Source organism: Notothenia rossii, assembly GCF_949606895.1.
Source record: "Notothenia rossii genome assembly, chromosome: 1".
NCBI classification, from domain to species: Eukaryota; Metazoa; Chordata; class Actinopteri; order Perciformes; family Nototheniidae; genus Notothenia; species Notothenia rossii.
In genome coordinates, this window is record NC_136912.1 from 96,680,562 (window position 1) to 96,741,984 (window position 61,423).

Below are 61,423 nucleotides of genomic sequence, written 5' to 3' on the forward strand. Positions count from 1 at the left end.
GAGTAGCTTAGTTAGAGTGTAGAGTAACTTAGTTAGAGTAGCTTAGTTAGAGTGTAGAGTAGCTTAGTTAGTGTTTAGAGTAGCTTAGTTAGAGTGTAGAGTAGCTTAGTTAGAGTGTAGAGTAGCTTAGTTAGAGTGTAGAGTAGCTTAGTTAGAGTGTAGAGTAGCTTAGTTAGTGTTTAGAGTAGCTTAGTTAGAGTGTAGAGTAGCTTAGTTAGAGTGTAGAGTAGCTTAGTTAGAGTTTAGAGTAGCTTAGTTAGTGTTTAGAGTAGCTTAGTTAGTGTGTAGAGTAGCTTAGTTAGAGTGTAGAGTAGCTTAGTTAGAGTGTAGAGTAGCTTAGTTAGAGTGTAGAGTAGCTTAGTTAGTGTTTAGAGTAGCTTAGTTAGAGTGTAGAGTAGCTTAGTTAGAGTGTAGAGTAGCTTAGTTAGTGTTTAGAGTAGCTTAGTTAGAGTGTAGAGTAGCTTAGTTAGAGTGTAGAGTAGCTTAGTTAGTGTTTAGAGTAGCTTAGTTAGAGTGTAGAGTAGCTTAGTTAGTGTGTAGAGTAGCTTAGTTAGAGTGTAGAGTAGCTTAGTTAGAGTGTAGAGTAGCTTAGTTAGTGTTTAGAGTAGCTTAGTTAGAGTGTAGAGTAGCTTAGTTAGAGTGTAGAGTAGCTTAGTTAGAGTGTAGAGTAGCTTAGTTAGTGTGTAGAGTAGCTTAGTTAGAGTGTAGAGTAGCTTAGTTAGAGTGTAGAGTAGCTTAGTTAGTGTTTAGAGTAGCTTAGTTAGAGTGTAGAGTAGCTTAGTTAGAGTGCAGAGTAGCTTAGTTAGAGTCTCGAGCAGCTTAGTTAGTGTGTAGAGTAGCTTAGTTAGAGTGCAGAGTAGCTTAGTTAGAGTCTCGAGCAGCTTAGTTAGTGTGTAGAGTAGCTTAGTTAGAGTGTAGAGTAACTTAGTTAGAGTAGCTTAGTTAGAGTGTAGAGTAGCTTAGTTAGAGTGTAGAGTAGCTTAGAGTGTATAGTAACTTAGTTAGAGTGTAGAGTAACTTAGTTAGAGTGTAGAGTAGCTTAGTTAGTGTTTAAAGTAGCTTAGTTAGAGTGTAGAGTAGCTTAGTTAGTGCAGAGTAGCTTAGTTAGAGTGTAGAGTAGCTTAGTTAGTGTTTAGAGTAGCTTAGTTAGAGTGTAGAGTAACTTAGTTAGAGTGTAGAGTAACTTAGTTAGAGTGTAGAGTAGCTTAGTTAGTGCAGAGTAGCTTAGTTAGTGTGTAGAGTAGCTTAGTTAGTGTAGAGTAGCTTAGTTAGAGTGCAGAGCAGCTTAGTTAGAGTGTAGAGTAGCTTAGTTAGTGTTTAGAGTAGCTTAGTTAGAGAGTAGAGTAGCTTAGTTAGTGTTTAGAGTAGCTTAGTTAGAGTGCAGAGTAGCTTAGTTAGAGTGTAGAGTAACTTAGTTAGAGTGTAGAGTAGCTTAGTTAGAGTGTAGAGTAGCTTAGTTAGTGTTTAGAGTAGCTTAGTTAGAGTGTAGAGTAGCTTAGTTAGTGCAGAGTAGCTTAGTTAGAGTGTAGAGTAGCTTAGTTAGAGTGTAGAGTAGCTTAGTTAGAGTGTAGAGTAGCTTAGTTAGAGTGTAGAGTAGTTTAGTTAGAGTGTAGAGTAGCTTAGTTAGTGTGTAGAGTAGCTTAGTTAGAGTGTAGAGTAGCTTAGTTAGAGTCTCGAGCAGCTTAGTTAGAGTCTCGAGCAGCTTAGTTAGAGTGTAGAGTAGCTTAGTTAGAGTGCAGAGTAGCTTAGTTAGAGTGTAGAGTAGCTTAGTTAGAGTGTAGAGTAGCTTAGTTAGAGTGCAGAGTAGCTTAGTTAGAGTGTAGAGTAACTTAGTTAGAGTGTAGAGTAGCTTAGTTAGAGTGCAGAGTAGCTTAGTTAGAGTGTAGAGGAACTTAGTTAGAGTGTAGAGTAACTTAGTTAGAGAGTAGAGTAGCTTAGTTAGAGTCTAGAGTAGCTTAGTTAGAGTGTAGAGTAGCTTAGTTAGAGTGTAGAGTAGCTTAGTTAGAGAGTAGAGTAGCTTAGTTAGAGTGTAGAGTAACTTAGTTAGAGAGTAGAGTAGCTTAGTTAGAGTCTAGAGTAGCTTAGTTAGAGTCTAGAGTAGCTTAGTTAGAGTGTAGAGTAGCTTAGTTAGAGTGTAGAGTAGCTTAGTTAGAGTGTAGAGTAGCTTAGTTAGAGTGTAGAGTAGCTTAGTTAGAGTAGAGTAGCTTAGAGTGTAGAGTAGCTTAGTTAGAGTGTAGAGTAGCTTAGTTAGAGTGTAGAGTAGCTTAGTTAGAGTGTAGAGTAGCTTAGTTAGTGTCTAGAGCTTAGTTAGAGTGTAGAGTAGCTTAGAGTGTAGAGTAGCTTAGTTAGAGTCTAGAGTAGCTTAGTTAGAGTGTAGAGTAGCTTAGTTAGAGTGTAGAGTAGCTTAGTTAGTGTCTAGAGTAGCTTAGTTAGAGTGTAGAGTAGCTTAGTTAGTCTAGAGTAGCTTAGTTAGAGTGTAGAGTAGCTTAGTTAGAGTGTAGAGTAGCTTAGTTAGAGTGTAGAGTAGCTTAGTTAGAGTGTAGAGTAGCTTAGTTAGAGTGTAGAGTAGCTTAGTTAGTGTCTAGAGCTTAGTTAGAGTGTAGAGTAGCTTAGTTAGTGTTTAGAGTAGCTTAGTTAGAGTGTAGAGTAGCTTAGTTAGTGTCTAGAGCTTAGTTAGAGTGTAGAGTAGCTTAGTTAGTCTAGAGTAGCTTAGTTAGAGTGTAGAGTAGCTTAGTTAGAGTGTAGAGTAGCTTAGTTAGAGTGTAGAGTAGCTTAGTTAGAGTGTAGAGTAGCTTAGTTAGAGTGTAGAGTAGCTTAGTTAGTGTCTAGAGCTTAGTTAGAGTGTAGAGTAGCTTAGTTAGAGTGTAGAGTAGCTTAGTTAGAGTGTAGAGTAGCTTAGTTAGAGTGTAGAGTAGCTTAGTTAGTGTTTAGAGTAGCTTAGTTAGAGTGTAGAGTAGCTTAGTTAGTGTAGAGTAGCTTAGTTAGAGTGTAGAGTAGCTTAGTTAGAGTGTAGAGTAGCTTAGTTAGAGTGTAGAGTAGCTTAGTTAGTGTCTAGAGCTTAGTTAGAGTGTAGAGTAGCTTAGTTAGAGTGTAGAGTAGCTTAGTTAGTGTGTAGAGTAGCTTAGTTAGAGTGTAGAGTAGCTTAGTTAGAGTGTAGAGTAGCTTAGTTAGTGTGTAGAGTAGCTTAGTTAGAGTGTAGAGTAGCTTAGTTAGTGTCTAGAGCTTAGTTAGAGTGTAGAGTAGCTTAGTTAGAGTGTAGAGTAGCTTAGTTAGAGTGTAGAGTAGCTTAGTTAGAGTCTCGAGCAGCTTAGTTAGTGTGTAGAGTAGCTTAGTTAGAGTGTAGAGTAGCTTAGTTAGAGTGTAGAGTAACTTAGTTAGAGTAGCTTAGTTAGAGTGTAGAGTAGCTTAGTTAGAGTGTAGAGTAGCTTAGTTAGAGTGTAGAGTAGCTTAGTTAGAGTGTAGAGTAGCTTAGTTAGTGTTTAGAGTAGCTTAGTTAGAGTGTAGAGTAGCTTAGTTAGAGTGTAGAGTAGCTTAGTTAGAGTTTAGAGTAGCTTAGTTAGTGTGTAGAGTAGCTTAGTTAGAGTTTAGAGTAGCTTAGTTAGTGTTTAGAGTAGCTTAGTTAGAGTGTAGAGTAGCTTAGTTAGAGTGTAGAGTAGCTTAGTTAGAGTGTAGAGTAGCTTAGTTAGTGTTTAGAGTAGCTTAGTTAGAGTGTAGAGTAGCTTAGTTAGAGTGTAGAGTAGCTTAGTTAGTGTTTAGAGTAGCTTAGTTAGAGTGTAGAGTAGCTTAGTTAGTGTGTAGAGTAGCTTAGTTAGAGTGTAGAGTAGCTTAGTTAGAGTGTAGAGTAGCTTAGTTAGTGTTTAGAGTAGCTTAGTTAGAGTGTAGAGTAGCTTAGTTAGAGTGTAGAGTAGCTTAGTTAGAGTGTAGAGTAGCTTAGTTAGTGTGTAGAGTAGCTTAGTTAGAGTGTAGAGTAGCTTAGTTAGAGTGTAGAGTAGCTTAGTTAGTGTTTAGAGTAGCTTAGTTAGAGTGTAGAGTAGCTTAGTTAGTGTGTAGAGTAGCTTAGTTAGAGTGTAGAGTAGCTTAGTTAGTGTTTAGAGTAGCTTAGTTAGAGTGTAGAGTAGCTTAGTTAGAGTGTAGAGTAGCTTAGTTAGTGTGTAGAGCAGCTTAGTTAGAGTGTAGAGCAGCTTAGTTAGTGTTTAGAGTAGCTTAGTTAGAGTGTAGAGTAGCTTAGTTAGAGTGTAGAGTAGCTTAGTTAGTGTTTAGAGTAGCTTAGTTAGAGTGTAGAGTAGCTTAGTTAGAGTCTAGAGTAGCTTAGTTAGAGTGTAGAGCAGCTTAGTTAGAGTGTAGAGCAGCTTAGTTAGAGTGTAGAGTAGCTTAGTTAGTGTTTAGAGTAGCTTAGTTAGAGTGTAGAGTAGCTTAGTTAGAGTGTAGAGTAACTTAGTTAGAGTGTAGAGTAACTTAGTTAGTGTGTAGAGTAGCTTAGTTAGTGTAGAGTAGCTTAGTTAGAGTGTAGAGTAGCTTAGTTAGAGTGTAGAGTAGCTTAGTTAGTGTTTAGAGTAGCTTAGTTAGAGTGTAGAGTAACTTAGTTAGAGTTTAGAGTAACTTAGTTAGAGTGTAGAGTAGCTTAGTTAGTGTAGAGTAGCTTAGTTAGAGTGTAGAGTAGCTTAGTTAGTGTTTAGAGTAGCTTAGTTAGAGTGTAGAGTAACTTAGTTAGAGTTTAGAGTAACTTAGTTAGAGTGTAGAGTAGCTTAGTTAGAGTGTAGAGTAGCTTAGTTAGTGTTTAGAGTAGCTTAGTTAGAGTGTAGCTTAGTTAGTGCAGAGTAGCTTAGTTAGTGTGTAGAGTAGCTTAGTTAGTGTCTAGAGTAGCTTAGTTAGAGTGTAGAGTAGCTTAGTTAGTGTCTAGAGTAGCTTAGTTAGAGTGCAGAGTAGCTTAGTTAGTGCAGAGTAGCTTAGTTAGAGTGTAGAGTAGCTTAGTTAGAGTGTAGAGTAGCTTAGTTAGTGTGTAGAGTAGCTTAGTTAGAGTGTAGAGTAGCTTAGTTAGAGTGTAGAGTAGCTTAGTTAGTGTTTAGAGTAGCTTAGTTAGAGTGTAGAGTAGCTTAGTTAGAGTGTAGAGTAGCTTAGTTAAGAGTGCAGAGTAGCTTAGTTAGTGTGTAGAGTAGCTTAGTTAGTGTCTAGAGTAGCTTAGTTAGAGTGTAGAGTAGCTTAGTTAGTGTCTAGAGTAGCTTAGTTAGAGTGCAGAGTAGCTTAGTTAGTGCAGAGTAGCTTAGTTAGTGCAGAGTAGCTTAGTTAGAGTGTAGAGTAGCTTAGTTAGAGTGTAGAGTAGCTTAGTTAGAGTGTAGAGTAGCTTAGTTAGTGCAGAGTAGCTTAGTTAGAGTGCAGAGTAGCTTAGTTAGTGTGTAGAGTAGCTTAGTTAGTGTGTAGAGTAGCTTAGTTAGTGTTTAGAGTAGCTTAGTTAGTGTGTAGAGTAGCTTAGTTAGTGCAGAGTAGCTTAGTTAGAGTGCAGAGTAGCTTAGTTAGTGTTTAGAGTAGCTTAGTTAGAGTGTAGAGTAGCTTAGTTAGTGTTTAGAGTAGCTTAGTTAGAGTGTAGAGTAGCTTAGTTAGTGTTTAGAGTAGCTTAGTTAGAGAGTAGAGTAGCTTAGTTAGTGTTTAGAGTAGCTTAGTTAGAGTGTAGAGTAACTTAGTTAGAGTGTAGAGTAACTTAGTTAGAGTGTAGAGTAACTTAGTTAGAGTGTAGAGTAGCTTAGTTAGTGCAGAGTAGCTTAGTTAGTGTAGAGTAGCTTAGTTAGAGTGCAGAGTAGCTTAGTTAGTGTTTAGAGTAGCTTAGTTAGAGAGTAGAGTAACTTAGTTAGAGTGTAGAGTAACTTAGTTAGAGTGTAGAGTAACTTAGTTAGAGTGTAGAGTAGCTTAGTTAGTGCAGAGTAGCTTAGTTAGTGTAGAGTAGCTTAGTTAGAGTGTAGAGTAGCTTAGTTAGTGTTTAGAGTAGCTTAGTTAGAGAGTAGAGTAGCTTAGTTAGAGTGTAGAGTAACTTAGTTAGAGTGTAGAGTAACTTAGTTAGAGTGTAGAGTAACTTAGTTAGAGTGTAGAGTAACTTAGTTAGAGTGTAGAGTAGCTTAGTTAGTGCAGAGTAGCTTAGTTAGTGTAGAGTAGCTTAGTTAGAGTGTAGAGTAGCTTAGTTAGTGTTTAGAGTAGCTTAGTTAGAGAGTAGAGTAGCTTAGTTAGAGTGTAGAGTAACTTAGTTAGAGTGTAGAGTAACTTAGTTAGAGTGTAGAGTAACTTAGTTAGAGTGTAGAGTAACTTAGTTAGTGTAGAGTAGCTTAGTTAGAGTGCAGAGCAGCTTAGTTAGAGTGTAGAGTAGCTTAGTTAGTGTTTAGAGTAGCTTAGTTAGAGTGTAGAGTAGCTTAGTTAGTGTGTAGAGTAGCTTAGTTAGAGTGTAGAGTAGCTTAGTTAGTGTCTAGAGCTTAGTTAGAGTGTAGAGTAGCTTAGTTAGAGTGTAGAGTAGCTTAGTTAGAGTGTAGAGTAGCTTAGTTAGAGTCTCGAGCAGCTTAGTTAGTGTGTAGAGTAGCTTAGTTAGAGTGTAGAGTAGCTTAGTTAGAGTGTAGAGTAACTTAGTTAGAGTAGCTTAGTTAGAGTGTAGAGTAGCTTAGTTAGAGTGTAGAGTAGCTTAGTTAGAGTGTAGAGTAGCTTAGTTAGAGTGTAGAGTAGCTTAGTTAGTGTTTAGAGTAGCTTAGTTAGAGTGTAGAGTAGCTTAGTTAGAGTGTAGAGTAGCTTAGTTAGAGTTTAGAGTAGCTTAGTTAGTGTGTAGAGTAGCTTAGTTAGAGTTTAGAGTAGCTTAGTTAGTGTTTAGAGTAGCTTAGTTAGAGTGTAGAGTAGCTTAGTTAGAGTGTAGAGTAGCTTAGTTAGAGTGTAGAGTAGCTTAGTTAGTGTTTAGAGTAGCTTAGTTAGAGTGTAGAGTAGCTTAGTTAGAGTGTAGAGTAGCTTAGTTAGTGTTTAGAGTAGCTTAGTTAGAGTGTAGAGTAGCTTAGTTAGTGTGTAGAGTAGCTTAGTTAGAGTGTAGAGTAGCTTAGTTAGAGTGTAGAGTAGCTTAGTTAGTGTTTAGAGTAGCTTAGTTAGAGTGTAGAGTAGCTTAGTTAGAGTGTAGAGTAGCTTAGTTAGAGTGTAGAGTAGCTTAGTTAGTGTGTAGAGTAGCTTAGTTAGAGTGTAGAGTAGCTTAGTTAGAGTGTAGAGTAGCTTAGTTAGTGTTTAGAGTAGCTTAGTTAGAGTGTAGAGTAGCTTAGTTAGTGTGTAGAGTAGCTTAGTTAGAGTGTAGAGTAGCTTAGTTAGTGTTTAGAGTAGCTTAGTTAGAGTGTAGAGTAGCTTAGTTAGAGTGTAGAGTAGCTTAGTTAGTGTGTAGAGCAGCTTAGTTAGAGTGTAGAGCAGCTTAGTTAGTGTTTAGAGTAGCTTAGTTAGAGTGTAGAGTAGCTTAGTTAGAGTGTAGAGTAGCTTAGTTAGTGTTTAGAGTAGCTTAGTTAGAGTGTAGAGTAGCTTAGTTAGAGTCTAGAGTAGCTTAGTTAGAGTGTAGAGCAGCTTAGTTAGAGTGTAGAGCAGCTTAGTTAGAGTGTAGAGTAGCTTAGTTAGTGTTTAGAGTAGCTTAGTTAGAGTGTAGAGTAACTTAGTTAGAGTGTAGAGTAACTTAGTTAGTGTGTAGAGTAGCTTAGTTAGTGTAGAGTAGCTTAGTTAGAGTGTAGAGTAGCTTAGTTAGAGTGTAGAGTAGCTTAGTTAGTGTTTAGAGTAGCTTAGTTAGAGTGTAGAGTAACTTAGTTAGAGTTTAGAGTAACTTAGTTAGAGTGTAGAGTAGCTTAGTTAGTGTAGAGTAGCTTAGTTAGAGTGTAGAGTAGCTTAGTTAGTGTTTAGAGTAGCTTAGTTAGAGTGTAGAGTAACTTAGTTAGAGTTTAGAGTAACTTAGTTAGAGTGTAGAGTAGCTTAGTTAGAGTGTAGAGTAGCTTAGTTAGTGTTTAGAGTAGCTTAGTTAGAGTGTAGCTTAGTTAGTGCAGAGTAGCTTAGTTAGTGTGTAGAGTAGCTTAGTTAGTGTCTAGAGTAGCTTAGTTAGAGTGTAGAGTAGCTTAGTTAGTGTCTAGAGTAGCTTAGTTAGAGTGCAGAGTAGCTTAGTTAGTGCAGAGTAGCTTAGTTAGAGTGTAGAGTAGCTTAGTTAGAGTGTAGAGTAGCTTAGTTAGTGTGTAGAGTAGCTTAGTTAGAGTGTAGAGTAGCTTAGTTAGAGTGTAGAGTAGCTTAGTTAGTGTTTAGAGTAGCTTAGTTAGAGTGTAGAGTAGCTTAGTTAGAGTGTAGAGTAGCTTAGTTAAGAGTGCAGAGTAGCTTAGTTAGTGTGTAGAGTAGCTTAGTTAGTGTCTAGAGTAGCTTAGTTAGAGTGTAGAGTAGCTTAGTTAGTGTCTAGAGTAGCTTAGTTAGAGTGCAGAGTAGCTTAGTTAGTGCAGAGTAGCTTAGTTAGTGCAGAGTAGCTTAGTTAGAGTGTAGAGTAGCTTAGTTAGAGTGTAGAGTAGCTTAGTTAGAGTGTAGAGTAGCTTAGTTAGTGCAGAGTAGCTTAGTTAGAGTGCAGAGTAGCTTAGTTAGTGTGTAGAGTAGCTTAGTTAGTGTGTAGAGTAGCTTAGTTAGTGTTTAGAGTAGCTTAGTTAGTGTGTAGAGTAGCTTAGTTAGTGCAGAGTAGCTTAGTTAGAGTGCAGAGTAGCTTAGTTAGTGTTTAGAGTAGCTTAGTTAGAGTGTAGAGTAGCTTAGTTAGTGTTTAGAGTAGCTTAGTTAGAGTGTAGAGTAGCTTAGTTAGTGTTTAGAGTAGCTTAGTTAGAGAGTAGAGTAGCTTAGTTAGTGTTTAGAGTAGCTTAGTTAGAGTGTAGAGTAACTTAGTTAGAGTGTAGAGTAACTTAGTTAGAGTGTAGAGTAACTTAGTTAGAGTGTAGAGTAGCTTAGTTAGTGCAGAGTAGCTTAGTTAGTGTAGAGTAGCTTAGTTAGAGTGCAGAGCAGCTTAGTTAGAGTGTAGAGTAGCTTAGTTAGTGTTTAGAGTAGCTTAGTTAGAGAGTAGAGTAGCTTAGTTAGAGTGTAGAGTAACTTAGTTAGAGTGTAGAGTAACTTAGTTAGAGTGTAGAGTAACTTAGTTAGAGTGTAGAGTAACTTAGTTAGTGTAGAGTAGCTTAGTTAGAGTGCAGAGCAGCTTAGTTAGAGTGTAGAGTAGCTTAGTTAGTGTTTAGAGTAGCTTAGTTAGAGAGTAGAGTAGCTTAGTTAGAGTGTAGAGTAACTTAGTTAGTGTAGAGTAGCTTAGTTAGAGTGTAGAGTCGCTTAGTTAGTGTAGAGTCGCTTAGTTAGTGTAGAGTAGCTTAGTTAGTGTTTAGAGTAGCTTAGTTAGAGTGTAGAGTAGCTTAGTTAGTGCAGAGTAGCTTAGTTAGAGTGTAGAGTAGCTTAGTTAGAGTGTAGAGTAACTTAGTTAGAGTGTAGAGTAGCTTAGTTAGAGTGTAGAGTAGCTTAGTTAGAGTCTCGAGCAGCTTAGTTAGAGTGTAGAGTAGCTTAGTTAGAGTGCAGAGTAGCTTAGTTAGAGTGTAGAGTAGCTTAGTTAGAGTGTAGAGTAGCTTAGTTAGTGTGCAGAGTAGCTTAGTTAGAGTGTAGAGTAACTTAGTTAGAGTGTAGAGTAGCTTAGTTAGAGTGCAGAGTAGCTTAGTTAGAGTGTAGAGTAACTTAGTTAGAGAGTAGAGTAGCTTAGTTAGAGTCTAGAGTAGCTTAGTTAGAGTGTAGAGTAGCTTAGTTAGAGTGTAGAGTAGCTTAGTTAGAGTGTAGAGTAGCTTAGTTAGAGTAGAGTAGCTTAGAGTGTAGAGTAGCTTAGTTAGAGTGTAGAGTAGCTTAGTTAGAGTGTAGAGTAGCTTAGAGTGTAGAGTAGCTTAGAGTGTAGAGTAGCTTAGTTAGAGTGTAGAGTAGCTTAGTTAGTGTGTAGAGTAGCTTAGTTAGAGTGTAGAGTAGCTTAGTTAGAGTGTAGAGTAGCTTAGTTAGAGTGTAGAGTAGCTTAGAGTGTAGAGTAGCTTAGTTAGAGTGTAGAGTAGCTTAGTTAGTGTCTAGAGCTTAGTTAGAGTGTAGAGTAGCTTAGTTAGTCTAGAGTAGCTTAGTTAGAGTGTAGAGTATCTTAGTTAGAGTGTAGAGTAGCTTAGTTAGAGTGTAGAGTAGCTTAGTTAGAGTGTAGAGTAGCTTAGTTAGAGTGTAGAGTAGCTTAGTTAGTGTTTAGAGTAGCTTAGTTAGAGTGTAGAGTAGCTTAGTTAGTGTCTAGAGCTTAGTTAGAGTGTAGAGTAGCTTAGTTAGTGTGTAGAGTAGCTTAGAGTGTAGAGTAGCTTAGTTAGAGTGTAGAGTAGCTTAGTTAGAGTGTAGAGTAGCTTAGTTAGAGTGTAGAGTAGCTTAGTTAGTGTGTAGAGTAGCTTAGAGTGTAGAGTAGCTTAGTTAGAGTGTAGAGTAGCTTAGTTAGAGTGTAGAGTAGCTTAGTTAGTGTCTAGAGCTTAGTTAGAGTGTAGAGTAGCTTAGTTAGTGTTTAGAGTAGCTTAGTTAGAGTGTAGAGCAGCTTAGTTAGTGTTTAGAGTAGCTTAGTTAGAGTGTAGAGTAGCTTAGTTAGAGTAGAGTAGCTTAGAGTGTAGAGTAGCTTAGTTAGTGTGTAGAGTAGCTTAGTTAGAGTGTAGAGTAGCTTAGTTAGTGTTTAGAGTAGCTTAGTTAGAGTGTAGAGTAGCTTAGTTAGAGTAGAGTAGCTTAGAGTGTAGAGTAGCTTAGTTAGTGTGTAGAGTAGCTTAGTTAGAGTGTAGAGTAGCTTAGTTAGTGTGTAGAGTAACTTAGTTAGAGTAGCTTAGTTAGAGTGTAGAGTAGCTTAGTTAGAGTGTAGAGTAGCTTAGTTAGAGTGTAGAGTAGCTTAGTTAGAGTCTAGAGTAGCTTAGTTAGAGTGTAGAGTAGCTTAGTTAGAGTGTAGAGTAGCTTAGTTAGAGTGTAGAGTAGCTTAGTTAGTGTTTAGAGTAGCTTAGTTAGAGTGTAGAGTAACTTAGTTAGAGTGCAGAGTAGCTTAGTTAGAGTGTAGAGTAGCTTAGTTAGTGCAGAGTAGCTTAGTTAGAGTGCAGAGCAGCTTAGTTAGAGTGTAGAGTAGCTTAGTTAGTGTTTAGAGTAGCTTAGTTAGAGTGTAGAGTAACTTAGTTAGAGTGTAGAGTAACTTAGTTAGTGTGTAGAGTAGCTTAGTTAGTGTAGAGTAGCTTAGTTAGAGTGTAGAGTAGCTTAGTTAGAGTGTAGAGTAGCTTAGTTAGTGTTTAGAGTAGCTTAGTTAGAGTGTAGAGTAGCTTAGTTAGTGCAGAGTAGCTTAGTTAGAGTGTAGAGTAGCTTAGTTAGTGTTTAGAGTAGCTTAGTTAGAGTGTAGAGTAACTTAGTTAGAGTTTAGAGTAACTTAGTTAGAGTGTAGAGTAGCTTAGTTAGAGTGTAGAGTAGCTTAGTTAGTGTTTAGAGTAGCTTAGTTAGAGTGTAGCTTAGTTAGAGTGTAGCTTAGTTAGTGCAGAGTAGCTTAGTTAGTGTGTAGAGTAGCTTAGTTAGAGTGCAGAGTAGCTTAGTTAGAGTGCAGAGTAGCTTAGTTAGTGTGTAGAGTAGCTTAGTTAGTGTTTAGAGTAGCTTAGTTAGAGTGTAGCTTAGTTAGTGCAGAGTAGCTTAGTTAGTGTGTAGAGTAGCTTAGTTAGTGTCTAGAGTAGCTTAGTTAGAGTGTAGCTTAGTTAGTGCAGAGTAGCTTAGTTAGTGTCTAGAGTAGCTTAGTTAGAGTGCAGAGTAGCTTAGTTAGTGTGTAGAGTAGCTTAGTTAGTGCAGAGTAGCTTAGTTAGAGTGTAGAGTAGCTTAGTTAGTGTTTAGAGTAGCTTAGTTAGAGTGTAGCTTAGTTAGTGCAGAGTAGCTTAGTTAGTGTGTAGAGTAGCTTAGTTAGTGTCTAGAGTAGCTTAGTTAGAGTGCAGAGTAGCTTAGTTAGTGCAGAGTAGCTTAGTTAGAGTGCAGAGTAGCTTAGTTAGAGTGTAGAGTAGCTTAGTTAGAGTGTAGAGTAGCTTAGTTAGAGTGTAGAGTAGCTTAGTTAGAGTGTAGAGTAGCTTAGTTAGTGTCTAGAGTAGCTTAGTTAGAGTGCAGAGTAGCTTAGTTAGTGCAGAGTAGCTTAGTTAGAGTGTAGAGTAGCTTAGTTAGTGTGTAGAGTAGCTTAGTTAGTGCAGAGTAGCTTAGTTAGTGTTTAGAGTAGCTTAGTTAGTGCAGAGTAGCTTAGTTAGAGTGCAGAGTAGCTTAGTTAGTGTTTAGAGTAGCTTAGTTAGAGTGTAGAGTAGCTTAGTTAGTGCAGAGTAGCTTAGTTAGAGTGCAGAGTAGCTTAGTTAGTGTGTAGAGTAGCTTAGTTAGTGTCTAGAGTAGCTTAGTTAGTGTTTAGAGTAGCTTAGTTAGTGTGTAGAGTAGCTTAGTTAGTGCAGAGTAGCTTAGTTAGTGTTTAGAGTAGCTTAGTTAGAGTGCAGAGTAGCTTAGTTAGTGTTTAGAGTAGCTTAGTTAGTGTTTAGAGTAGCTTAGTTAGTGTGTAGAGTAGCTTAGTTAGTGCAGAGTAGCTTAGTTAGAGTGCAGAGTAGCTTAGTTAGTGTGTAGAGTAGCTTAGTTAGTGCAGAGTAGCTTAGTTAGAGTGTAGCGTAGCTTAGTTAGTGTGTAGAGTAGCTTAGTTAGAGTGCAGAGTAGCTTAGTTAGTGTTTAGAGTAGCTTAGTTAGAGTGTAGAGTAGCTTAGTTAGAGTGCAGAGTAGCTTAGTTAGTGTGTAGAGTAGCTTAGTTAGTGCAGAGTAGCTTAGTTAGAGTGTAGAGTAGCTTAGTTAGTGTTTAGAGTAGCTTAGTTAGTGCAGAGTAGCTTAGTTAGAGTGCAGAGTAGCTTAGTTAGAGTGTAGAGTAGCTTAGTTAGTGTTTAGAGTAGCTTAGTTAGTGTTTAGAGTAGCTTAGTTAGTGCAGAGTAGCTTAGTTAGTGCAGAGTAGCTTAGTTAGTGTTTAGAGTAGCTTAGTTAGAGTGCAGAGTAGCTTAGTTAGTGCAGAGTAGCTTAGTTAGTGTTTAGAGTAGCTTAGTTAGTGCAGAGTAGCTTAGTTAGTGCAGAGTAGCTTAGTTAGTGTTTAGAGTAGCTTAGTTAGAGTGTAGAGTAGCTTAGTTAGTGTGTAGAGTAGCTTAGTTAGTGTTTAGAGTAGCTTAGTTAGTGCAGAGTAGCTTAGTTAGTGTTTAGAGTAGCTTAGTTAGTGCAGAGTAGCTTAGTTAGTGTTTAGAGTAGCTTAGTTAGAGTGCAGAGTAGCTTAGTTAGAGTGCAGAGTAGCTTAGTTAGTGTTTAGAGTAGCTTAGTTAGTGTTTAGAGTAGCTTAGTTAGAGTGCAGAGTAGCTTAGTTAGTGTTTAGAGTAGCTTAGTTAGTGTTTAGAGTAGCTTAGTTAGTGTTTAGAGTAGCTTAGTTAGAGTGTAGAGTAGCTTAGTTAGTGTTTAGAGTAGCTTAGTTAGAGTGTAGAGTAGCTTAGTTAGAGTGTAGAGTAGCTTAGTTAGTGCAGAGTAGCTTAGTTAGAGTGTAGAGTAGCTTAGTTAGTGTGTAGAGTAGCTTAGTTAGTGTTTAGAGTAGCTTAGTTAGTGTTTAGAGTAGCTTAGTTAGTGTTTAGAGTAGCTTAGTTAGTGCAGAGTAGCTTAGTTAGTGTTTAGAGTAGCTTAGTTAGAGTGCAGAGTAGCTTAGTTAGTGTGTAGAGTAGCTTAGTTAGTGTTTAGAGTAGCTTAGTTAGTGCAGAGTAGCTTAGTTAGAGTGTAGAGTAGCTTAGTTAGAGTGTAGAGTAGCTTAGTTAGTGCAGAGTAGCTTAGTTAGTGTTTAGAGTAGCTTAGTTAGAGTGCAGAGTAGCTTAGTTAGTGCAGAGTAGCTTAGTTAGAGTGTAGAGTAGCTTAGTTAGTGTTTAGAGTAGCTTAGTTAGTGCAGAGTAGCTTAGTTAGTGTTTAGAGTAGCTTAGTTAGAGTGCAGAGTAGCTTAGTTAGTGTGTAGAGTAGCTTAGTTAGTGTTTAGAGTAGCTTAGTTAGTGCAGAGTAGCTTAGTTAGAGTCTAGAGTAGTTTAGGATTTTGTGACTGTTGCCTTTAGTTCAGCTGTGTTTTTGTACAGACTATTTGTGTTAGTTGTACCACTTTTAAAGTGAGGTTTTGTTTCGTTTCTTATTTAGTGTAATAGTGTTTATTTCCTTGTATGCAAGTAGACTCCTTTTGTTTGGTTAGTTATCAACCTGTGCTCTTTTGGCCTTTTATGTTGTTCCAGGCTGCATGCCTGCCACTTGGTTTACCCTGCTATCTAAAATAAACCCATTATAACTATACCTACAGGGCTCGACAGTAGCGGTTGCCATTGGCAACCATTAAGAAAAAATGTCAACCACTTCTTGGCCTTCGGTTGCCATCAGTGGCAACCAGTTTTTTATCATTAAGAAATAATTCTTTAAAACAAACATTATCTTCTTAAACTTGTATGGTAGTCAGGAGCATCACATCCTAATGTTTATTGATATATTTAGAGGGAGGGAAGGAAGGTTTCAAAATTCTGATTAGATTCATTTCTACCATTTCTTTAATTCATGGTGGTTTCAGTAATCCCCTGGTAATTGAGGACATAAGTCATCTAAAGTACTAATGTCATCTTTATGACTTTCAGAAAGGACAGGAGACCGACAGGTGCCTATCAATGATTGCCACTGACAGCACGATGAGTCAAAGGACTAGCAGCAGCAGCATGATGATGATGATGTTAAATGTGTTGTTTTAGGAACCTCCATTGTAAATAAATGGAATTCAATAAACATTGAATAGCATGTCATGCAGTTTGTCTGTGCCTTTTCCTCCGTGTTAGCCTGGCATATAGTCTCCCCCATGGTTTGCTGTGCTGCCGGGGGATGCTCCAAGCGCTCAGAAAAAGGAGTACGAATGTACGGCTTCCCCACTGACACAGAGAGGAGGAAAGAATGGCTGGCTCAAGTCAGCAGGAGCAATTTAACTATCACAAAAGACAACAACAGCAACAACATATGTGAGGTAATCATATTTTTCACAAAACGAAGACCACACCATTGGGAAGCTTAACGTTTTTTTAATCAAAAATAAGGAACAGGGAGAGGCTTGCAAAACTCTGGGAGGTGAGACTCAGGTGCAGGGTGAGGGTCTCAGTGCAGGTCTTCAGGCTCCATTGAATCCCCTTGGGGTTCTTGTGCTGAGAGAGGGAGACAGGAGAAAGGGTTAGATACATCTAGCAACCTATAGGATGGGAAATTGCTGACCTATTTGAAACTTACCTTGTGTTTTCACTCTCACTTAAATCCCTCTCCCTTTGCCATCAATCTAAAATCAGCTGAGCTGCAACATAATACAGAGAGGTAATAATCAACAGAATCACAAGGACCTCATATGGCTCTGCTAAAAACACTCACCCATAAGTTAAGTTTTAGTTTACTGTTTGGAAGTCTCAAATATCCACTCTAAATCCATATCAATAGCGATGAATCACAAAAATAGCTCTCTTCCTTATTATTTTGTAACGTTAACTTTATTATACTAGCTTGAACTCCAAGATGGATATCCTCATTTCACCACCTCCACCCAATACAATCACACGCCCCAATGTTAGATTTAACTAATATTTAACTCCCTCCACCCCGGATAAAAGCACGTTAAGAAGCCCCTTTTTTTCTAATTCCACAACGTTGGGTTGAAATAACATTAGGAGAACGGATTAATAGGCTGTTCATGGTTAACGTGTGTTGCTAACTTTATCCAGTATCCTAGCCTAATCTGTTATCTGTAAACGTTCCCTAAATCTATTTATTTAGAGGGGGATAATCAATCCACCAACATCCTTTAATACACACGTTAATTTGACTCAGATGTGCTGATAATATCCGCAATATAAATCTTTAAACGTCTTCTTACCTTTAAAAGTCAAACACGAACGGTCTAATATGCTGCAACTCTACTGCGCTGCTAGCCGCTAGCAAGCTAACTTCCGGGGAACTATTGAGGGCTCTACGATCCGCCATTGCTGGAAAAAAAACTGGTCCATTGGAGTGAACGGAGATATCGTAACTGGAACACAAACCACCAAATACAAAAACATAATTCAGTTCCAGTCGTCATGACTCCACTCCGGAGGGATTCCCAGATCATTTCTTACAGTTTCTCATCAAGGGGGGGGGTCTCCTGTCCCCGGTACAAACACACTGCCTGAGGAAGGCTATGTGTATTTTCTTTGTCATGAACCTTTTTCGGACCACTTATTTATTTATTTTGGTGTTGATCCGACCTCCATGCTGCTACTCTGGTTCAAACTTTCTGTACCTATTTTTTGGATTTCTACAACGTAAGCAACCTTCCCACGTGAATCCTACGCCTGGCGTTATAAATGAGGCCCCTGACCAATTCCAACTGGCGTGTGTTGCATTTCCTCATCCTTAGTGGGGACGTAACAAGCACAATAAGCATATAATGTAATAATAAGAATCACTCTTGTAATGTTATATAAAAATAGACTCCACAATGTCGCATGCATAGGCTACAGTTCCAGGGTATATGCAGGAATCCTGAAGTCAAATGTAATACCTTTTAAGACCTTTTTTAAGACCCTTTCCATACATGTTAAGACCTCATCGCAACTTTGAGTTCTAACCGGTTACATTGGCAACACCTACCCCGGCCCCACACGGTAAAACGCATACGCAAGCGCAAAAAAGTCTTCCGTTCACACGCATTCGATTCATTAACGTGTCCGTTCACACTAGACCGCTGGAAATGCTGGAAACGATGTAGTACATATGTCAGGCCTGTAAGTGGCGCTGCTGCCGCCCGAAATACATCAAAAGCAGCGAAGAAGACCCCGGAGCATGGTTGCCATGGTTGCCCTTCTGTTTATTCTCCTCGGTGGACGGCGTGTTCTCCTGCTGTATCTCTCAGGTAGTCCACCAGCAGATGAAAAACACCCACCTCTCCGCCTCTTCCAAGGGACGAGGGGACCGTGCGGCAGTTTCCGTAAAAAAAATGTTCCGCCGGTCAACATGTCCGTTAAAGTTGAAATCTTCCGTACAAAATTAGGAAAGTGCCGGTCACAGGTCTTCTTTGTTATTTATTGAGCTTTAAAACAAATTGATAACGACTCTGTTCTCTGTATAATAATATAATAATATTTAATAAACGGTGACTGCCTCTCTTTTCCTCCCCCTCTTCTGACAGCCCATCAGCAGCAGGAGACGTGGGGAGAGGGAGGCGGGCTCTTTCATCGTTATCAGAAAATGATCATATAGGGCACACACGGAGCCGTTGGACCCCCAGAGCGTTGCGTATGCCGGTCTACCCACCTTGGGACCCGTTACCGTAGTCGAAATATATTACTGTATTGGCACCAAGGAGCCTTTAGCCCGTTCTCATTTCTCAGTTTGCACCTCCTCTCGTCTTAGTCCCCCCCACAGGAGATGCGAGCGGAGGAACCGAGGAGAGAGGACAAGAAACTAACAGGCGTTTAGAGAACTGAGAAATCCTCTCCTCTGAGCGTCACTTTAAAGAGTCCTCTTATCAGTATGTAGTGTATCTACTTTAAAGAGTCCTCTCCTGCTGATGTTCAGATGTATGTAGTGTCTCTACTTTAAAGAGTCCTCTCCTGCTGATGTTCAGGTGTATATCAGTATGTAGTGTCTCTACTTTAAAGAGTCCTCTCCTGCTGATGTTCAGGTGTATATCAGTGTGTAGTGTCTCTACTTTAAAGAGTCCTCTCCTGCTGATGTTCAGGTGTATATCAGTATGAAGTGTCTCTACTTTAAAGAGTCCTCTCCTGCTAATGTTCAGGTGTATATCAGTATGAAGTGTCTCTACTTTAAAGAGTCCTCTCCTGCTAATGTTCAGGTGTATATCAGTATGTAGTGTCTCTACTTTAAAGAGTCCTCTCCTGCTGATGTTCAGGTGTATATCAGTATGTAGTGTCTCTACTTTAAAGAGTCCTCTCCTGCTGATGTATCAGTATGTAGTGTCTCTACTTTAAAGAGTCCTCTCCTGCTGATGTTCAGGTGTATATCAGTATGTAGTGTCTCTACTTTAAAGAGTCCTCTCCTGCTGATGTTCAGGTGTATATCAGTATGTAGTGTCTCTACTTTAAAGAGTCCTCTCCTGCTGATGTTCAGGTGTATATCAGTATGTAGTGTCTCTACTTTAAAGAGTCCTCTCCTGCTGATGTTCAGGTGTATATCAGTATGTAGTGTCTCTACTTTAAAGAGTCCTCTCCTGCTGATGTTCAGGTGTATATCAGTATGTAGAGTCTCTACTTTAAAGAGTCCTCTCCTGCTGATGTTCAGGTGTATATCAGTATGTAGTGTCTCTACTTTAAAGAGTCCTCTCCTGCTGATGTTCAGGTGTATATCAGTATGTAGTGTCTCTACTTTAAAGAGTCCTCTCCTGCTGATGTTCAGGTGTATATCAGTATGTAGTGTCTCTACTTTAAAGAGTCCTCTCCTGCTGATGTTCAGGTGTATATCAGTATGTAGTGTCTCTACTTTAAAGAGTCCTCTCCTGCTGATGTTCAGGTGTATATCAGTATGTAGTGTCTCTACTTTAAAGAGTCCTCTCCTGCTGATGTTCAGGTGTATATCAGTATGTAGTGTCTCTACTTTAAAGAGTCCTCTCCTGCTGATGTTCAGGTGTATATCAGTATGTAGTGTCTCTACTTTAAAGAGTCCTCTCCTGCTGATGTTCAGGTGTATATCAGTATGTAGTGTCTCTACTTTAAAGAGTCCTCTCCTGCTGATGTTCAGGTGTATATCAGTATGTAGTGTCTCTACTTTAAAGAGTGCTCTCCTGCTGATGTTCAGGTGTATATCAGTATGTAGTGTCTCTACTTTAAAGAGTGCTCTCCTGCTGATGGACTCATCATGCTGTCTGAATGAAACTCTTCCACACAGTGTAATAATCTCCCTTTATTAGAAACAGAAAGGCTTAGAAAATGAAAGCAGTACAGGAAGGTGCAGATCACACTGGAGACGTGTTGCATTTGCTCTGCCTGTGGATACTGGAATATCACAGACGATGCGTGGGTACAGGGAACGCTCTGAAGAGTGAGGATCCACTTTCTGAGGGTCTCAAGGGGACAGACCTTTATTTCTCTCCCCTTTGAGTTCCAGACGGACGTCAGGAAGGTAAAGCCGACACATCTCCACACAAAGGACACATAAGTAAGATGAAGCGAGGAAGAGTCAGAGGAGCGTTATGAGGCCGAAGGCAACAGTGGCAAGCAAACTAATGCTAGTATGAATACATGGACAGAACAGAGATATATTTATAAAGACTTTTTACAAACGGTCTCTACCCAGCTGTGTGACAGAGACCTTCTCCTCAGCAGGTCGCCTCCAGAGGTCATTCCATTCACCTTCACCAGGTATTATTCAACTGATGTAAGAGAAAGAGTCAGAGGGGCTGCTATGAGATGAGGAAGCAGAGAGTCATGAAGGCGCATTAGGGCCGAGGGGGAATCATCAATATGAGACCGGGTCAGAGGAGGGGTGACGTTCAGTTACAGAGAGCAAGGGTTTGGAAATATAACTCAAAGGTTTTTATGACGAAAAACTCAGAAATCCCAAAATAAAAAATAATAATCATTTCTTTTCCTGTAAATTTGAATTGTGTTCCCTTTTGAATAATAACTTAAGATTTACAAGAAAAAACTTCATAAATGTGAAAAAAAATTATCTGAAGTTTAAAGGAAAAATTAAATATTCCTGATTTTCTTTCTCGTAAATTTAGGAATTTATAATCTCAGAAAATGTAGAATATTTTTGCCATTTCTGAATTCTTTGATATCACCCACAGTCTGGAGCAACACGTGTGATACAGAGGAATACATATCACTACAGCTAACGGGAACTTTACTGTAGGTTTCTGGAGGATCTGTGTGTTTACAGTTCTCTAACTTCCAGACCCAAACACAGAGGCCTCAGGTCTGAGAGGAAGCAGAGAGACCTGACGGAGGAGCTCCAGAGGTCGGCCAGGGGTCAACGTGTTCAGAGGGAGATGTTTGATCAAAGGAAACCATGACGGAGGTTTTTAAGTTGGTGTGAGATGTTTGATGACTGCGGAGCACCACACACACTCAGTCTCTCTGCAGGAGGACAGACAGACTCTCCTCCTCCTCTAACAGTTAGTGTCCAGCTGGAGCCCCCCCCCCCCTCTATGAGCTCTCCAGAGCATCCAGCACCTTCATGATCTGCTGCTTGATCACCTTCGTGGCGTCACCGGCGTTCGGTATTAAATATCTGAGAGGAGAAAACAGAAATGAGATGAATACATAAACACACACACACACACACACACACACACACACACACACACACACACACACACACACACACACACACACACACACACACACACACACACACACACACACACACACACACACACACACACACACACACACACACACACACACACACACACACACACACACACACACACACACACACACACACACACACACCTCTCCACGGCGGAGATCTCCACCCCCGCTGAGTTGTTGCTGCCGAACTTGAAGGTGATGAGTTCAGGGTGCTTCTTTTTGGACGTGATCTTCACCACTGAGTTCAGAGCCTGTCGGGACTGGATGTAGGAGAACCCTTTCCTGGAGGCGATCTCCCGCAGGCAGTACATGTGAGAGGCTGTGACCAGCAGGTGGCTGCAGGACACAGGAAACAGCTGTTACTGACTACTCTGATGCTCCTCCACTGCTCAAGCTCCCCTGTTATACTCTGTCTCATCCATATATCAAGGTCTCAGATATATCCAGAGCCTGCCTCTGATTGGCTGAAACACCAAACAGATCATTGCAGCATTACCCATAATCCCCTCTGTTTCAGCCCTGTTTCCAAAGTGCTGATTCTCTGTCTGTTACTTTAGATCAGTGTTTCTCAAACTTTTTCATACCAAGGACCACCAATAAAAAAAACACTCATGGACCCCCTGACTCTACAAATATCCCAAAACATAGGCCTGCTCACCAATCCAACAGCACAGCCTAATAATGACAGCTTAGCCTTCTCTATATGGCCTCGTTCACACATTAAATCAACAATACAGATTATATCAGCATTTAGTTCAAATGTGATTTTAAATGCTCAGGTTTTGCACCTCTTATGAAATGTAGACTACATTTATTACAGATCGTTGGCTACTGAGAGATATGCAAAACACACCGCATGTAGTACGACTAGGGTTGGGAACCGAAACTCGGTTCCAGATGAGAACCGATAAGAAAATGCTGGGTACCGGGTACCCATACAAAATACACAATTTTGGTTCTGCTTAACGGTTCCTAAACGCAGTAGACCCTGTATTCCACCGGGTCCGTCTGCGCCGCGGCGACCCGGTGGAATACAGGGCGGACTGGCCGTCTGTGTGTTCTGGAGAATCACAGAGCGGCCGGCCGTTGACGACCTGCCCGCTGACGGCCGGTACCGCCGTTAATTTTTTTTAACGGCATCATGTAAGTTGTGCTGACAGAGGTCCAGTTGCCCCACAGCGAGGCTCCCCCCGCCCTCCCGTAGACAGTTCACGAGCTCAGGCACTTCAAAGCACCAAAGATGGGTCACGGTAAGCGCTCTGAAGTGAGGCTCCACTACACTAAGAAAGAGAAAGACAAGGCACGGTGTAAAGCCTGCTAATAGCTGGCCACAGGCATAGCTCATAGCTCAGTTACAATTTCATTTCATTTCAAACCTTTATTTAGACAGATTAGTCCCTTGAGATCATCGATCTCATTTACAAGGGAGACCTGCATCATTTAGTTCCACATGAAACATAAAAACAACATACAAACAACAGAGGATATCATATTTACATATTCAACATTTACAACTACCCAGAGTGTCAGAAAGCATTTCATTTAGACATGCCTTAAATACATTCAAAGAAATAAAAATGCTCAATTTCAATTTTGCCTGTAGACTGTTCCAAGCAAGTGGAGCTGCGCACATAAAAGCTGTCTTACCTAAGACAGTCCTTACTCTTGGCACATCTAACAAGACTATATCCTGTGATCGCAGACAATAGCTGCTTGCAACTTTCTGCTTTATCAATGAACAGATATAATACGGGAGTTTGCCCAACATAGCTTTATAGATAAAAGTGTACCAGTGACTGAGCCTCCGTACAGTGAGTGATGGTAAACCTGCCTTGGTATACAGTGTACAGTGATGAGTAAGTGCTTTACAGTTAGTGACAAATCTCAGAGCACTATGATACGCAGCATCTAGTTTGCTTAGGTAGTTGGCAGGTGCATTCATATACAGCAGATCACCATAGTCCAGCACAGGTAAAAAGGTCACAGTGACTAGCCTTTTCCTGGCCTCAAGCGAGAAACAGGACTTATTCCTGAAAAAGAAACCTAGCCTAACCCTCAGTTTTTTAAGCAGGTTATTGACATGAAGTTTAAAAGAGAGACAGTCATCAAGCAAGATACCAAGGTATTTGTAACAGGCAACAACTTCAAGTTTTGTTCCTTGCGTTGATACAATATCTAAAACAGGCTCTGGTGACTTTTTAGCTTTTGAAAAGAGCATTATCTTGGTTTTATCCACATTTAAAAGAAGCTTTAGTTCAGAGAGCTGAGTCTGAATAATGTTAAAAACAGCCTGTAATTTAACAACCGCCTCCTGAATGGAGGGACCTGCACAATACATCACGGTATCGTCCGCATAAAAATGTAAAGTAGCTTCATCCACATTTTCACCTAAACTGTTGATATATATGGAGAATAAAAGTGGACCTAAAACAGAACCTTGAGGAACACCATTAGCAATGTTTAACCACTCAGAAGACAGCCCATCAAAGTGAACACATTGGGACCTTTCAGAGAGGTAGTTCACAAACCACCCCACTGCATGGCTGGATATGCCAGTACTGAGTAGCCTCTGTTTTAAGACACGATGATCAACGGTGTCAAACGCTTTGGAAAGGTCAATAAACAGAGCTGCACAACTCTGTTTATTATCTAGCATACTAGTAATATCATTTACCACTTTCATTGTTGCAGTGATGGTGCTATGTTTCTTCCTGAAGCCTGACTGATGTTTAGACAGGATATCATTTATACATAAAAACTCCTTTACTTGTTCACTCACAAGTCGTTCGAGCACCTTAGCCAAAACTGACAATTTAGAGATTGGCCTATAGTTATTTAAAATAGTTGCCTCCCCTCCTTTCAGTAGAGGCAGGACATAAGCAGACTTCCATACTTTAGGAATTGTATTTGTGCTGAGGGAGAGGTTAAAAAGAGAAGTAAGAGGTGGAGCAATAAAATCTGCAGCTATCTTTAAAAAGAAAGGTTCTACGTTGTCCGGGCCAGCCGGTTTCTTAGGATCTAACTTGGATAAAGCTTCATGGACAATACCAACAGTTAAAGGAGTAAAACTGAAAGGGTTTTCCAGACCACATTGTTCAGAGTCAAGGACTGGAGCGTTCACAGAAGCAGAAGCACAGTCAGTGACAGAATCAAACAGAGAGCCACAAGAGACAAAATGCTTATTAAAGCAATTTAGCATGGTGGCCCTGTCTGATATAATGCCAGATGCTGTGGTGAGGTACGGAGGTAGCTCATTTGGGATATCACCAGTGGAAATCGATTTTATGGCTTTCCAAAATTTACTAGGATTATTCAGGTTTTCTGTGGTAACTGACAAATAGTACTTTGACTTAGCACTTTTGACATTTGAAGTAAAGCTATTCCTTAGCTGCCTAAAGCGTAGCCATTCTACCTCTGAGCCTGATTTCCTAGCCTTTGCCCAGGCATTGTTTCTCTCATGAAGGAGACTGGACATTTCAGCAGAAAACCAGGGATTGTTTCGTCCCTTCACTCTAAATTTACGCAGAGGTGCATGTTTATCTATAATTTTTATAAAACCAAGATAAAAATAAGACCATGCAGTTTCTACATCAGCACACAGATCGATTTTTCCCCAATCAAAATCAAACAGATCATGTAAAAAACCCTGCTCCACTAAGTGTTTTTTATCTCTCTTTGTGATGATGCGTGGTTTAACTTTTTGGACCTTAGTGTCCCTAATTGTGGCTACAACACAGTGGTCACTCACATCATTAGCAAATACTCCCACAGATGAGTATTTATATGGAACATTTGTTAAAATTAGATCAATTAAGGAGGATTTATTTGGGGACTTAATATTTGGGCGAGTAGGACTGTCTATAATCTGAGTAATGTTCAAAGAGGTACACAGGTTTTTAAAATCCTCTGACACAGAAGTTAACCAATCCCAATTAAAATCACCAAGCAGCACTATTTCCTTGTAGGAAAGTTGAGATAACAGTTTTGCCAATGAAGATAAGGAGTCCTTGACAGCCGAGGGGGCCCTGTAGCAACCCACCACCATGACCTGTTGACCCTTTGTTACTTCGACATTCACAGCTAAAAATTCTAGTTGTTTACTAACAGATTTGGAAACCATTTTTGTTACACAAAACTTATTTTTCACATAAATGGCAACGCCACCACCTTTTTTAGGACGGTCAGTGCGATATACATTGTAACCATTTATGTAAATGTCAGAGGCCAAGATCGATTTGTCTAGCCACGTTTCTGATAAGACAATGACATCAGCATCAGTTGAACTCGCCCAAATACGGACAAAATCTAATTTAGGTAACAGACTGCGCACATTTAAATGAATTAAACCTAACCCCGATCTAGAACTAAAATCAGCAGGAGTAGCTATTTGACTAAAACTACCAGGTGGACCCGGATTTGGCTGTACATTTCCTGATAGTAACAACAATAAAAATACCAAGCACCTTTTCCTCTTAATCAACACACATACATTTTCAGCTGTTCTAGAGTCACCAGCAAACTTCGCAAAAGTGAGATTAGAGTTCAAAAAACAATTCTGAAGGACCATTGTGGCAGGCATGTGAGAAAGACAGACATTTGACGAAATGAATGTCCGCGACAGTGCAACTAGCAATTGTTTGTGCAACCCATCCGAACCTGTACAGGGGATGTCCACTGCGGGCGGCAGAACGGACCCGCATCCAGCAGAATTGTCAGGATGACTAGCGAAACTCTCCTTGTCCAGCACAGTCAAAAAAAGGCACAGCAGAAACACGACATTTGCCATTTTCCCAGACCAGCTCAACAGCATTCACGATGTTCCCGAAGCAAAACCACGTCAGGACAGCAGCAAGGAAATAGGCAATCAGCAGTGTGGCAACACTCCGGTTTCTCCAGACCAGGCCTCCCCCGCACAGTAGCACCCAACAGGTGGGAGTAGGCCTCTAACAGCAGGTGGATAGCGGCCTTCAGCCGTGGGAACCACCACCAGCAGAAGCAGAAATGGGTGGACGGCAGGCCCTCAAACCGCGGCAGATCCTCCACAGATCAATGGCGTTAAAGATGGAACATAGATGGACATAGATGGAGCCTAAGCCGGAGAGCTAGATCTATGCTAACAGATGCCAGATGCTAACAGGTAGTGGGAGCCTGTAAAAATTGCGACTGCCTCACGCGAGGCTGGAAGGAAGGAATAAAATAAATAAAGCACAGCTATTGTGCAATACATTTGTATCGCATGAATATTTTTTATTTGTAAAAATATCAGTTAAAGCTTAAAAGAATAAAGATATTTTTGTCATCTAAAGGTTTGACCTCTTTCTTTTACAATTTTGGAATCAAAACGTGGAATCGATAAGAACCGGAATCGATGCATTTCAGACGATACCCATCCCGAAGCACGACACAAACCTCCGCTGTGGTCGCAGGCCCAACTTGAAGTCTCTGAGAACGTTCCACATGTTAGGCTCGTCTGGGCTTTGTTTGTAAAAATGCTATAAAAACATGAACCTTGAAACGGCCTGCAGAACAAGCCTCTGATCATCAACAGAGAACGAAGCGTTGCATGAAGTCTCTCCTCTATCTCACTCCTAACACAGCGTGGATACATGTTCATCAAAGACATCCATTGTTTGTTCTATTGAAATCCTAAAACACAGTTTTTCTAGAACAGATTACAAATCGCCTGAAAATGGGACAAACAAGTGGCAACACGTGAGAGGAAGGTGGGGCTATATCGAGAAACTCCCTCCTTTGAGGAGACACTGCTGTGAGAGTGGGGACCACACTTTGAGAAGCACTGCTTTAGATAGACCAGGACCATCTGGGGGACACGTCGTCTCACCCGGGGGACACGTCGTCTCACCCGTGTCTCACCCGGGGAACACGTGGTCTCACCAGGGGGGACACGTGGTCTCAACCAGGGGACACGTGGTCTCAACCGGGGGGACACGTGGTCTCAACCGGGGGACACGTGGTCTCACCCGGGGGACACGTGGTCTCACCCGTGTCTCACCCGGAACACGTTGTCTCACCTGGGGAACACGTTGTCTCACCCGAGGGACACGTCGTCTCACCCGAGGGACACGTCGTCTCACCCCGGGAACACATTGTCTCACCTGGGGAACACGTTGTCTCACCCGGGGAACACGTTGTCTCACCCGAGGGACATGTGGTCTCACCCGGGGGACACGTGGTCTCACCCGGGGGACACGTGGTCTCACCTGGGGAACACGTGGTCTCACCCGGGGAACACGTTGTCTCACCCGAGGGACACGTGTCTCACCCGGAACACGTTGTCTCACCTGGGGAACACGTTGTCTCACCCGAGGGACACGTCATCTCACCCGAGGGACACGTCGTCTCACCCCGGGAACACATTGTCTCACCTGGGGAACACGTTGTCTCACCCGGGGAACACGTTGTCTCACCCGGGGAACACGTTGTCTCACCCGAGGGACACGTGGTCTCACCCGGGGGACACGTGGTCTCACCCGGGGGACACGTGGTCTCACCTGGGGACACGTGGTCTCACCTGGGGAACACGTTGTCTCACCTGGGGAACACGTCGTCTCACCCGTGTCTCACCCGGGGGACACGTCGTCTCACCTGGGGAACACTTTGTCTCACCTGGGGAACACGTCGTCTCACCCGGGGGACACGTCGTCTAACCCGGGGGACACGTGGTCTCACCCGGGGAACACGTTGTCTCACCTGGGGAACATGTGTCCGGTCTCCTTCACCTCGTTGCAGGGAATGTGGTGCTTCACGTCCGGTTTGTGGATCCACGTCTGGATGTTCACGATCTCCTTCCTGTCGTCGTCGGACATCGACGAGCTGTCGATCTCATCTAAAATGACATCGGAGGCTCAGGAGGTTTTTCAAAACAAAAGAATAGAACGCCAAGAGACGGTGAGATTCCTGTACCTGTGTCGTACTCCTCTTCATCCCCGATGCTGAAGACGGGCTTCACTCCTCGGTACGGTTTACCCACCCGGTCACTGCTGCTCACATGTCTGAGGACAGAAACACCGAGAGTGAACAACACACACACACACACACACACACACACACACACACACACACACACACACACACACACACACACACACACACACACACACACACACACACACACACACACACACACACACACACACACACACACACACACACACACACACACACACACACACACACACACACACACACACACACACACACACACACACACACACACACACACACACACACGTCCTGAGAGAGAGGGAGACGTTAACACAGAGGTTATTCAGGGAGGGATACTCAGGGCCGTCAGCAGGAAATAATCAGGTGTTTTTATATCAAGGTGATTCTGATCGGCCCTGACTATCACCTGAAGAACAATGAGATGGAAACACAGACGACCAACTTCAGGATGTTTCCACATGGACACTTTTCCTCTGTGTCCAACTGACCCTGGACGAGTTATTTGTCTCAACTGGTCCAGTATTTAGTTCTTTGGTGAGCGTCCACTGACTGGCCGACACAGAGCCGGTCAGCGCACAATACTTTCACTTTTAGTGGATGAAGGATTCAGCCATGTTTAGCGTCTGCAGGCTGCCACTCTCCCTTAATGCTGGAACACTTTTATAAATGGACTTCCACTCTAGACACAAAACAAATAGGAAACCGTGTCCAGGTGTGAAAATACTGAGGTTCCCCTTTAGTGAAGCTCCTCTCCACAGTCCGGAGGGGAGGAGGACTCGGCACTACCTGCAGGTTGTTAGTGAAGCGTGTGTGTGTGTGTGTGTGTGTGTGTGTGTGTGTGTGTGTGTGTGTGTGTGTGTGTGTGTGTGTTATTTCCAGAAGGAGGCCTCCTCACCTGTCGACAGGTGTGGCGGTGTTCTCGATGAAGCTGATCATCTTCTCCTTCACGTTCACAGACTTTGACTTGAAAGCAAACGTCATCTTGTTGACCAGAGACTTCACTCCCTTCCCGTCTCCAGGGCCGCTCTCTCCCTGCAGGACACACGAAGACGTTACATACGTGAAGACATTAGATACACGAAGACGTTAGATACCTGTTGGGAGAACACTGAATGTCCTCCTCCAACATGAGGGCAACATGCTAACAAAGGTATCACCTGTAGCTGTGAACATGACAGGATGTGTGATTACCTAGCAGAGCATCAGGACTGTTTGAGGCATATGATAGCTATGTGATTAACATGATGATTCAGCCTCTATGGAGAGAGACATATGACAAGCATGCTCATTTCTGACGTGGAGCTAATCTGAAGTAAACATTGAATACTGCTTTCTATTCCTCCATCTTGTGACTGAGTAACTCCCTCTCTTGGATATCAGCATGTGAAGGACACTGTTCAGGAACTAGTTGATGCTCTGTATGTGATGACTACTTCCATTCTGGAGAGGATCACAGATACATGGATCCTGAGGTTCAAGCTCAAGCCGGGGACCAGTGAGATTTCTCCTAACAATATCAGAGTCTGTTTGTGAACCCGTTATTTATCGTGATGTTTCGGGGGTCTTACATCTGGAGAGCAGAGGCTGGAACCTGACGTGCTGACGATCCAGTGCATGTACGACGAGTCCAGACCCTCAATGTTCATGTCCACCAGGTGCTTCTGGAGAGCTGCAATCACAGAAACATCTCCGAGTTCACACTTATAACAAGTCTCTGATCCAGGCCAGACACTCAAACTGTATTTAGAGCAGAAGAACGTGTGCACCTCGAGCATTCTTCAGACCAGGCCTGCAGGATGGCAAAGAAATAACTTATTGCATTTATTTATTATTATTTGCACTGGCTTTTAATGCTAGTGTGCACGTTTTATAGCTTTCTAGTTATTGTGCTTTTTTTTCATGTCTTTAATTATTGTTTTATTATTTTACTCCCATTGTGTTATTTTATATTGTATTTATTCCCTGTTCAGCACTTTGGTCAACTGAGGTCGTTTTAAATGTGGAATCTAAATAAATAAAGATTGAGATATTGTGATTATCTTTAGTTTTAAGTTTGAGTTTCTCAAACCAAAGAGACGGACAAAAAATCCCTTTCTGGCCCTAATCCCCTTCCATACATGCAGATCTTAATATATCTAAAGAATCAGAGCATGTGGATATTCCTGTATCAAGTTGAAATCTAGATTAAGAAATGACTTACCCATGAATCCTCCTTTAGCAATGCTGACGTACTCTTTGTTTTTCTGTAACAGAGGAACTCCAGTTAGCAGATATGGAACACCTTGATAGCACCGTGATGTGAACCATGTGATTGGCTGATTAGATATGTGCGTTAACGAGCAGTTGAACAGGTGTACCTAATGAAGGGGCCAGTGAGTGTTTGTTATGTGATTTGGGTTTCCTAACAGGAAGAATATTTAAGTTTTATTTATACAACCCTTTATTACCAAATTAACTCGGCAGGCTTTACAATGTGTACGGATGAACAAAACAAGATGAAGTTACAACATGAACGATGCAGCTTGTAGACTTATATATGCATGTTATATTTCAACAACAATTACTATCTATAAGAACAATTAACACACTTGATTTGTTTTAGAGATTAGGCAAATCTGAGTTCATTTACATTTTAATGGCCTTTCGTTTCTTTTTTCAAACAATTCTCAAAATCTCCAAATTCTGTTATCATTGTTTTGTTATCATATTACTCTGATATTGAAGAGGACATTTTCCCAACACTGATCTTAGAGCTTCCTCTCCTCACCTGCAGGAAGTGAGCGAGCACCATGTTCATGTACATGTCCTCCTCCTCCCGCCCGCTGCCCATGAAGCAGAGGTGTTCCCCGCTGGCAACGGATCCCGACTCTAAGGACTGTTTCTGAGCCTCCAGGAGAGACTTCACCGAGAGGGAGAACTCAGAGGGATTCTGCAGCATCTGGAGGAGACGGGAGACACATGTGACACTCTGAGAACTCTCTACTTTAAAGAGTCCTCTCCTGCTGATGTTCAGGTGTATATCAGTATGTAGTGTCTCTACTTTAAAGAGTTCTCTCCTGCTGATGTTCAGGTGTATATCAGTATGTAGTGTCTCTACTTTAAAGAGTCCTCTCCTGCTGATGTTCAGGTGTGTATCAGTATGTAGTGTCTCTACTTTAAAGAGTCCTCTCCTGCTGATGTTCAGGTGTATATCAGTATGTAGTGTCTCTACTTTAAAGAGTCCTCTCCTGCTGTTGTTCAGGTGTATATCAGTATGTAGTGTCTCTACTTTAAAGAGTCCTCTCCTGCTGATGTTCAGGTGTATATCAGTATGTAGTGTCTCTACTTTAAAGAGTCCTCTCCTGCTGATGTTCAGGTGTGTATCAGTATGTAGTGTCTCTACTTTAAAGAGTCCTCTCCTGCTGATGTTCAGGTGTATATCAGTATGTAGTGTCTCTACTTTAAAGAGTCCTCTCCTGCTGATGTTCAGGTGTTTATCAGTATGTAGTGTCTCTACTTTAAAGAGTCCTCTCCTGCTGATGTTCAGGTGTATATCAGTATGTGGTGTCTCTACTTTAAAGAGTCCTCTCCTGATGTTCAGGTGTATATCAGTATGTAGTGTCTCTACTTTAAAGAGTTCTCTCCTGCTGATGTTCAGGTGTATATCAGTATGTAGTGTCTCTACTTTAAAGAGTCCTCTCCTGCTGATGTTCAGGTGTATATCAGTATGTAGTGTCTCTACTTTAAAGAGTCCTCTCCTGCTGATGTTCAGGTGTATATCAGTATGTAGTGTCTCTACTTTAAAGAGTCCTCTCCTGCTGATGTTCAGGTGTATATCAGTATGTAGTGTCTCTACTTTAAAGAGTCCTCTCCTGCTGATGTTCAGGTGTATATCAGTATGTAGTGTCTCTACTTTAAAGAGTCCTCTCCTGCTGATGTTCAGGTGTGTATCAGTATGTAGTGTCTCTACTTTAAAGAGTCCTCTCCTGCTGATATTCAGGTGTGTATTAGTATGTAGTGTCTCTACTTTAAAGAGTCCTCTCTTGCTGATGTTCAGGTGTATATCAGTATGTAGTGTCTCTACTTTAAAGAGTTCTCTCCTGCTGATGTTCAGGTGTATATCAGTATGTAGTGTCTCTACTTTAAAGAGTCCTCTCCTGCTGATGTTCAGGTGTATATCAGTATGTAGTGTCTCTACTTTAAAGAGTCCTCTCCTGCTGAGGTTCAGGTGTATATCAGTACGTAGTGTCTCTACTTTAAAGAGTCCTCTCCTGCTGATGTTCAGGTGTATATCAGTATGTAGTGTCTCTAATTTAAAGAGTCCTCTCCTGCTGATGTTCAGGTGTATATCAGTACGTAGTGTCTCTACTTTAAAGAGTCCTCTCCTGCTGATGTTCAGGTGTATATCAGTATGTAGTGTCTCTACTTTAAAGAGTCCTCTCCTGCTGATGTTCAGGTGTATATCAGTACGTAGTGTCTCTACTTTAAAGAGTCCTCTCCTGCTGATGTTCAGGTGTATATCAGTACGTAGTGTCTCTACTTTAAAGAGTCCTCTCCTGATGATGTTCAGGTGTATATCAGTATGTAGTGTCTCTACTTTAAAGAGTCCTCTCCTGCTGATGTTCAGGTGTATATCAGTACGTAGTGTCTCTACTTTAAAGAGTCCTCTCCTGCTGATGTTCAGGTGTATATCAGTACGTAGTGTCTCTACTTTAAAGAGTCCTCTCCTGCTGATGTTCAGGTGTATATCAGTATGTAGTGTCTCTACTTTAAAGAGTCCTCTCCTGCTGATGTTCAGGTGTATATCAGTATGTAGTGTCTCTACTTTAAAGAGTCCTCTCCTGCTGATGTTCAGGTGTATATCAGTACGTAGTGTCTCTACTTTAAAGAGTCCTCTCCTGCTGATGTTCAGGTGTATATCAGTACGTAGTGTCTCTACTTTAAAGAGTCTGCCTGTGCTGCAGCTCCTCTTTTCACCCTCTGTCTGAAACCAGAGCCCAGTGTGCTCTGATTGGTCAGCTGGCTGGATGTTGAACATTAACTGAGGATTAGATTCAGGTGCTCACCAGGTCAGAGTCCAGGTGGAAGGCGGTGGACAGGTGTCCCGCGTTGTACTGCTCTGCAGGCCGACAATCCACCACGAAGAAACGCACCCCGTCCTGAAACACAAATAAATCACATGACATCTCCTCCTTCTGCAAACTAACCTGAGTGTTACAGCCACACCAATACAACATCAATCTGCGTGCACATGAGCTGTGAGCGTTGCTTTCAGTGTTGATGTGCATCGCCCTCCTCAAAGCTGCAACATGTGGCTTCAAAGGCCCGCTGGAAGAGGGCTGACCCCGCAGAGGGCTGACCCCGCAGAGGGCTGACCCCGCAGAGGGCTGACCCCGCAGAGGGCTGACCCCGCAGAGGGCTGACCGCGCAGAGGGCTGACCGCGCTGAGGGCTGACCCCGCAGAGGGCTGACCCCGCAGAGGGCTGACCGCGCAGAGGGCTGACCGCGCAGAGGGCTGACCCCGCAGAGGGCTGACCGCGCAGAGGGCTGACCGCGCTGAGGGCTGACCCCGCAGAGGGCTAACCGCGCTGAGGGCTGACCGCGCTGAGGGCTGACCCCGCAGAGGGCTGACCGCGCTGAGGGCTGACCCCGCAGAGGGCTGACCCCGCAGAGGGCTGACCGCGCTGAGGGCTGACCCCGCAGAGGGCTGACCCCGCAGAGGGCTGACCGCGCTGAGGGCTGACCGCGCTGAGGGCTGACCCCGCAGAGGGCTGACCGCGCAGAGGGCTGACCCCGCAGAGGGCTGACCCCGCAGAGGGCTGACCGCGCTGAGGGCTGACCGCGCAGAGGGCTGACCCCGCAGAGGGCTGACCCCGCAGAGGGCTGACCCCGCAGAGGGCTGCACAAACTGCTCTCCTCCTGGACTGTTGGGTACTAGTAGCATTCTGAATGCCTGAGCAACGGTCATTACAGTCCTTGACAGCTGTCTGTTCTACTGGATTTACAACGTGTCACATGTTCTGAATGGACCAATCAGAATCGAGTATTCAACTAAACCGTGTAATCAAAATGTCTGTTTGTTACTGATGGCCTGGGGCCTCATTTATAAAGCCTTGCGTAGGATTGGCGTGGGAAGGTTGCGTACCGGCACAGGACTTGCGTACGGCACTTCCTACGCCGGTTTCGCTTTATAAATCACAACCGACTCAAAATGCGGCGCAGCTTTTGCGGGACTCACGTAACGCCCGTATCTGCCTATAAATAGTCAAAGAAACGCCCTTTCATTCATTCATTCTTTCATTCATTCTTTCATTCATTCATTCTGACTGACTTTATGGAGAAGATAGCAGGGAATGAGGACAGAACAGCTCAAACAGGTTCTGGTTCTTTTGGGGAGGTGAGATAAATCATATTGTTTGGTGGATGCAGTTTGAACCAGAGTAGCAGCATGGAGGTCGGATCGTCACCAACATAAATAAATAAGTGGTCCGAAAAAGATTAATGACAAAAAAAATACACATAGCCTTCCTCAGGCGGTGTGTTTGTACCGGGGACAGGAGACCCCCCACCCCCCCCCACCCCCCCCCCCCCTTGATGAGAATCTGTAAGACATGATGGGGGGATCCCTCCGGAGTGGAGTCATGACTTAGTTTCCATACCTCCTGTGTTTTACGAGAGACTTATCAAGTCTTGGCAAACGGCATAAAGCATGATTAAACCTGAGAGTATATAAACCATGCTCGTATCATCGACCTATAGAAACACGGCGTCAGTTTAGACGTGATGCTGTCCTCCTGCTTACCGCATCATTTATGAGAAAACATTTCATAACATGAACACAACATATTCCAGGTGGTTTTAAATAACATATCCGTGTTTATTTATTTCTCCAGTTATGTTTCTGTGTGCTCTGAGGAGTCTCAAACAGGCGTTTGTTAAATCATTTTAAGATTGGCTTTAATCAATGTTTGAAATGAATTCTTCATATCTGATAAATGAGAGACATTTTATTGATGGTATTATTTCCACATCTCTCCGTCCTTCCTTCTGCCAACGGGGTCTCAGTTTCTCCTCTCTCCCGTGTGCTTAGTGCGTACGCATGGGTTAGAGTTTGCGTGGAGGACCGCACGTTTTCCCGTCAAGTTAGTTTTTTATAAATCACAAACATTGCGTAGAAACTCATTATAAATGAGGACCCTGATCCGTTTCTAATTACTCTGAGAACTTTAGCCTCTGTATTGTTTACGGTTGAAGGTGGAACTTTTTTTTAGATTCTTAAGTGAGCCCTGAGTGGATAAAGGTTAGGAAGCGCTGTCCTGCAGAGATGAGCTCTAAAGCATGTGGGTGGGGGGGGGCTGACCTGCTGCAGAGATGAGCTCTAAAGCATGTGGGTGGGGGGGGGCTGACCTGCTGCAGTGATGAGCTCTAAAGCATGTGGGTGGGGGGGGGCTGACCTGCTGCAGAGATGAGCTCTAAAGCATGTGGGTGGGGGGGGGCTGACCTGCTGCAGTGATGAGCTCTAAAGCATGTGGGTGGGGGGGGGCTGACCTGCTGCAGTGATGAGCTCTAAAGCATGTGGGTGGGGGGGGGCTGACCTGCTGCAGAGATGAGCTCTAAAGCATGTGGGTGGGGGGCTGACCTGCTGCAGAGATGAGCTCTAAAGCATGTGGGTGGGGGGGGGCTGACCTGCTGCAGTGATGAGTTCTAAAGCATGTGGGTGGGGGGGGGCTGACCTGCTGCAGTGATGAGCTCTAAAGCATGTGGGTGGGGGGGGGGGCTGACCTGCTGCAGTGATGAGCTCTAAAGCATGTGGGTGGGGGGGGGCTGACCTGCTGCAGTGATGAGCTCTAAAGCATGTGGGGGGGGGGCTGACCTGCTGCAGCTGGTTGGCCTGCAGGATCTCAGGGACAGACACAGGGAGACACAGAGCTTGACTCAGATCAGTGTCCTCCTCCTTCAGAGCCACCAGAGAGCTGCCAAACAGGTTCTGGTTCATCTGGCAGACAGAGACACAGATCCTTTAGTAACACCACATTGGGACATTCTTTGGTTACAGGACCAGAGAATGTCTACATTACAATACAGATACTTGCACGTGGAAAATAATTCACTATTTTAAAAACAGTTTAAACAAATATAAACAATATAGAACATTCTGGACGGTTAAAATGTTCTTTAGAAAGGTCAGAAAGAATGATAGGAATATAGGCTCATAATATACTGTGTATACATATGATGGTATGTAAAGTAAATAGTAAACAAACAAACAGCTCAGGAACAAAGGGTCCTCCCTGTCTGTGGACAAAGAGCCTCACCTTCCTCAGAGACAGAGGAGTCTTACTCTGGTAGTACTGCGCCAGAGAGAACAGGTCCTCGATGTCCTCAGACTCCAGGTGAGACGGAGACTCCTCCAGCATTTCTGAGACAAGGGAAGACGAGGCAGGCGTTATGCTTTATGAACGGGGACAACAGAGAAACATATTCTTCATGACCAAAGATGGAATTGAAATAAAAAAGGAAAGTGAAACTTCTGCTCGTCACCCTCTCCCTCCGGTCCACATGAATACAAATGATCCCAATACGTATGATTGATGAAAAGATCTTAAAATCAATACAAATGTATTTATTATAAACGTTAGTCCTTAACACCTATCACTGTGTACATCATTCAAACATCTTTTAAAAGTTGAACAACCCCCACACAGCTCAGTGAAATGTTGACTTTATTTGATCATTTCAGTAAAAACTAACGTTCATATTTCTCTTTTTGATTATAATACTGATGAACGTTCAAAACAAAGCACTTTGGCAACTTACCACATACGTTTTAAAAAGCTTAATAAGCACCGTAACTTTCATGATATCATTTCTCCGTCATAATCGCTTGTGTCCGTGAACGGCCGACTGTTGTGTGACGTCAAATGCTGCGGCTGCAAGGCATTGTGGGGCAGCATTTTCTCCTCTCCTCTCGGTGAGGGAGGTCCAGTGGTTCCTAAGCTAAAGGAGGTTATAAAGGAAGTTTGAAAGCTCCTTTCCTTTCATCTAGAGAATTGGAACGGCTCTTATCATGGCTGCCACTGAGGGACCTCCGGGTCGTTTCACTCCGTTAGGAAGGTTCCTAAGAGAAATTGACTATTTGAACGCAACCCTGGTCTCCAGCTGTGTGCGTCACTCTTTAGTGTCCCCTAGTCTCCAGGTGTGTGCGTCACTCTTTAGTGTCCCCTAGTCTCCAGGTGTGTGCGTCACTCTTTAGTGTCCTCTAGTCTCCAGCTGTGTGCGTCACTCTTTAGTGCCCCCTAGTCTCCAGGTGTGTGTGTCACTCTTTATTGTCCCCTAGTCTCCAGGTGTGTGTGTCACTCTTTAGTGTCCCCTGGTCTCCAGCTGTGTGCGTCACTCTTTATTGTCCCCTAGTCTCCAGGTGTGTGCGTCACTCTTTAGTGTCCCCTGGTCTCCAGCTGTGTGCGTCACTCTTTATTGTCCCCTAGTCTCCAGGTGTGTGTGTCACTCTTTAGTGTCCCCTGGTCTCCAGCTGTGTGCGTCACTCTTTAGTGCCCCCTAGTCTCCAGGTGTGTGTGTCACTCTTTATTGTCCCCTAGTCTCCAGGTGTGTGTGTCACTCTTTAGTGTCCCCTGGTCTCCAGCTGTGTGCGTCACTCTTTATTGTCCCCTAGTCTCCAGGTGTGTGCGTCACTCTTTAGTGTCCCCTGGTCTCCAGCTGTGTGCGTCACTCTTTATTGTCCCCTAGTCTCCAGGTGTGTGTGTCACTCTTTAGTGTCCCCTGGTCTCTAGCTGTGTGCGTCACTCTTTAGTGTCCCCTAGTCTCCAGGTGTGTGCGTCACTCTTTAGTGTCCCCTAGTCTCCAGGTGTGTGCGTCACTCTTTAGTGTCCTCTAGTCTCCAGCTGTGTGCGTCACTCTTTAGTGTCCCCTAGTCTCCAGGTGTGTGTGTCACTCTTTATTGTCCCCTAGTCTCCAGGTGTGTGTGTCACTCTTTAGTGTCCCCTGGTCTCCAGCTGTGTGCGTCACTCTTTATTGTCCCCTAGTCTCCAGGTGTGTGCGTCACTCTTTAGTGTCCCCTGGTCTCCAGCTGTGTGCGTCACTCTTTATTGTCCCCTAGTCTCCAGGTGTGTGTGTCACTCTTTAGTGTCCCCTGGTCTCCAGCTGTGTGCGTCACTCTTTATTGTCCCCTAGTCTCCAGGTGTGTGCGTCACTCTTTAGTGTCCCCTGGTCTCCTAGCTGTGTGCGTCACTCTTTAGTGTCCCCTGGTCTCCAGCTGTGTGCGTCACTCTTTAGTGTCCCCTAGTCTCCAGCTGTGTGCGTCACTCTTTAGTGTCCCCTGGTCTCCAGCTGTGTGCGTCACTCTTTAGTGTCCCCTAGTCTCCAGGTGTGTGTGTCACTCTTTATTGTCCCCTAGTCTCCAGGTGTGTGCGTCACTCTTTAGTGTCCCCTGGTCTCCTAGCTGTGTGCGTCACTCTTTAGTGTCCCCTGGTCTCCAGCTGTGTGCGTCACTCTTTAGTGTCCCCTAGTCTCCAGCTGTGTGCGTCACTCTTTAGTGTCCCCTGGTCTCCAGCTGTGTGCGTCACTCTTTAGTGTCCCCTAGTCTCCAGGTGTGTGTGTCACTCTTTAGTGTCCCCTGGTCTCCAGCTGTGTGCGTCACTCTTTAGTGTCCCCTAGTCTCCAGGTGTGTGTGTCACTCTTTAGTGTCCCCTAGTCTCCAGGTGTGTGTGTCACTCTTTAGTGTCCCCTAGTCTCCAGGTGTGTGTGTCACTCTTTAGTGTCCCCTGGTCTCCAGCTGTGTGCGTCACTCTTTGGTGTCCCCTGGTCTCCCAGCTGTGTGCGTCACTCTTTAGTGTCCCCTGGTCTCCCAGCTGTGTGCGTCACTCTTTAGTGTCCCCTGGTCTCCCAGCTGTGTGCACCACTCTTTAGCGTCCCCTGGTCTCCCAGCTGTGTGTGTCACTCTTTAGTGTCCCCTGGTCTCCCAGCTGTGTGCGTCACTCTTTACTGTCCCCCGTGTTTGCACCTGTTGGCCTCCGTACCAGTGATTAAATCAGATAAAGGTTGAACTCACTGATGATGTCCTCTCGGCTGTCTCCCTCCTGGGTCAGGATGGCCTCTCTGAGGGGAAATCAGAGAGAGGAAATTTAATAGGGATGCGCCGATCGGGAATTTTGGGGCCGATCGCCGGATTCAGTATTGGCCGATAACGATAGGGTGGGCGGGGCCTATGGGGGTCTTCCATTTAAAGTGATGTTTAAAACTCACTTAATGCTCATTCACTGGAGTTTCCACAAACAACATCATTATTACATTCAAATGAAATACATTATTCAAGTTTACATTAACTTTGGAGAATAACACGGGAGAAATGATCTCTCTCTCCCTCCCCCTCTCTCTCTCTCTCTCTCGTGATAGTGGTAGTGACTACCCATCTACCCATGCAGCCTCGAAATTTCCCCCAAACCAAGGACGTGGCCTCGGTGGAATTCCAAGTATGCTGGAGATTGGAACAGTACTTCGGCGGCGCTCGATGACGTAGTAGCATCCTTGAAATATTGGCTTGGAAGCCAGTATCTCTCTCTCTCTCTCTCTCTCTCTCTCTCTCTCTCTCTCTCTCTCTCTCTCTCTCTCTCCCTCTCTCTCTCCCTCTCTCTCTCCCTCTCTCTCTCCCTCTCTCTCTCCCTCTCTCCCTCTCTCTCTCTCTCCCTCTCTCTCCCTCTCTCTCTCCCTCTCTCTCCCTCTCTCTCTCTCCCTCCCTCCCTCTCTCTCCCTCTCTCTCTTTCCCCTTCTCTCTCTCTCCCCCTCTCTCTCTCCGTCATGTATTTTGCATCATGTGATCGGCATGTTTAGAGAGCACCGATCGATCGGCAGAGAGTGAGTATCGGCCGATCGATCGGAGCATCCCTAATATTTCACACGTCTCAGTAGGATGCTGTGTCTGCGGCTTCCTCCCACCTCCCCTGCTTACTTAGCGTTGACGAGGATGATGAGCATGAGGAAGAAGATGAGGAAGGGGTCGGCCTGTCGGAGGTAGCAGTCCCAGAAGGCCTGGGTGACGTCAGGGGGGCAGTGGCTGGAGAACAGACTGCCCATCTACGGAGGAAACATAGACACGTCACTGCAGACATGGAGGGAGGGTCATGTTGGAGGCATGCTTTTTAAATACTGATTTCACTATCCTAACTTTTTAATTATCAAGTCTACTCTTTCTCCTTTGGCCTTCTATCTGCATGGTACCTTCGCTGCTACCTTCATGATTTCTGAATCTGATGAATGACTGAATGAATGACAGACTGAATGAATGACAGACTGAATGAATGACAGACTGAATGAATGACAGACTGAATGAATGACAGACTGAATGAATGACAGACTGAATGAATGACAGACTGAATGAATGACAGACTGAATGAATGACAGACTGACTGAATGACAGACTGACTGAATGACAGACTGAATGAATGACTGACAGACTGACAGACTGACAGACTGAATAACTGACTGACTGACTGACTGACTGAATGAATGACTGAATGACTGACTGACTGAATGAATGAATGACTGACTGACTGAATGAATGACTGACTGACTGACTGAATGACTGACTGACTGACTGACTGAATAACTGACTGACTGACTGACTGACTGACTGAATGAATGACTGACTGACTGACTGACTGACTGACTGACTGACTGACTGACTGACTGAATGACTGACTGAATGACTGAATGAATGACTGACTGACTGACTGACTGACTGACTGACTGACTGACTGAATGACTGACTGACTGTCAGGCGTACCCATGTGATGGCGTAGGAGTCGGGTGTGATCTTCTTGGTGTCCAGGAAGCTGCAAAGCTCTGGCTCGTGGTACTGCAGCAGCAGCCGGTAGAGGTGGAACGGCCGGCCGCTCGCTACGCACTCCCTGACATCAACACGGACAAAAACTCATTATTTATTTTCAGCTAAATCTTATTTACAACATTTTGAGGAAAAATTCAATTTATTTGCAAAAATGTCCGATTTTTGAAATTTTGAGAAAAATTCTGAATTTTGGGTCAGATTTATGAGAAAGTCAAAATGTTGTGATAAAATAAGAATTTTCAGAAAAAAGCCAACATTTTGAGAACAAGTAAGTTAAATAAATGGACCCTGAGATTGAAGCTCATGCCGGTGACCAGTGATTAATAACATTTTGAAGTCTTCAGAAAAAGTCTGAATTTTGAGATTTTTGGGAAAAACTCAGAATTTTGAGATTTTTTCAGAAAAATTCAGAATTTTGAGATTTTTTCAGAAAAAAGCCAACATTTTGAGATTTTCAGAAAAAAGCCAACATTTTGAGAGCAAGTAAGATGAGAGGAAAACAAATACATGGGCCCTGAGATTGAAGCTCAAGCCGGGGACCAGGTGTTCCTAACAGAGTGTTACCTGGGGATGTACTTGTTCATGACGGCGTAGAAGCAGTTGTAGAGGTCGCTGCGCGGCAGCTGCAGAGCGAGCAGAGGCTTCAGCAGCGGAGGCCAGCTCAGATCCACAGAGAACTGAAGGTTCCTGGACTTACAGTAGAACGTGATGACCGCCTCCACGTCACATACCATGTCTCTGCTGTCCTCCTCGCACACCTTCAGCTGGTCTGAGGAAACACACCAGGGTTTATACAAACAACAACATTTGTCTTTTTCACGCTGCTATGGACCGTCTGCACTAATGCACATTCCCAAAGATTTTGAAGTGACTGTTATTTTGTATTTATTGATTGTTGAGCTTTTATTTATGTCTTAATGTGTGCACATGTATACATGTGTCTGGGATTGTGTACATATAGGATATACATATTTTTACATGCATTTGTTTTTGTGTTCTGGAAAATAGTATTTCGACCTCTCTGAACACACAAACTGAAAGATTGACAACAAAGTTGACTTTTGACAAAGTGTTAAATAAAATATTCCCAAACATTTCCCAAATTGCGATCAATAAAGTACTTCTTGTCTTATATTATAATTCAGAAAACTGTATTCGTCCGGGGAGAAATTAGGAAGCTAGAGTTAGATTAAAATGGGAACAAAAGGAAAGTAGAGGAAAGTGGAGGACGGAGGACAGAGGACTGAGGACGGAGGACAGAGGACTGACCAATGAGCTGCTGGCTGCTGGTGTGGATCAGGTTTTGCTCAGGGAGATCCAGGACTCCGTCCCACGGAGACAGACTGTCTCCTTTCCCTGAGACATTCAGAGCGATCTGCACAGAGGACGGGACACTTTAGGAAGGGACACTTTAGGTAGGGGGACACTTTAGGAAGGGGACACTTTAGGTAGGGGGACACTTTGGGAAGGGAACACTTTAGGTAAGGGGACACTTTAGGTAGGGGGACACTTTAGGAGGGGGACACTTTAGGTAGGGGACACTTTAGGTAGGGGGACACTTTAGGTAAGGGGACACTTTAGGTAAGGGGACACTTTAGGTAAGGGGACACTTTAAGAGGGGAACATTTAGGCTGCTTCTCACTTCTCTTATTTCTCATCTCCTCGCTCCTCGGGCTCGGTCTCACCGGAAGTTGATTTGTCTGCGCCATCTTGAGGAGCGTCCCAGAGGCCTTATTTCTACCGGAGGATCGAGGAGCGAGGAACCACCGGACCATCCTCCGGTGAAATCCTCAGACACTCGCCCCGCCCCCTTACTGTGTCTCGCTCACTGATTGGACGATGCAGTGCATGCACTGATCTGATGCTTCGTGACTTGAGAGCAGTTTCCCAGCGGAGTAAAGAAAACACATGAACCTCACGAGACTCACTCCTCAGTTTAAACCGTGTTCTGTTTCAACTCATGTTTCATTTAGTTACAAACATGTGATATATCTGAACAACAAAGAGTTCAATCCAATGAATGTTAATCTAACTGGGTCTTGATAGATATCTTTTTTTCTTCTCTCAATTATTTTATTTATTTTGTGCACTCTAATCAATATTAATCAAACTATTGTTCGTTTATACATTTTAAGAATGGCGTTTATCTTTTTTGAGAATGAGTTATTATTTAATGTATTGGGGTGTACAACAGATGATACACATGTGTGTGTCAGTAAATGTGTCGCGGGGGGGTTTGTGGAAACAACGGGGACTGAGCTGCTGTCAGACGATCAGCTGTGCGGCTTCATCACAAACGGACGTCGCTTCACGTGACGCTCCGGAGGAAAGGACGTCCCATTGCTCTGAAAACTCATTTCCCTGCTTCTCGTGGTTTCCTCTCTCCTTGCTTCCCTGGAGGGAGGGACTAGACGCAGGGAAACAACGCAAGTGAGGGACGCAAGGATTGAAGTTAAGAGAAGTGAGATGCAGCCTTAGACACTTTAGGAAGGGGACCCTTTAAGGAAGTGTACTTTAGAGTTCTGTTTCCTCTCACCTTCCACATCTTGGCTCTGTGCTGGGCCGAGCTCTCCTGGAGGACCCCTCTCTCCTGGAGGACCCCTCTCTCCTGGAGGACCCCTCTCTCCGTCTCCATGTCCGAGCCCGAGTCCAGAGCCTCCATCAGATCCTGGTCCCTGGGGGGGGGGGGGGGGGGGGGGAGATCAGGTTTAAGGACTTTGTATACTGCAGGGTAGCTGGTGGATTTACTCCAGGTGGAACTAAAGTCTGATTTAACACTTGATTATATTTCAAATCATTCATCCAGATCTGAGAAGTAACTAAAGGTATTAAATACATGTAGTGAAGGACAAGTACTCCATGTACCTCTGAACTGTAGTAGAAGTACACCATGTACCTCTGAACTGTAGTAGAAGTACACGTTGTACCTCTGAACTGTAGTAGAAGTACACCAAGTACCTCTGAACTGTAGAGCAGTACACCATGTACCTCTGAACTGTAGAGCAGTACACCATGTACCTCTGAACTCTAGTAGAAGTACACCATGTACCTCTGAACTGTAGAGCAGTACACCATGTACCTCTGAACTGTAGTAGAAGTACACCATGTACCTCTGAACTGTAGTAGAAGTACACCATGTACCTCTGAACTCTAGTAGAAGTACACCATGTACCTCTGAACTGTAGAGCAGTACACCATGTACCTCTGAACTGTAGTAGAAGTACACCATGTACCTCTGAACTGTAGAGAGTAGAAGTATGAAGTAGCAGAACATGGAATACTAACTAAAGTAGAAGTACTTCTAAGTAGTTCTTGAGTAGATGTAGTGGAGGTGTTGGGCTTTAGCTCAAACTGTTCCCAGGCGATCAACTCAGATAAAAAGATATGTGTTTATGATATTTAGTTGTCAACACTCACGAGCTTTATGATTATACGATGTGATCGTATTCAAGTGATAATACTACTCAGTGGAAAGAGCTCGTATGAGTCCTGCAGTTTCATGTTTACAGCCTGTTGGTGAATGAAGGCTTTTGACTCAAATGTATTTATTACCGATGTTTTAATAATGTTCTGTTTCCTCCACTGACTCTCAGCGGAGATGCTTTCAGGTTCAGATGAACTACATGACTTAACAAATACATAGATTATGATAAAGTATTTAAAAAAACATGATGATAGAAATGTAAAAAGCGCTTTATAGAGTTATCTTTATCTTGTTACGAATTCAGCAGCACTTCAAATGGTAGACTTGATGAAGTGGATTTATCTGCAGCTTCCTTTGGTTCTGAGTTTCTCTACGGTCTGTGCACTTACTGGCCCTTTGCAGAAAAGGGCCAGCTAAATGATACGTAATGTAATGATACGTAATGTAATGATACGTAATGTAACGTAATGTAATGTAACGTAGCGTAATGCAATGATACGTAATGCAATGATACGTAATGCAATGATACGTAATGTAACGTAACGTAGCGTAATGTAACGTAACGTAGCGTAATGCAATGATACGTAATGTAATGATACGTAATGCAATGATACGTAATGTAATGATACCTAATGTAATGATACGTAATGCAATGATACGTAATGATACGTAATGTAACGTAACGTAGCGTAATGTAATGATACGTAATGCAATGATACGTAATGCAATGATACGTAATGTAACGTAACGTAGCGTAATGCAATGATACGTAATGTAATGATACGTAATGTAACGTAACGTAGCGTAATGCAATGATACGTAATGTAATGATACGTAATGCAATGATACGTAATGCAATGATACGTAATGTAATGATACGTAATGCAATGATACGTAATGTAATGATACCTAATGTAATGATACGTAATGTAATGATACGTAATGTAATGATACCTAATGTAATGATACGTAATGCAATGATACGTAATGTAATGATACGTAATGCAATGATACGTAATGTAACGTAACGTAGCGTAATGCAATGATACGTAATGTAATGATACCTAATGTAATGATACGTAATGTAATGATACCTAATGTAATGATACCTAATGTAATGATACGTAATGTAATGATACGTAATGTAATGATACCTAATGTAATGATACCTAATGTAATGATACGTAATGCAATGATACGTAATGCAATGATACCTAATGTAATGATACGTAATGTAATGATACGTAATGTAATGATACCTAATGTAATGATACGTAATGTAATGATACGTAATGTAATGATACGTAATGTAATGATACGTAATGTAATGATACCTAATGTAATGATACGTAATGCAATGATACCTAATGTAATGATACGTAATGTAATGATACCTAATGTAATGATACGTAATGTAATGATACGTAATGTAATGATACGTAATGTAATGATACCTAATGTAATGATACGTAATGTAATGATACGTAATGTAATGATACGTAATGCAATGATACGTAATGTAATGATACCTAATGTAATGATACCTAATGTAATGATACGTAATGTAATGATACGTAATGCAATGATACGTAATGTAATGATACCTAATGTAATGATACGTAATGCAATGATACGTAATGCAATGATACGTAATGCAATGATACCTAATGTAATGATACGTAATGTAACGTAATGTAATGATACGTAATGATACGTAATGCAATGATACCTAATGTAATGATACGTAATGTAACGTAATGTAATGTAACGTAGCGTAATGCAATGATACCTAATGTAATGATACGTAATGTAATGATACGTAATGTAACGTAATGTAATGTAACTTAGCGTAATGCAATGATACGTAATGCAATGATACGTAATGTAACGTAATGTAATGTAACGTAGCGTAATGCAATGATACGTAATGCAATGATACGTAATGTAATGATACGTAATGTAACGTAGCGTAATGTAATGATACGTAATGCAATGATACGTAATGCAATGATACGTAATGTAATGATACGTAATGTAACGTAGCGTAATGCAATGATTAGTAATGCAATGATACGTAATGTAATGATACGTAATGTAACGTAGCGTAATGCAATGATTAGTAATGCAATGATACGTAATGTAATGAAACGTAATGTAACGTAATGTAATGTAACGTAGCGTAATGCAATGATACGTAATGCAATGATACGTAATGTAACGTAACGTAACGTAATGCAATGATACGTAATGCAATGATACCTAATGTAATGATACGTAATGTAATGATACGTAATGAAATGATACGTAATGTAACGTAATGTAATGTAACGTAACGTAACGCAATGATACCTAATGTAATGATACCTAATGTAATGATACGTAATGTAATGATACGTAATGCAATGATACGTAATGTAATGATACGTAATGCAATGATACGTAATGCAATGATACGTAATGTAATGATACGTAATGCAATGATACGTAATGCAATGATACGTAATGTAATGATACCTAATGTAATGATACGTAATGTAATGATACGTAATGTAATGATACGCAATGATACGTAATGCAATGATACGTAATGTAATGATACCTAATGTAATGATACGTAATGTAATGATACGTAATGTAATGCTACCTAATGTAATGATACCTAATGTAATGATACCTAATGTAATGATACCTAATGTAATGATACGCAATGATACGTAATGCAATGATACGTAATGTAATGATACCTAATGTAATGATACGTAATGCAATGATACGTAATGTAATGATACCTAATGTAATGATACGTAATGTAATGATACGTAATGTAATGATACCTAATGTAATGATACGTAATGTAATGATACCTAATGTAATGATACCTAATGTAATGATACGTAATGCAATGATACGTAATGTAATGATACGTAATGTAATGATACGCAATGATACCTAATGCAATGATACCTAATTTAATGATACGTAATGTAATGATACCTAATGTAATGATACCTAATGTAATGATACGTAATTTAATGATACGTAATGTAATGATACGTAATGTAATGATACGCAATGATACGTAATGCAATGATACCTAATTTAATGATACGTAATGCAATGATACCTAATGTAATGATACGTAATGATACGTAATGCAATGATACCTAATGTAATGATACCTAATGTAATGATACGTAATGTAATGATACGTAATGTAATGATACGTAATGTAATGATACGTAATGATACGTAATGCAATGATACCTAATGTAATGATACCTAATGTAATGATACGTAATGATACGTAATGTAATGATACCTAATGTAATGATACGTAATGATACGTAATGCAATGATACCTAATGTAATGATACGTAATGTAATGATACGTAATGTAATGATACGTAATGCAATGATACCTAATGTAATGATACGTAATGTAATGATACGTAATGTAATGATACGTAATGTAATGATACGTAATGTAATGATACCTAATGTAATGATACGTAATGTAATGATACCTAATGTAATGATACGTAATGTAATGATACGTAATGATACGTAATGTAATGATACGTAATGATACCTAATGTAATGATACGTAATGATACGTAATGTAATGATACCTAATGTAATGATACGTAATGATACGTAATGTAATGATACGTAATGATACGTAATGTAATGATACCTAATGTAATGATACGTAATGCAATGATACCTAATGTAATGATACGTAATGATACGTAATGCAATGATACCTAATGTAATGATACGTAATGATACGTAATGTAATGATACCTAATGTAATGATACGTAATGCAATGATACCTAATGTAATGATACGTAATGATACGTAATGTAATGATACCTAATGTAATGATACGTAATGCAATGATACCTAATGTAATGATACGTAATGATACGTAATGCAATGATACCTAATGTAATGATACGTAATGATACGTAATGTAATGATACCTAATGTAATGATACGTAATGCAATGATACCTAATGTAATGATACGTAATGATACGTAATGTAATGATACCTAATGTAATGATACGTAATGCAATGATACGTAATGTAATGATACGTAATGATACGTAATGCAATGATACGTAATGTAATGATACCTAATGTAATGATACGTAATGTAATGATACCTAATGTAATGATACCTAATGTAATGATACGTAATGCAATGATACGTAATGTAATGATACGTAATGTAATGATACGCAATGATACCTAATGCAATGATACCTAATTTAATGATACGTAATGTAATGATACCTAATGTAATGATACCTAATGTAATGATACGTAATTTAATGATACGTAATGTAATGATACGTAATGTAATGATACGCAATGATACGTAATGCAATGATACCTAATTTAATGATACGTAATGCAATGATACCTAATGTAATGATACGTAATGATACGTAATGCAATGATACCTAATGTAATGATACCTAATGTAATGATACGTAATGTAATGATACGTAATGTAATGATACGTAATGTAATGATACGTAATGATACGTAATGCAATGATACCTAATGTAATGATACCTAATGTAATGATACGTAATGTAATGATACCTAATGTAATGATACGTAATGATACGTAATGCAATGATACCTAATGTAATGATACGTAATGTAATGATACGTAATGCAATGATACCTAATGTAATGATACGTAATGTAATGATACGTAATGTAATGATACGTAATGTAATGATACCTAATGTAATGATACCTAATGTAATGATACGTAATGTAATGATACGTAATGATACGTAATGTAATGATACGTAATGATACCTAATGTAATGATACGTAATGATACGTAATGTAATGATACCTAATGTAATGATACGTAATGATACGTAATGTAATGATACGTAATGATACGTAATGTAATGATACCTAATGTAATGATACGTAATGCAATGATACCTAATGTAATGATACGTAATGATACGTAATGCAATGATACCTAATGTAATGATACGTAATGATACGTAATGTAATGATACCTAATGTAATGATACGTAATGCAATGATACCTAATGTAATGATACGTAATGATACGTAATGTAATGATACCTAATGTAATGATACGTAATGCAATGATACCTAATGTAATGATACGTAATGATACGTAATGCAATGATACCTAATGTAATGATACGTAATGATACGTAATGTAATGATACCTAATGTAATGATACGTAATGCAATGATACCTAATGTAATGATACGTAATGATACGTAATGTAATGATACCTAATGTAATGATACGTAATGCAATGATACGTAATGTAATGATACGTAATGTAACGTAATGTAATGATACGTAATGTAATGATACGTAATGTAATGATACGTAATGATACGTAATGCAATGATACCAAATGTAATGATACATAATGATACGTAATGTAATGATACGCAATGATACGTAATGCAATGATACCTAATGTAATGATACGTAATGTAACGTAATGTAATGATACGTAATGTAATGATACGTAATGATACCTAATGTAATGATACGTAATGATACCTAATGTAATGATACGTAATGATACCTAATGTAATGATACGTAATGTAATGATACGTAATGTAATGATACGTAATGCAATGATACGCAATGATACGTAATGTAATGATACGTAATGCAATGATACATAATGATACGTAATGTAATGATACGTAATGATACGTAATGTAATGATACCTAATGCAATGATAAGTAATGTAATGATACGTAATGTAATGATACGTAATGTAACGTCATGTAATGTAACGTAACGTAATGTAATGATACGTAATGTAATGATACGTAATGATACCTAATGTAATGATACGTAATGTAATGATACGTAATGCAATGATACCTAATGTAATGATACGTAATGTAATGATACGTAATATAATGATACGTAATGCAATGATACGTAATGTAACGTAATGTAACGTAACGTAATGCAATGATACGTAATGCAATGATACGTAATGTAATGATACGTAATGTAATGATACCTAATGTAATGATACGTAATGTAATGATACGCAATGATACGTAATGTAATGATACGTAATGTAATGATACGTAATGTAATGATACCTAATGTAATGATACGTAATGTAATGATACGCAATGATACGTAATGCAATGATACCTAATGTAATGATACGTAATGTAATGATACGTAATGCAATGATACGTAATGCAATGATACGTAATGCAATGATACGTAATGCAATGATACGTAATGCAATGATACGTAATGTAACGTAACGTAATGCAATGATACGTAATGCAATGATACGTAATGTAACGTAACGTAATGCAATGATACGTAATGCAATGATACGTAATGTAACGTAACGTAATGCAATGATACGTAATGCAATGATACCTAATGTAATGATACGTAATGTAATGATACGTAATGCAATGATACGTAATGCAATGATACGTAATGCAATGATACGTAATGCAATGATACGTAATGTAACGTAACGTAATGCAATGATACGTAATGCAATGATACGTAATGTAACGTAACGTAATGCAATGATACGTAATGCAATGATACGTAATGTAACGTAACGTAATGCAATGATACGTAATGCAATGATACCTAATGTAACGATACGTAATGTAATGATACGTAATGATACGTAATGTAATGATATGCAATGATACGTAATGCAATGATACCTAATGCAATGATACGTAATGCAATGATACGTAATGCAATGATACGTAATGTAACGTAATGTAACGTAACGTAATGCAATGATACGTAATGTAACGTAACGTAATGCAATGATACGTAATGCAATGATACGTAATGTAACGTAATGTAACGTAACGTAATGTAACGATACGTAATGTAATGATACGTAATGATACGTAATGTAACGTAACGTAATGCAATGATACGTAATGTAACGTAACGTAATGCAATGATACGTAATGCAATGATACGTAATGTAACGTAATGTAACGTAACGTAATGTAACGATACGTAATGCAATGATACGTAATGTAACGTAATGTAACGTAACGTAATGTAACGATACGTAATGTAATGATACGTAATGATACGTAATGTAATGATACGCAATGATACGTAATGCAATGATACCTAATGCAATGATACGTAATGCAATGATACGTAATGCAATGATACGTAATGTAACGTAATGTAACGTAACGTAATGCAATGATACGTAATGCAATGATACGTAATGTAACGTAACGTAATGCAATGATACGTAATGTAACGTAACGTAATGCAATGATACATAATGCAATGATACGTAATGTAACGTAATGTAATGATACGTAATGTATTAATTATAAAAGAAAACATAATGATGACAGTCTAAACATCACTCTGTAAAATGGAACTGAAGCTCTCACTGGATTAAATTTCAATTTCTACCTCTGAGATGGAGCGAAATACTCAAATACAAATACCTGAGATGTGTACTTTGGTACAGATAAGTACTTACTAGTACCCAGACTAGTGCTCAGGCTAGTACCCAGACAAGTACTAGTACTTGGGTACAGACTAGTACTTGAGTACAGACTAGGTACAGACTGGGTAAAGATTAATACTTGAGTACAGACTAATACCTGGGTACAGACTGGGTACAGATTAACACCTGGGTGAATGTTCTTAGGAACCCTTTTGTTGTTAGACTCGTGTTATTAGAGCACATGTGTCAAACTCAAGGCCCGGGGGCCAAATCAGGCCCGTGGTGGATTTAATTTCGGCCAGCAGGATAATTTCTAATTCCTATTAGATCCGGCCCTCCGGTATATTGCTCTCACACCTTCTCTTCATCCTGAGGGTCTCCTCAGCTCAGAGCCTGAGCCCAAACATTGATGACCTTGCACCCAAGATGAGATGCCAAGTATCTGAGCTAGCATCACAGAGCAGCACACTGACTTTACATGTTTCCTTCTGCACTTTCTCTCTCTCGAAAACAGGGCATGTTTGGTTTCTCTTTGAGGGAAATAGTTTTGTTGAAGCTGTTGTTGGCCTGTGGGAAAATGTACTCATAAGAACTGACTCTGGAGAAGCTGCAGATAGAGCCATGAGAACTGACTCTGGAGAAGCTGCAGATAGAGCCATAAGAACTGACTCTGGAGAAGCTGCAGATAGAGCCATAAGAACTGACTCTGGAGAAGCTGCAGATAGAGCCATAAGAACTGACTCTGGAGAAGCTGCAGATAGAGCCATAAGAACTGACTCTGGAGAAGCTGCAGATAGAGCCATAAGAACTGACTCTGGAGAAGCTGCAGATAGAGCCATAAGAACTGACTCTGGAGAAGCTGCAGATAGAGCCATAAGAACTGACTCTGGAGAAGCTGCAGATAGAGCCATAAGAAATGACTCTGGAGAAGCTGCAGATAGAGCCATGAGAAATGACTCTGGAGAAGCTGCAGATAGAGCCATAAGAACTGACTCTGGAGAAGCTGCAGATAGAGCCATAAGAACTGACTCTGGAGAAGCTGCAGATAGAGCCATAAGAAATGACTCTGGAGAAGCTGCAGATAGAGCCATAAGAACTGACTCTGGAGAAGCTGCAGATAGAGCCATAAGAAATGAGTCTGGAGAAGCTGCAGATAGAGCCATAAGAACTGACTCTGGAGAAGCTGCAGATAGAGCCATGAGAAATGAGTCTGGAGAAGCTGCAGATAGAGCCATAAGAACTGACTCTGGAGAAGCTGCAGATAGAGCCATGAGAAATGACTCTGGAGAAGCTGCAGATAGAGCCATAAGAACTGACTCTGGAGAAGCTGCAGATAGAGCCATGAGAACTGACTCTGGAGAAGCTGCAGATAGAGCCATAAGAACTGACTCTGGAGAAGCTGCAGATAGAGCCATAAGAACTGACTCTGGAGAAGCTGCAGATAGAGCCATAAGAAATGACTCTGGAGAAGCTGCAGATAGAGCAATAAGAAATGACTCTGGAGAAGCTGCAGATAGAGCCATAAGAACTGACTCTGGAGAAGCTGCAGATAGAGCCATAAGAACTGACTCTGGAGAAGCTGCAGATAGAGCCATGAGAAATGACTCTGGAGAAGCTGCAGATAGAGCCATGAGAAATGACTCTGGAGAAGCTGCAGATAGAGCCATAAGAAATGAGTCTGGAGAAGCTGCAGATAGAGCCATAAGAACTGACTCTGGAGAAGCTGCAGATAGAGCCATGAGAAATGACTCTGGAGAAGCTGCAGATAGAGCCATAAGAACTGACTCTGGAGAAGCTGCAGATAGAGCCATGAGAACTGACTCTGGAGAAGCTGCAGATAGAGCCATAAGAACTGACTCTGGAGAAGCTGCAGATAGAGCCATAAGAAATGACTCTGGAGAAGCTGCAGATAGAGCAATAAGAAATGACTCTGGAGAAGCTGCAGATAGAGCCATAAGAACTGACTCTGGAGAAGCTGCAGATAGAGCCATAAGAACTGACTCTGGAGAAGCTGCAGATAGAGCCATAAGAACTGACTCTGGAGAAGCTGCAGATAGAGCCATAAGAACTGACTCTGGAGAAGCTGCAGATAGAGCCATAAGAACTGACTCTGGAGAAGCTGCAGATAGAGCCATAAGAACTGACTCTGGAGAAGCTGCAGATAGAGCCATAAGAACTGACTCTGGAGAAGCTGCAGATAGAGCCATAAGAAATGACTCTGGAGAAGCTGCAGATAGAGCCATAAGAACTGACTCTAGAGAAGCTGCAGATAGAGCCATAAGAAATGACTCTGGAGAAGCTGCAGATAGAGCCATAAGAACTGACTCTGGAGAAGCTGCAGATAGAGCCATAAGAACTGACTCTGGAGAAGCTGCAGATAGAGCCATAAGAAATGACTCTGGAGAAGCTGCAGATAGAGCCATAAGAACTGACTCTGGAGAAGCTGCAGATAGAGCCATGAGAACTGACTCTGGAGAAGCTGCAGATAGAGCCATAAGAAATGAATGAACTGATTATTTAATGTTTAGTGTTGTTTTTATAGACAATCATTTAAGCTTTGTTAGTTCCAGGTTTAATATGTGCAATAAGTTCATTTCAATACATTTTGCAATAAACATTGAACCAGTCCGGCACTCGACTAGTTCCCATTTTTTAATTTTGGCCCACTGTGTGTTTGAGTTTCACCCCCCTGGCTTAGAGGAATTGACAGGATGTCTCTTCGGTTTAAAGGGAAGAAACACCGGCTAGTTATTGTCAGCTTACTGGCTAACAGGCTTCCCTTAATACGAGTCAATGGCAGAAATGAAGTGATAGGAAAATAAATCCTTTGACGGATCTTTCTCTGAAGCTCTTCATGTTTTTAACTCGGATTTATACAGGCTACACACGAATGTAATCAAACCAGGCTAATTAGCATTAGCATGAGCTAACGGGTAGCACCCAGAGGAACACAGTAACTACGCAGTGTAATATTTAGATATGAACCATGACACCCTGTCAGGTGAAGCTCGCCCAGGTGTTCGACAGAGGAGTACAGGTGTGATACAGGTGAGATAAAGGTGAGATAGAGAGAGATGCTCACCAGCTGCCCAGAAGAGCTTCCTCCTCCACACAGTCCGCCATGGTTCTGATGACGAAGCACGTCAGTGACGTCAACACGGTGGACGTGTCGGACGCCGTCAGTGATCAATGAGCTGTTGCAACTAATCAACTAATCGGTCTGATTTTTGTTAAGAGGCCATTAAATAAAGCCTTCATGTGTGTTGCGAGGCACTCTGCTCCTTCTCTCTGAAATACACAAATTGTCTTTCTTTAAAAACACAATATATTTCTGCTAATACTTGTTTTGTATTTGGTTGACAGATAACCCAAGTATTATTATTGTTATATCTATTTTTATGGAGAAAAGATCCAATTTTGAGAAAAGTTATAATGTTGAGATGCTGAGACCAGCCTTCTGATTATCAGGAGATATCAGAGGAAGTTAGCGAGAGCTTTAGATCTGGATGAACTTGAAACAAAGATGTTCCCATAAGCATCTGTGTGATCAATACTGTATTTCATTCGTCTACATATTGAAGGGAAAGCTTTCACATGTAGTAAAAAGAACAGTCTTTGAGACGTAGTGGAGTATTGAAGAGCAGCAACTGGAAATACTGAAGGGTTGAGAATAATACTCAAGTACTCAGTTACTGATCATCACTGATGAATATTATCAAACAAATCAATAGGTTGTAGAAGTTTGAGGAAAACTTGCAAAGTTCAAATTGATTTCAGGAAGTTATAACTTTATTAGGATTCATTTTGTCTTTCACTTTGGTCACCGTACAGATCACGAAATATGTCAGTGTAATCTATATCAAACAGTGTGCGTGTGAATGGGTGTGTGCGTGTGCGTGAGTGAGAGTGTGTGTGTGTGTGTGAGTGAGTGTGAGTGTGTGTGTGTGTGTGTGTGTGAGTGTGTGTGAGTGAGTCTGTGAGTGAGTGTGTGTGAGTGAGTCTGTGAGTGTGTGTGTGTGAGTGAGTCTGTGTGTGTGTGAGTGAGTCTGTGTGTGTGTCCGTGAGTGTGAGTGAGTGAGTGTGTGTGCTGGTGGCTACATACATTTAGTTTCTGAAAGTATAATAACATGTCTGCAGAGAGGAATCGTCATCAGCTGCAGCTTCAATGATTCGGTTCCTTGGCGTTTCCACATATTCAATCAAATGTAAATACTTTTATTTATTTTCTTTACAAAGTACGGATGCTACTGGAGAACCAAACCACGCCCTGCATCGGGAGAAGAAGCGATCAGGCTCGGGATGTGACAATATCATTTGAAAAGGACAGAAAAATAAACATCTCACAATAAAATAAATCTGAACTAATCTAGGGAACACGACCCGCTGTCCGATCCCTCGTGACGTCTGCGGACAAAAAACAAACTAAAGACATGACGTTGTTTCTCTAATCAGAGACACACCTTTATGGTTTCCTAGTGTTCAAGACAGCACGAGCATTGCATTTACATTTATTTATAAAGTCAACATGCTGCACAAAGTATAAAAAAAAAAGAATTAGAGAAACAGGCAATCCCAATCATAATTAAAAAACAAACAGTTGAGGATGCTAAGCTAACCGCTAACCTCTGCAGCCAGTACCCATGGGATCAGTTCCAGCGTTACAAACACAGACGTTACACACGGACTATAATCATTCAGAAATCAAAGAGTGTGTTGTTGTTGATGATGATGATGATGATGAGGGGGGACACACACACTTTAGATCAGCATACATTAACAGTCCATTCAAAAAGCTCTCAGTACTCTCTGCAGGTTTGAAAGCCTTGAAGTCAGTACATCAACAGACTGCACACTTCACATGGTTACTACTCGTTTCGATTTAGACGTTTTTACATGTGTTCCTCTCTATAGAGAACGCTCGGTGTACTCTGAGGGTCCGATGGTGGTGGGTTAAAGGGGCAGTTTGCATGTTTAAAGTGAGGTTTATGATGTTCTCCTGCAGTGGGAAGCAGACGCTAAGCAGAGAAGTGCTGAGGGATTACTTTAGGACATATCGGGGTAAGTGCACGCTTTATTCAGAGCTTCACCTCGGGTCAGACTGAGTCTGCTAGACTACCAGACTGCATTGAGAGGAACAGTCACCCCAGCAGGAGTCTCTGGCGCCTGCCTCCATCTGTTAGATATGTTACGGTTAGTTTGGAAACCCCAACGTCACAAAAAACACAAAGCCTTCATGTGTGTCGCGAGTCACTCTGAAGTGTCTTTCTTTAAAAACTCAAAACATCTGATATTTATGCTAATACTTGTTTTGATTTGGATGACAGATAACCAAAGTATTATTATCATTATATTATATATTTTGTTTTCTGAGAAAGAAGAACATTCTGAGTAAAAAGTCAGAATATTTAGATTTTGAAAAAGAAAGTCATAATTTTTTTTGGGACAAAAAAAGTAAGGATTTTTAGATTTTAAGAAAATATTCAGAATTTTGAGAGAAAAGTCGTGATGTTGAGATGCTGAGACCAGCCTTCTGATCCCCGGGAGATATCAGAGGAAGTTAGCGAGAGCTTTTAGATCTGGATGAACTTGAAAAAGTTCCCATAAGCATCTGTGTGATCAATACTGTTCAACGCATCATGTCTGATAACACATCGTCCACCTATTGATCAAGGCAGCGTAAGACCAGAAACTCCCGTGATCAGTGACAATGACTCGTCCTCTCAGTGGAGTTTGGCTTCCTGTCTGTTTCTCCATCCTGTATCACCTGACTGTTCCCATTGCTCAGACAACCACTTTAAAAACATCCAAACTGCCCCCCATACCTGCCACCAGAGGCCAGCACTGCAGCCATGGTGAACATAGATCCTTCTTTCTATGAGAGCAACCCCCCGTCATGTGACGTAAACACTGTGTATTATACTCAGGGCTCTTTCTGTTGTATTTTTTTTTTTTTTTTTTGTACAAATCAGAGTTAGGTGAGACATTAACACGGAGGGTTCAGAGATGTGTTGGCGTTACAGAGTCGGAGGCTTCAGCCCGTACTTCTTGGCCACCTCGGTCTGAGCGTAAGCGGCGTCACATAGCGAGTACAGGTGAGCCATCTCCATCTCTGACTTGGCCAGGTTTATGGCCTTGTTGAACATGTCGATCGCACGGTCCAGATTCCCCCTGAAAACGAGAAAAGGCTCGGGTTATTTCAAACACAGCAGAAAGAGATTCAACCATCAAGTCAAAGTGTACATCAGTGTGAAGTGTCTCTACTTTAAAGAGTCCTCTCCTGCTGATGTTCAGGTGTATATCAGTATGTAGTGTCTCTACTTTAAAGAGTCCTCTCCTGCTGATGTTCAGGTGTATATCAGTATGTAGTGTCTCTACTTTAAAGAGTCCTCTCCTGCTGATGTTCAGGTGTATATCAGTATGTAGTGTCTCTACTTTAAAGAGTCCTCTCCTGCTGATGTTCAGGTGTATATCAGTATGTAGTGTCTCTACTTTAAAGAGTCCTCTCCTGCTGATGTTCAGGTGTATATCAGTATGTAGTGTCTCTACTTTAAAGAGTCCTCTCCTGCTGATGTTCAGGTGTATATCAGTATGTAGTGTCTCTACTTTAAAGAGTCCTCTCCTGCTGATGTTCAGGTGTATATCAGTGTGTAGTGTATCTACTTTAAAGAGTCCTCTCCTGCTGATGTTCAGGTGTATATCAGTATGTAGTGTCTCTACTTTAAAGAGTCCTCTCCTGCTGATGTTCAGGTGTATATCAGTGTGTAGTGTATCTACTTTAAAGAGTCCTCTCCTGCTGATGTTCAGGTGTATATCAGTATGTAGTGTCTCTACTTTAAAGAGTCCTCTCCTGCTGATGTTCAGGTGTATATCAGTATGTAGTGTCTCTACTTTAAAGAGTCCTCTCCTGCTGATGTTCAGGTGTATATCAGTATGTAGTGTCTCTACTTTAAAGAGTCCTGTCCTGCTGATGTTCAGGTGTACATCAGTATGAAGTGTCTCTACTTTAAAGAGTCCTGTGCTGCTGATGTTCAGGTGTACATCAGTATGAAGTGTCTCTACTTTAAAGAGTCCTGTCCTGCTGATGTTCAGGTGTACATCAGTATGAAGTGTCTCTAGTTTAAAGAGTGCTCTCCTGCTGATGTTCAGGTGTATATCAGTATGAAGTGTCTCTACTTTAAAGAGTGCTCTCCTGCTGATGTTCAGGTGTATATCAGTATGAAGTGTCTCTACTTTAAAGAGTCCTGTCCTGCTGATGTTCAGGTGTACATCAGTATGAAGTGTCTCTACTTTAAAGAGTCCTCTCCTGCTGATGTTCAGGTGTATATCAGTGTGTAGTGTCTCTACTTTAAAGAGTCCTCTCCTGCTGATGTTCAGGTGTATATCAGTATGTAGTGTCTCTATTTAAAGAGTCCTCTCCTGCTGATGTTCAGGTGTATATCAGTATGTAGTGTCTCTACTTTAAAGAGTCCTCTCCTGCTGATGTTCAGGTGTATATCAGTATGAAGTGTCTCTACTTTAAAGAGTCCTCTCCTGCTGATGTTCAGGTGTACATCAGTATGAAGTGTCTCTACTTTAAAGAGTCCTCTCCTGCTGATGTTCAGGTGTATATCAGTATGAAGTGTCTCTACTTTAAAGAGTCCTCTCCTGCTGATGTTCAGGTGTACATCAGTATGAAGTGTCTCTACTTTAAAGAGTCCTGTCCTGCTGATGTTCAGGTGTACATCAGTATGAAGTGTCTCTACTTTAAAGAGTCCTGCCTGCTGATGTTCAGGTGTACATCAGTATGAAGTGTCTCTACTTTAAAGAGTCCTCTCCTGCTGATGTTCAGGTGTACATCAGTATGAAGTGTCTCGACTTTAAAGAGTCCTCTCCTGCTGATGTTCAGGTGTACATCAGTATGAAGTGTCTCGACTTTAAAGAGTCCTCTCCTGCTGATGTTCAGGTGTACATCAGTATGAAGTGTCTCTACTTTAAAGAGTCCTCTCCTGCTGATGTTCAGGTGTATATCAGTATGTAGTGTCTCTACTTTAAAGAGTCCTCTCCTGCTGATGTTCAGGTGTATATCAGTATGTAGTGTCTCTACTTTAAAGAGTCCTCTCCTGCTGATGTTCAGGTGTATATCAGTATGTAGTGTCTCTACTTTAAAGAGTCCTCTCCTGCTGATGTTCAGGTGTACATCAGTATGAAGGGTCTCTACTTTAAAGAGTCCTCTCCTGCTGATGTTCAGGTGTACATCAGTATGAAGTGTCTCTACTTTAAAGAGTCCTCTCCTGCTGATGTTCAGGTGTATATCAGTATGTAGTGTCTCTACTTTAAAGAGTCCTCTCCTGCAGATGTTCAGGTGTATATCAGTATGTAGTGTCTCTACTTTAAAGAGTCCTCTCCTGCTGATGTTCAGGTGTATATCAGTATGTAGTGTCTCTACTTTAAAGAGTCCTCTCCTGCTGATGTTCAGGTGTATATCAGTATGTAGTGTCTACTTTAAAGAGTCCTCTCCTGCTGATGTTCAGGTGTATATCAGTATGTAGTGTCTACTTCAAAGAGTCCTCTCCTGCTGATGTGCATAGTATAAAGTGGTTTTCCTGACCTCTGAACTTCAATGGTTCCCATGGTTTCATAAGCGAAGTCACATTTGGTGTCGATCTCGATGGCCTTACTGATGAGATCCAGCCCGAGGTCCAGGTCCTGTTTCCACTGCAGCTGCAGCAACCTGCACACACATCCAATCAGATCATCACACGTCAGTACCAACATCAATGTCAGTATGCCTTCATATTTTAAAGGATGGATTACTGACCCCTTGTGGACATATGTGGTAGCGTTGTCTGGTTCCAGTTCGATGCACTTGTCGTACATCTCGTCGGCTTTTCCAAACTGCTGCTGATCGGTCAAAGCCTGGAGACAAACATAAAAAACACTGTTGGGTCTAAATCAACACATCAACAAGACGTATATCTTCAATTTCCTGTCCACATGAAACAGCTGACATTTAGTAAGACGAGCTCAAAATAAAACAAATATTTAGATCATTATATTATCAATGTAATTGTTTTTACGTAGAAATCACAAAATACTTTATTTTCAATATTTAATAGATTTTTATATTGTAAGGTTTTGGACTTTAAAGTGAATAAAACAAGACATTTCTTGTTGATGTAGAGAGACATGTGTCCCCTCTGTGTGAAGAGAGAGTCTCTTCACACAGAGGGGACACATGTTGATGTAGAAGAGACATGGAGAAGAGGGGACACATGTTGATGTAGAAGAGACATGGAGAAGAGGGGACACATGTTGATGTAGGAGAGACATGAAGAAGAGGGGACACATGTTGCTGTAGAAGAGACATGGAGAAGAGGGGACACATGTTGATGTAGAAGAGACATGGAGAAGAGGGGACACATGTTGATGTAGAAGAGACATGGAGAAGAGGGGACACATGTTGATGTAGAAGAGACATGGAGAAGAGGGGACACATGTTGATGTAGAAGAGACATGAAGAAGAGGGGACACATGTTGATGTAGAAGAGACATGAAGAAGAGGGGACACATGTTGATGTAGAAGAGACATGGAGAAGAGGGGACACATGTTGATGTAGAAGAGACATGAAGAAGAGGGGACACATGTTGATGTAGAAGAGACATGAAGAAGAGGGGAGACATGTTGATGTAGAGAGACATGAAGAAGAGGGGACACATGTTGATGTAGAAGAGACATGGAGAAGAGGGGACACATGTTGATGTAGAAGAGACATGGAGAAGAGGGGACACATGTTGATGTAGGAGAGACATGAAGAAGAGGGGACACATGTTGCTGTAGAAGAGACATGGAGAAGAGGGGACACATGTTGATGTAGAAGAGACATGGAGAAGAGGGGACACATGTTGATGTAGAAGAGACATGGAGAAGAGGGGACACATGTTGATGTAGAAGAGACATGGAGAAGAGGGGACACATGTTGATGTAGAAGAGACATGGAGAAGAGGGGACACATGTTGATGTAGAAGAGACATGAAGAAGAGGGGACACATGTTGATGTAGAAGAGACATGAAGAAGAGGGGACACATGTTGATGTAGAAGAGACATGGAGAAGAGGGGACACATGTTGATGTAGAAGAGACATGAAGAAGAGGGGACACATGTTGATGTAGAAGAGACATGAAGAAGAGGGGAGACATGTTGATGTAGAGAGACATGAAGAAGAGGGGACACATGTTGATGTAGAAGAGACATGAAGAAGAGGGGACACACGGTGATGAAGAAGAGACACGAGGAAGAGAGGAC

The 61,423-nt window shown here is 41.5% G+C and overlaps 2 protein-coding genes and 1 long non-coding RNA gene across 3 annotated transcripts; all 3 read right to left on the minus strand.

Moving 5' to 3' along the window:
- Window positions 1-15,106: 15,106 nt before the first annotated feature.
- On the minus strand, window positions 15,107-16,107 carry LOC307012860. Its single transcript, XR_013800745.1, has 2 exons — window positions 15,325-16,107; window positions 15,107-15,242 (listed from the first exon to the last, which is right to left on the minus strand). It is a non-coding gene; the product is annotated as an uncharacterized lncRNA (long non-coding RNA).
- Window positions 16,108-18,968: 2,861 nt separating this feature from the next.
- On the minus strand, window positions 18,969-54,366 carry tbc1d23 (TBC1 domain family, member 23). Its single transcript, XM_079653608.1, has 18 exons — window positions 54,223-54,366; window positions 42,737-42,875; window positions 41,470-41,575; window positions 40,765-40,969; window positions 40,138-40,261; window positions 39,304-39,428; window positions 38,407-38,453; window positions 35,657-35,760; window positions 35,215-35,337; window positions 32,408-32,500; window positions 30,130-30,300; window positions 29,563-29,605; window positions 28,931-29,031; window positions 28,258-28,394; window positions 27,321-27,409; window positions 27,108-27,243; window positions 20,538-20,732; window positions 18,969-20,313 (listed from the first exon to the last, which is right to left on the minus strand). Exons 1-18 carry the CDS (start codon window positions 54,261-54,263, stop codon window positions 20,229-20,231), a joined length of 2,064 nt encoding a protein of 687 aa, XP_079509734.1. The 5' UTR covers window positions 54,264-54,366; the 3' UTR covers window positions 18,969-20,228.
- A 968-nt stretch (window positions 54,367-55,334) lies between these two features.
- Window positions 55,335-60,078, minus strand: LOC307024295 (mitochondrial import receptor subunit TOM70-like). Its single transcript, XM_079658332.1, has 3 exons — window positions 59,938-60,078; window positions 59,728-59,850; window positions 55,335-57,308 (listed from the first exon to the last, which is right to left on the minus strand). The coding sequence occupies exons 1-3, from the start codon at window positions 59,994-59,996 to the stop codon at window positions 57,155-57,157; spliced, it is 336 nt and encodes a 111-aa protein (XP_079514458.1). The 5' UTR covers window positions 59,997-60,078; the 3' UTR covers window positions 55,335-57,154.
- Between the last annotated feature and the right edge of the window lie 1,345 nt (window positions 60,079-61,423).

Excerpts from the sequence above, each read along its gene's own strand:
- tbc1d23 (XM_079653608.1), bottom strand. The coding sequence starts at position 54,263 with ATGGCGGACTGTGTGGAGGAGGAAGCTCTTCTGGGCAGCTG. Across the intron at positions 27,244-27,320 it reads TGAAGAGGAGTACGACACAG|ATGAGATCGACAGCTCGTCG; the intron begins GTACAGGAATCT and ends ATGTCATTTTAG. Across the intron at positions 20,314-20,537 it reads GAGATCTCCGCCGTGGAGAG|ATATTTAATACCGAACGCCG; the intron begins GTGTGTGTGTGT and ends TTCTCCTCTCAG.
- LOC307024295 (XM_079658332.1), bottom strand. The coding sequence starts at position 59,996 with ATGTACGACAAGTGCATCGAACTGGAACCAGACAACGCTACCACATAT. Across the intron at positions 59,851-59,937 it reads ACCACATATGTCCACAAGGG|GTTGCTGCAGCTGCAGTGGA; the intron begins GTCAGTAATCCA and ends ATGTGTGTGCAG. Across the intron at positions 57,309-59,727 it reads GGAACCATTGAAGTTCAGAG|GGGGAATCTGGACCGTGCGA; the intron begins GTCAGGAAAACC and ends TCTCGTTTTCAG.